The sequence below is a fragment of the Centruroides vittatus genome, unplaced genomic scaffold (assembly GCF_030686945.1).
Source record: "Centruroides vittatus isolate TY-2023 unplaced genomic scaffold, ASM3068694v2 contig_364, whole genome shotgun sequence".
Taxonomy (NCBI): Eukaryota; Metazoa; Arthropoda; class Arachnida; order Scorpiones; family Buthidae; genus Centruroides; species Centruroides vittatus.
In genome coordinates this window covers 5,003,901-5,075,989 of record NW_027122188.1, presented here as the reverse complement: position 1 = coordinate 5,075,989, position 72,089 = coordinate 5,003,901, and the positions used below count along the sequence as shown (strand labels likewise).

Sequence of the window (72,089 nt, the reverse complement as noted above, 5' to 3'; positions counted from 1 at the left end):
AACTGAAGTTTACAACAGTAAGATTTCCAACTTAAGAGAAAAAGAGAAAACGTTTTAGAATCTTTAAATTAACAGTAAAAAATAAAAAAAAATGTTTGAATTTTCATTTAGACGGGACAAAAAAGGATAATTTTAAAAATTATTAAACTCCATGTTCTATTTATATTTAAAAATTTCCAACATTTCTATATAAAAAAATTTTCTAAATTTTTTATAGACAAGATTAAGTTAGAAAATAAACTGAACACGTTTCTCATTATACATGATATATATTTTAAATTTTATTTTAAAAAACTGTCCAGTTAAAATTCAATAAAATTACAAACCATCTAATGTTGTTAATAATTCATCTATAGTCATTTTTTAAAATTGCTTAAAACATATTAAAAATAATAAAGTACAATAAAATTATACCCTTAAGATTAACGAAAACATTTTATAAAGTTGCACTTCACCTTTAAAATAATATGCGAGATGTAATACAAAACTCCAAAGAGATTCATCCGTAGTTTCTGAAAATTTAAGTTTTTATTATAATTTATAATTATATTAAATAAAGTAATTTCTTATATACTGAATTAATCCAATGATAAAAAGAGATGAATCACTAAAATTATTTTTATTTTCAAATGGAAATTTAAATCATCTCCAAGCAATATTGAATATAATTTTAATTTCTATAATAAAATATTTTCAGAATTAAATTCCTTTTTTTGAAAAGAAAATTTAAAAAACTATGTTTCCTAACAGACTTTTATTCATTGCTACGACTGTTATAATTGTGTGGATAATATAATACGGAATATTAAGGTATAAGCCATATATAATGCTTCATATAGGCCGATACAAGATTAACGAAACTCCCTGGCAATATTTTAGGGATAGATTCCAGGGCCAAGTAAAGACTTAAGGTAAAAAATAAGCTTAAATCCTCCATAAACGTTTTTCAAATTCCACTTCTTTTTGAGATCTAACCTGCCAAAAAATTATATCGGGGACTAATTTTAAATCTCTCGCCAACAGAATACTGATTTTTGTTTTCCACTTCTGTGCTGTTACCAACATATACAAATTGAAGCTTTATTTTAAATGTTGAAAACTTTTTAATACATAAAAATTCAATTTACTTTATACCAACATTGAAAATCGTGCAGTGAAATCAGTGCAGTGGAATCTGCTAGAGTTTTCTGTGGTCTAGGTGCAACAATTACGCGTTTACTCTTTAACCCTTACACCTATGGAGTAACCCTTACTCCATAGGCGCTTTCATGGCCACAGCACATCTACTTCCATTCAGACAAAGAAAATAAACGCAAAGATCACTCGGGTTTCTCTGTTGGCGGTAAACATTTTCTGGTTGTGGCTGATCTCATAACAATACAACTTTCTCAGTATTTTCCACATTGTGCCATAAAATACACTCAGCTGTCGAACACTGCATATGCACTGATAGAATCTGCAACATTATTCATTGACTGTTCAACAACACCTATGGTAACGACTCATGAAATGATACGTGAAATGTGCCCTCGACCAGATTAAACTCCCAGATGTCTTCTTTTCTGGAATCGAGTGATCATTCTTCTAAAAGTTTGTTCAGTCAGTGGTCCTTGCACAAATGACAACGAAACTCCCAAATTGCGACCACAGCACTGTCATTGTTTTTATGAAAGAACTCACAATAAATACTCATTCCAACATAATGATGGTCATTCAATAGATTATAAGAATAACATTCAATAGTTGCGGCCACTTTTAAACTTGACTGAATCACATGTGGTTTTGTAAAGAAAAGTGCTTTTTCGTAAAGTTCTATTATAGAAGTATCAATCCTTCATCTAATCAAACCTTCATCTAATATAGCTTGATTCATATCGAGCTACAATAAGGCTAATTAAATAATAATATATTAATTAAACAATTTGAGATTAAGATTAAAGATAGGCAGTTAAGTCGCCATCTCGTGTTCAATTTAATAATTAGAAAGAAAGTAATTTAACTTATAATATTTTGGGTGAAAAAATCGGCCTGGAGAAAGACCTTTAATTTGTTGGACGCCATTTTATGGTCATTGTAAAATGCAATCTTTCCTTTGAAATGTATTTTTATTTTAAAAATCATCTCAAATAAATCAATATCAACGTTAAAAATAAACTGCACTTTCATTATACAAATTAAATTATTTTTCAAAAAAAAACACGATATTAATCTTAAGTGTAACGGAACTAAAGAATTCATTTTTGGCAACAGAAGTGCAAATAAAATAAAATTTAATGTTTTTTAAAATCATAATGGAAATTTAAATTGTTGATATTTTAATAAATATTTTGTTTGGCATAATTTAGGGGACGAGCTATATACAAAAAAATCGTTTCTGATTTAAAAAAATCGTCTATTAGGACCGCTAACAGTGAGGAAGTGTTCCTGATACATCAGTAACTTATCAGACATGCCTCTGACAGAGGCATGTCTGATAAGTTCATGAATCATCCAAATGCCTCTTCAGAGGCATTTGGATGATTCATTGTGATGGAGGACCACTCATTTCTGCATTTTGGCCACGTACCGTACTGTACATTTGTATGTTGTTTTAATTTTGAACACGAATGTATTTTTAGATTGCATTATTTATTTCTTTCAAATTATATAATAAAACACGTTTAAACTTTACTTACTACTGTAAACCAACTACTTACTACAGTTATATGTAAACCAAATATGTAATGTTTGATTTACATATAATATAAATTTAAAATCTTACATTGCAAATTATTAATATATCACTAAACAAAAAGTACAATTAATCTTAAATTTTCTAGAGCCCATTTCCAGTATTGCACATTACAAAGTGAAAACTCGTCAAACGAACTACAGTATATTATACTATGCTCCTGTGGGTGCTTATGAGGCTGTAGCATTCCATTGATATAAAGTTTTGTTACTTTAAAATAAACATAAATTTACTAACGCATATCGCATGACTAGATAGGATTAGGTTAAGATTGGGTAACTAAAATAATCTTAAAGTAATTGAGTACCATTCTCCGAAAAACGACAGGAGGCACATGTCTTAGTCCACCCTAATTCTGCCTTGAATAGCATCCGTATTCTCAAAATCAATTGCTATGTTATTTTATTTTTGTTAACAAAATACACTTTCACAATCATCTCAGATAATAAAAATTTAAGACAGAATAATTAAATAAATAATGAACGAAAGAAGAAAAGCACAGAATAACGTTAAACTTGCATACAAGTAACAATAACCTACATCTAGTCTAACTAGAAAATGGCGTCTTGTTATCATGTGAGTCCCTCTCGACCTATCACGGTTAGAAATTATTCTCGAAAGCCATGGAAGAGAGTGTCGTTTACTTTTGTATTTAGGCTTTACTTTTTCGTGAATATCTAGATAAACAGAGTAGACAACTGCAATTATGAGTGCCATCTTGTGCCAAACTTAAAGTAAATTATACTAGATAGCCTAATATAACACAGGGAATGGAATTAAATCTGAACGTCTTCACATTTGATGATTGAAAAGTGACTATAGGTTGTGATTTTGACTTCAATATTTAATATTGATAACAATTACAGATTTTTTTATACTACATTATCAAGTATGATATTGAATTTGAGAAAAAGCCGACTATTAAATTTATGGCAAAAGATTTTTTTAATATTGTAATAATAATTTTGCAATTCTATATACATTACGTATTTAAATCATAGTGCAATGTAACTATATATATATATATGTAGTTAAATCATATAAGTCATATATATATATATATATATTCTTAGAGTACTTTGTACTATGATTTAAATACGTAATGTATATAGAATTACAAAATTATCAAAATCAAAATAACTTTTTCATTATAAAATTGCAATTTTTTGTAAAAATAATAAAAATTATTAGAGGCCAGTTTTACATGAATGTATTTTTTCAAACTAATTGTTTGTTATGTACAGGTATTCTTTATTTAAGATTCAAACATTTTATCAAACTTACATAACTATTGTTCCAAAGAGAAATTGTTTTTATTCTTTTGTTTATTGTCAAATTTACTTAATATTAGAAACTTAACATATTTTATATTAGCTTACACTCATTATTTTGTTTTTACGGAAATAAATGTCTTCCACGTCCTGAGATATCACCATACAGATTTGATTGCATTTGAACTACTAAATATCTCTCTAAACAAATTTCAGGTAGGAGTACTTTAATTAACATCACCCGGTATATTAAACGATAATCCATAAGAATTCAATTAAAAATAGATATTTAATAAGTAGAAGAAAATATTTATTTTAAGTTACATGAAAAAAATGACATTAATTTAGATTACATAGAAACATTTTATGATTTATTTGACTTTGATTTATTATTCATACATAAAAAAGTACATTATAAAAATTTTATAAAAGATTAAAATTTATATATTCAAATATAAATTGATTTTATGTATAAGAAATTATACGTATATAATTCAGCAAACTCTATTAGCATAATAAATTTTTGAAACTTTTTTTTAATAGAGTAAAATATATAAAATTTTAATCCTATATTATTTTAATATTTTAAAATGAATAGCCTTATTGATAAATGTCATTTTTAAATATATAATACTAAAATAAAATTTGTTTTTTTTTATTTAAAATAAAATAATACTTAATCGATGAATAAATTTTCATGATGATAATATTAAGACTGTGTACCATGCTTAATTTTATGCCATTTGGAATTTCACTATGTACAAGAGCTAGTAATATAGAGTAATAAAAACAGAAGAAATTACTGTGATATTGTGTTTGATTTTTTAATATTTTTTTGCAAAAATATACAATGATAGCACAGTATTTAAGAATATTTGTATTAAACATCTTTTCAAAAAATAGCATTTATTGGACCAGTTTTGAAAGGAAAGATTTTATAAAAATAAAAAATTCTAAAAGTGCACCCAGTTTTTAATTTTATTCTGTTCTTTAAGATTTACGCAAAAGCTATGAGGACAACTTTAACTTATCAAAAACTGTATTAATAATACACTTTTTTAAAGTTGTTAACATAAATACCAAATACTTATTATATAGTTTATTGATATAATCAATAAAAATAGTAACTTTTTAGTGTTTAATAGCATTATTAATAATACTACTACTATATATATTAAAATCACAGAAAACTAATTTCTTTACGCAAACAGTATCTCCCTTGTAAAAAGAATTATTCGTTCCTATGTTAACCTCGTTATATATATACCAAGCTTAAGTTTTGAATAAAATTACTGAAATCGAATTAAGTTAAAACTTTATATTGAAGTCACGAATGAAACAAATTAACTTTTTGAATACTGTAAAAAAAACTATAATTTTATAAATAGTATATAAAGAAATATAATTTTATAATGAATATTTCATCAACTACATTAACAATTCTACGAAAAATTAGGTCAATTCAATCGATAATCTAAAATATGTATAATATTTAAGTATCATATTAAACAGAATTTTATTAAATAAAAATGCTAGTTTTGCAGTCTAATTTAACTAGATGCTTTCTTAAGTAATTTTAGGTTATGAATTTTTTTAAAGACGCCTGTAATTCGAGAGCTAGTGATTTAAGAAATTACAGAATCTACATGAGAAAATTATAAACATTACGTTTAGTAAAGTAAGAAAAGCAAAAAAACAAAATTAATGTCTTTATAATGAATATATGCAGTGAATTCTTTTAAAGTAAATTAAGAACTGCAAATTTGAATAAAAAATTTACAATTCAATAAACTTTAAATCGTATATTATAATTGAGTGTAATACTTCAATACTATTTTAAGTGTAATACGCTAGTATTATTTAACAAATCGTTTTTTTATTGAAGTCAATGAGCCTGTGCATTTGGTTATTTTCTCTGGTAAAACTTGAAATATATTCGCCCTTTGCTAATTATACTTTTTTCATTTTATTATTAGCAGATTTGCTTCAAGTTAATGTTGTTGATATTGATATTTACTTAAAAAGTTAAACTCGTATATTTATAGAATTTAAAAAATTTTATAAGAGATAACAGTAACTTTCACTTCTCACATTCTTTTTACATTTCTAAAACTCTATGGCAATTTTGAAGGTGAAAAACAGTTATAAATTATTGAAATCTGAAGATATTAATTTAACTATGTACTACAGCGATATATTTTAAATATATATAGGGGGTATATATGTATATTGAAATATATAGTAAACTAATATATATATATATATTGATTCAATATATCCCAAAGCAATTTCGAGACTATCAATAAAAATACTGTCAAATATGATCTAAAGGTTAGAAATCTTTTCATCATTTTCACACTCTCGAGAATGATTTATTGAGAAAATAGTCCTTGTTTTTATTCCTAAACTTGCTTTTTTTGTTAGGAAACTAAAACATTTTCCGCATCATAATAATCAACGTTAGATTTGCAAAACCAATTGTTTATTTAATTTCCAACACTTTCAGCGGAAAGGTATACTGTATTAATAATACAGTGTAGCACAAATAAATAATTTCTAATTTTATATTTCATACATTGTATTCTTTTTATCTATGTGATTTATAATGATTTAAATAACTATTAATATCATTTTAAATTCTTAAGATTTTAAGAATTTAATGTATCTTGGGGTAACTCTGGACGAAAAATTGCACTGGACGAAAAAATCGACATTTGCAAAAAGGCAACAGTTGTCTCCAACAAACTGATTAGTATAGCAGCCAATAACTGGGGGATCAGATACAATGTTATCAAATATATCTATTTGGGTGCCATGAAGCCCATTATACTTTATGCCTCCCCTATCTGAAGAAAGGCCACCTACAAGCAAACAAATATCAAAAAATTTAACAAAGTCCAGAGAATTGCAGTATTGCGAATTGCCAGGGCCTACCGTACTGCGCCCACCTTGGCCCTTCTGGTCATAAGCGGACTCGACTCTGCCCTTTCTACCTTAACATAAATTTACTTATACTAATGTATTGACACTAAAGGAAAATTTATGTAAAATGCTACTTACTATCACTATTTTAAATTAGTTTATAGTTTTATATTTTTATATCAATTAGACTAGTCAGTAGCATTTTATATAAAATTTCCTATATTTTTTAAATTTACTTTTATCATAAAAGTTTAATAAATCAACATATTTTTATCACTATAAAAATCTTTCTTTTTATTTTTTACCATCGTATCTAATTTCAGTCGTATTAAATATAACTGAATTTATATTAATAAGTCGAAACTGATTTAAAAAAATGTAAAATATGTGTACTCTGTATACTATAATTCATATGTTTTAAGGCAACATTAAAGAATTTTTTAAGATGGAACTAGGATTCTCTTGATGAAAGGCTTTAGTTGTGTAAACCCACGTTGTGACTTGTTTCTATCATTTATCAAGTACTTGCAACGTGACTGTTGTAAAAATTAGCATTTACTTTTATTTTTAATTAGATATTTTAAGAAACGTCACCGATAAATTATTCATTTATTTCTTTAAATTAAGGATATTTATAATCAATTTACTATAATTTAATTTTTACTTTTTACGCGTAAATTAAATTATATTTAAAGAAAGTTTACTATTAATTTTACGTTTTACATCCAATATTAATTAAATAAAAATTTGGAACATTTATCAACACTTTTATTGTAATTTGGCCAGTGTGGAGGTCAGAAAACTTTATTTTCGTTTTTCATAAGAATATAAGACGGGACTTTTGCATAGAAAAGAAAACTTTGTTTTGATGATAAATAATTCACAAAAGGGAAATGATAAAACAATTCACTTAAATTATATACAGATGATTTTCCAGGATTATGTAGATTCTTGGTAACGTTATAAAGCAATAAAATTTTACTTGTGAAAGTGGAACATATCTAGCAATTTATTATTTATAACTTTATTTTGGATTTTAATATAAAATATTTAACATCAAATTATTTAACAAATATTTTACTATATTCGTAGAATAATTAATTATCGTTAAATTTGAGTTACCGATATGAAAAAATACTAGATTGCTGGTCAGGGCCTTCTACAGGCCCAAGCCCTGGAACTAAAATGTCGGCTTATCCCTTTCGTCTGCTTTGTTTATAACTGTAATATAGACTTTAAAATATGTTCAAAAATTTGTTACCTCGACTATAATACTAAATTCGTTTGATTTTTACAAACTGAGGAGTCCTTAAGCGCGGGGCCCAGCGTAAATGCTCTCTTGCCCGGTGCTAAGGGTGATACTGCGTAAGTTTTAATCTAAAACTGCAATAAAAATATGAAAGGAAACAAACGTTTGAAAAAGCAATTAATTTTTAATTTTATTGTTAGTTGTCTAAATTTATCTATAATTTTATGTATTGTATAGATAAATATTGTACTGCATAACGTTAATATTAGGTTGCCTTTGCATTAGGTTTAAAACGTTTATGTTTTTTTAATAAAACGTTTCTCAGCAACAAAAGATGGTTTGATAGTTCATTAAGTATGAAAAGCTGGGTTTGATTAGTGATTTTTGATTAATATGTATACTTAAATATAGTGTACTGTGCATATTACAAAATTCTTCTGTATGTACATTTTGGTCTTTGTAATCGGAATGTGGCTCGAAACTGATTTTGTAATCAATATATAACCTGCTTATTAAAAAATTTGTCCACGTCTGATATAACCTATTTCAATAATTCCAAAAATATTGTTTCGAATGGATATTTGTAATGTTGAAAAAATATATTCAATTTTTTCAGTTAAAGTCAAAGGCAGTATAACTTATCTATTCAATTAATAATTATGTATTTTACGCACAATTGGTTATAATTTAAACAATCAATTATAAGAGCAATTATGCACAATTCTACTAAATTGCTTACAAATTCAGGTTCATTAGATCTGAAAATATTTCGATGTTAATCAATTTATTAACTTACAGTATACTGTACTGTATAATATTTATAAGTACCATGATAAATAGGAATTTAATTCTGAAATATAATTGCAATTCTTATGGAGCAATTATTATAAAATTTAAATCAGCCATTTATAATTTTAATTTTTACTAACAGATTTAACTTTTTTTTAAATTAAAATTTGAGATATAATTTAAAAGTAAAAAGAATAGTTTTTCTGGTATATTCAAACAAAAGTAAGTTCAAAAATGTTCATTATATATAAGTTTTCATTATATCATCATATCATTATGATTTCAATAAATAAAAATAAATTATATATTTCATAATTCTTTTTAACTCTATGTCCTCATTGTTTTACTTTTTTGTTTTTATATTGTCGACTTGGACCTTATTTATATATAGGGCTTATTATACTGGTGTAGTTTCAGATTAGTAAAGAGAGGAAGTCTTAGTGAAAAGGTAAAACGAAATACCTTTACCTTCATCTTATAAAAACCAAAAAGAAAATATTTCATACGTTGTTATTAAACCTTAACAACAATGGTTTTGAGTTTTCAATAAAATTTATAAACCTGCTTTTACTTGTTCTATTACTAAAAAATGGAGAATAAAGAAAACGAACAAAATTACTAAAAGTTTCTTACGTTTGTTACTGAGCAACTTATTAGATATTACCATTTTATTACAATTAAGAAGAAATTGTTCAGTTTAATCTGAAAATAAATTTACAATCAAATGAACATTTAAGATAAAATTATTGTTTATAAATATTTTATTTTTAATTTTTTCTGAAGCTTAACATTTTGAAGATATCTTGCTTTCTGAACAAGTAACTTATCTCGATTTTTAACGATTCCATTTTTAAAAATACTAGCAACGAGAGTTGCGTAACTTTCTCGGCTGTTATGAGTTTTTATTTAAAAAATCTTTTATATTAGTAAGCAAGAAATAAAATTGTGTGTGGCGCCATCTGTTATCATATTTTGTTATAAAAATTTATATATTTTTAATTACTATAAAATGGCTAAAGACTGAATTTTGAGGGTAAGAGTGAGTTTCATTTTTTTAAAAAAGTGTAAATGTTAATAACAAAGAAAATCATTAAGTTCTATCCCTCTCTAGATACATGACCCCTCTATCTTCCCGCCCTCGTGACCTTTCACCACAAAAATTTAATAGCATCACTGCCCCTCATATACGATCCACTATGCCAAATTTCGTTTCTTAATCTTCACCCCATCCTGAGATATTAAGCAAAATAGACGTCAACACACAAACACATATCCACAGAAATTTTTTGCCATTTTTTGACTTTTTTGGGTTCGGGAGGCCTCAAAACGTGAATATTTTCAAAAAACTCGGAGGATCAAATTTGACACGATTCAAATACTTTCTCTTGTTATGTATACATAACAGCCGGGAAAGAAAAACTAACAAAAGAAAAGCGAGTTTATATTAATTAGTAGATTAATTATGAAAATTAAAAATTATAGATTTTATGTAGTCATTTAAATTATTTTTAAAGGAAAATATTATAATGATAATAACAAATATATAGATAAATGTTGCAATCGATAGATGATCATAGGTCTGAATCATAGCATCTAGTACAAGATGCCAATTTTTCGGGGTTTTTATTTTTTCCTTTTATTTTGATATTAATATATATGTATAAACTGAAAAATGTATAAATATGCGATAGTATTATTCGGTTAGGCCATCTGATGATATAGGCGAATATTATATTTTTACTTCATTTACGAAACTTCTGTCCTGCCAAATTACAATTTATTCCTCTTAATATTCATATTTGTTCAATATTTTATTTAAATAATTTACGTATTATTTTATAACAATGTATTAAAGATCTTAAACTACGTAATTATAGGCTATAAAAAATTTGAATACTATCTAATTAGTTAATTTTACATTATTTATATACAGATATATATTGAATAATATAAAAATATATAGAAATATGACATATTAATATAATACAACTTAATATTTTAATATTAAATTTATAAATTCCAAACTTCAGTTTCAATTTTATCGCTACATTAATCTTAATTAATGTATGTTGTATTTTACATTTGATTATTTTATTTTATTAAAATAAAATTAGAAATGAAATAAAAATTCCCAAAGGATTGAGTTTTATTTATTTATTTTTTTTCTACGAAAATCATTTTTAGCTTAGGATAGTATTACAAATAAAGGCTTGTCACTAATCTCAATATTCTAAACCAGTCGATATTGCATAAAACAAGCGAATGTCACATCTATACTCACCAGTAATGGAAAAATGTTGTTGGCCTGTAAATAAAAAAAAAAAAAAATTCATGTCATTTTTATCTACTAGAATCAAATCTAACGTATAGATTATTTATGTTTCATAACTGTAATAAATAGTAAAAATATTTTTGTTAACCATACTCAAAATTCTTAGTAAATTCAATAATAATTTATAATTAGAACAAGACTTCTCATTAAAAGTAAGTGGTTTTTAATTATCATTAAAATTTCGGATTTTATGTGTACAAAAAGTAATAATTATCCGTGCAATAAATTTATTACGAATAAAGAAAATAAACTGTGTAATTATTAAAATCAATTAAAAATCAGCCTAAAATTTAAACTTATTTCTATTGCAATTTCAAAGTTATAAGTTTTCTCTATCATATTCGGATTTCCAATTATGGAATAAGAATTTCCTAATTTAGGAACGAATCTTAATTCTTCTATGGTATATAATAAGTAATATTGGTAATATTAGTAGTAGTATCAGTATCATATATTTACTAAAATAAAGAGAAAAATTTTTAAATCTTAACATAGTAATATAAAAATATCTTCACCTCTAAAGTATACAGGTATCTCGTGTTTTATTTTATACAGGTATCATTTGGCTTCTCTTATTTTCAAAATGACCCTTTTTAATGGGAATCATCATCGCCTTTATCTTCTCTGAAATATCAAAAAGTTTATTTGTGATTATCCTAAAATAAAATATCACATTCTGTTCTTTCGCATCGATGCTTTTTACTTAATGTCGTCGGGAGATATTTTTCATTTGTCAAATAGCTTACCAAGTAGCCCTCACTTACCCATCAATCTTTCTTTAAAAATCTTTTTCTTTGACTTTTTTTTATATAAATACATTTATTTCTTTAGATCAAAATATTTTCAGTTTTGTACTTTTTTAACTGAAAATATTTTGATCTAAAGAAAGTACCGATCATTTACCGATATTCAATTTAAGGAAAAATTATCAAAAAATTTCTTATATATATATATATATATATGATAAAATTTTATTTTTAATTAATATAATTTTTACGCGAGAACATCAAAATAAAAAACTATATTTTATTAGAAAACATACAAGTAAATAAATATGAAAACTTATAAAATTAAAAATATTTAAAAATATTAAATTGTTTAATATTTCATTTCACTTTAATTTTTCTTTTCTCAATTATCTTTTGATAGATGCTAAAAATACCGGTCAAAATTTTTTAGGATAATTTCGTTTTGGCTTCTCTGACTGTTTAGTAGGTTCTATATAATAAGTTCAATTTCTTAAATAGAAAATTTGCATATGCTTTTATTGTCATTTTTAGCATTCTACATTTTACTAATGTTTTATTAAATGCTGATTACCATAATACTTGATTAAGCGTTTTTATATTTATCATATTTTTAAAAAGTTTAGTAATAAGTTAATAAAGCTTTTTGTATTCAGAGGATAATTTTATTTATATTAATATATGATCTACTTTGATTGTGATAAATCGACACCCGGTAAAACAACCGAATTTTTTTCATATAGAATGAAAAGAACTGTACGACAAATTGATCTCTCTATTGCCAATTAATTTACTGAAGTTTATTTAAATATAATTACAGTTGCATTAATGATGATAAATTAAACTGAATATTGCTTTAACACTAAAATAATGTTTTAATATTGATAGTATTTTCTCTTCATTATACAAAGATATTGATTATATACTGGAACCTAATAGAATGATTACTGTGATAGAGTCTAATCCACATTAAAAACATATTGTGTTTCAATGTGAATAATGATATAAATAAGAGAATTTTTCCATTGTAACGTTATTCTGCGAAACGAAGTAAATGCATGGATAAAAAGATTTTAAAACAAATCAAGTCATGTGATATGAGAACAAAATTTTACAGAATAAGATATTTTAAGTTCCGGTTGATTTTTAAAATTCTCATGAACTACTTATACATTTTAAAAATTTAAACCTTTCCGTTTTTGTTTTTATTCACTGAAAATACATAATACTTTGGTAAAGACTTAAGTAAAGTCTCCAATCAGAGAATTTGACAGTTTTTGATGCCTAATTACCACTTCATATTTTAAATTCAGATTGCTTCTCGTAATAAGTAGTAAAGTGCCACTGGACATTAAGTAAACTTTTATGCACTAAAACCGTTTGAACTGTGCAAAAATTAATTATTTCCATAATTGCTGTCATTAATCATTAATTTCGAAACAGAATATGGAAAAAATTTACTGCTTTTGTAAAAATATTTCGTTACTTTTATTTCAAAGTTTATGTCTACAACTAGAAATTCAAAAATGATTCCTATATTCAAGCCGGTACATATAATTAAAATGTTATACTAAGTGGGGATGCAATGGGTCAGTTTCAACAAAATCGCTTATTGTAAAATAACAATAATAAAAAAAATTAAATTAATTGCACTGTAAAAATTATGGTGAGTGGTTGGATTAGGTTAAGTTAGGTTAGAAGACATAATTCACAAACGCCTAATTTTATTGGGAGTGGTTATACTGACATTTCAAAATATATTGTCAACGATCCATTTCACCTCAACGTAACGAGGAAATGGATCATATTCAATTTCCATATGGGGTAAAATAGATCGCATATGGGGTAAAATAGATGTTTTTTTAATTGTGATAATCGAACTAATTAAACATAAACATATCAAAATAAACTCAATATATTGAAAGAGTTTAAAATAGAAAAATTCAAGAATATTTTTATACGAAGGAAAAAAGGCCCTCTTAGTGCTCATGAAGCAAAAAGAGAAAAAAAATGAAAATAAGAGCTTTGTTCCTTACTGTTATTGAGTAATTAAGAGGTCCTACGGTTCTTGCTCCTCTGGATTGGCTATTAAAAACTTCTCTTTGGTTTTATTTCGGAAATTTAACGTAAGAAGCCAAGACCCGTTCCCTGCCTAATTATCCCTACTGACTACTGACTTGGCCGGCTCCCATTGTGGATTAGGCCTTGCCCATAATTTGATACTAACCATATATAATCCAGTTGTACTAAAACCATAATATTAGATTAACTCTATTCTCGAATTTAAAAAAAATAAATAAAAAAAAGACTGTTTAATGCATTTACAATATAAAATGACAACTTAAAAATGAAAAGAATACAATAAAAGATGGTCATTTTGTCTGTTATCGTGTTCATACAGTTTATGATAACAAAAATGTCGTAAATTCAAATGATCCATTTCATCCTATCTAAATAGACCAAATCACCCCATAGGCAATACAGTACAAAAAAAAAAAAATTATAAATTGTTGACTACCGCCATAAGCCAATCATAATATCATCAATAAATTCCTCTACTTTTGCTTAATAACAGAGTTGTATTTTTATTTTATTTATTTGTAATCTTAAGCGTAATATTTCAGTTTTTGCTAGTGCTGATAATAACTTACGAAGTATTCAAGTGTTGACATTGCTCACGCATAGACACAAACGAAGCGATTTTCTCCAAGTACTTTCTTAACTTTTAGAAACTTTAACACGTGGGGACAAAACACAAAAATAAAAACTCATATAAACATATTGTTAAAAACTTAGCCTGATCTATTTCACTTCAACCTACTCTAATTGATTACTTATATAATGATTGTGTTTAAAATTATCATTTTGCGTTAATGTGTAAAGTATATACGTACACATTAACGCAAATACACTAAACAGATAGAATTTTTATATTCTTCTTTAATGAAACTTACAGACACGACTATAATAATTAATTGTTCGTGTGTAATCATAATGAATTTAAAAAGTATATTCAGTTTTTGCATTAAAAATTATTTTATCATAAAATGTCATAAACATATCAATGTTTGTGTGTTTAAAAAGTATATCAGAGTATACTGTGTATATATAGATCAAATTTACAATGACAGCATTTAATACAATAAAACATATGAAATAATTTTATCTTATCACTTATTGTCCTACACTTAATATCTTCCGAAAGACTTTTGCTGCAATAATAACAACAAAAATCTTTTCTGTAAAATACAAGTATATAATATATATTATCAAACATTAAATAAATCCAGCTGTTCGAGATATAATTAAAATTTCACCTCACAGTTTGAGATTCAATTGCTCCTGGGACAAACTCGGATATATCCCGTATTTATTTCCTTGATATCCGACACAGCTCCAATCAGGACAGAAATTACGAGTACTTTGCCTAAATATATAAATACATAAAGTATATATTTCATAATTCTCATTTTTTACATAAGTTTTTTAATATATTTTATCTTAATGCTCAAATTTTGTTTCGAATATTTAAATAAGTACTAAAGACATTAATTTCTTATTATGAGAATACGGAAATTTTTAGATTAATTCGTTAACGTTTTTCCTAAAACTTGCGCGACAGGAAAAACTTGAAATTTGTATTAAATAAGTTTGCAGCATATTAGTATTGTGTATTTTTCTCCTAATATAATTAATGTAATAAGATTTATCCGAATTGTTAAACAATTAATAAATCATTCATTCGAATAGAAAGTATTTTTCCGCAGCTTGATCCATGAAGTAGTTAACAGAGTTTTGCTACAATACAGCGCAGTAATAATTTTGCAAGTATTAATGTCACTTTGTTACTTTAATGTAATTCGAGCAAATAATGGAAATGACTTAGTACGAAAAAACAGAATAAAAATAAAAATAACGTAATTGTTTTTATTTGACAAAGAACAATTCGTAAAGCTTTCATCAAACGTGCAAATATATAATAATATACAGTATATTTTTTCTTCCACGAAAACCCATAACACCATTTCTCAGTCAACAATGAACATTTGAGAGATAGCTAGATACTTCTCACAAATCAAGTAGTCATTAAGAAATTTCATATTAAAACGTGGTTGAAACTTTGAAAAAATCTAAACCCGTTTATAGTCAGACGACAAATTATAGTCGATCTATCCCAGATATGTCGAGTTTCTTCCCTTCACCACTAAGTTGCACGCAAAAATCATCCTAGGTCCGGAAAACACCCTCTTAAAGCCTACAGGATGGAAAGAGCAAAAAACTACTTATTCTGTAAATTAGTAACTTCGTTTTTCTTTGCATTTAATTATTACTTATCTCATAATTAGGGAAACTAACTCTCTCGATATATTCAAAATTACGGAATACTGGTCCACAAAGAGATAGATTTTATAAACAATTTTCATAAATAAGATTTTTACTAATGAGAAAAGAAATATAACTTCGGAAATATATACCGATATTTTTGAACTAGACCCTATTGCAAACACTGAATAAATATCCGATTCTCGGTAATTGTTTGGCTTTAACGTAACATTTTTGGTTTTCAACTAAGCACGATTTAGTTTTATTAATTAAACTTTTTATAATAAAATAATAACACATAATTACCATTAAAGATTCATTAATATAATATAATATTAATCTTTAATGCATTAAAGAACTAATGATTCAGTGCAGTGAACTAGTGAACCAAATTCGGGATGTTACGTTCGAGTGAACGTAACATTCCGAACCACAAAACATTTACCTAAATCAAGATATTAAATCAGTTTCGAAACTTAATAAACAAGAGTTTTATATAATATTATCATCATAAAAAAGGCAATAGACTTATTTTGGGAGGTAGATGTAAGTTTAGAAAAAAAACTGTAAATGCTAATAGCGAGTAAAATTTTCATTAAATCTGGTCCCACTCCAGATATGACCTTCTGTAGCTTCCCTCTCCCCCTTGGCTTATAATCTTCAAAATGTAATAGCATCAATTTTCCGCATATATCTATGCCAAGTTTCAAAATTTTTCATTCATTCAGTCCAGAGATATAACGCAAAACAGACGTCGACACAGAATTTTGTAAAGGGGTGTTGTTTTAACTTTTTGGGTTCATAGAGTACCATGTGTCAAAACGTTGAGAAATATATACATATATATTTATATAAAAGAAATAAATTCCGGGGAGTAAAAATTTCACCAATGACCGTACTTTCTTTGTTACATCCTATAACGGCCGATCTGCGGAAAGGGTTGTCTCCCGAAAAGATTTTCTATTGTGAGGTTCCAAAAACGGGTTTGAATTAAACATTTATTATAAAAATTTTATTAAAAGGAAAATAGATAAACTTCCATTGTTAAAACCGATCGAAGATCGGATTAGTTGTACAAGTCATATGAGACAGAGACGAGGAAAAAAAATACTATTAATGTAGAACAAGACGCAATAAATGTAAACGAGCGTTCTCCAGTAGAGATGGACCTTTCACAAGGCGCTTGTATACGAATAATTAGAACATAGAAAATTTTTAAAAGGTGAAAAGTTAATGAGAAAAATGGACATCTCGTCAGAACGTCATAGACTAGACAACAACGGCGTAAAATGAGCACAAGTTCCAAAGATCAATCCACATCTTCCGTCCAGAGTTAGCGGATGGTGTCGGGTAGATTCTTCGAAGCGGGACCTTTCTCGTGACTCGAACAGGTCTTGTCTTTCCCTTGGGGACAGACGAGGGACCAATCGGAAAGTGGGAAAAAGGGACGTAAAGCCAATCAGAATGGACAAAAAGGGGAGAACGGAGATTGATGTAATCCCCGATCGTCAAGGTCACGAGACACTCAGTGGAGTCCGAAGCGAAAAGACGCTGTGTGTCAACGCACGAAAGACAGAGTCTTCCGCCCTTGTGCCCGTACAGAGAGCCGTGCCGCCGACGCCAACCGACGAATCTCCTCATCTGCGCTGCCCCGGGACCCATCTACGAGCGACGTTAGAAAACACATCCTCGACACTTAGAACTTTCGAACCTTCAATTGTTTAAAGAACTTTGTGCATAGTGTAAGTTATTTCCTATTAAAATAAACGGGTTTTTTTTTTTGTAAGATACTTGTCATCATTTGTTTCCTCCGCGACACCCACACGCGAATATCTAGATCATCCTGACGCTGGATTAAAGATCCTCCCTAAAAGTCGGTTAACTTACACTATGGAAAACTGACTCCTATTTAGGTGTTACAAACGTGAAGAAACTCGGAAAACTCCATGTGTTGACGTGTTGACGTGAACCCATGTCCAACTGGTGTTAGTGGTTTTATTCGTTCGGCCACTAATGGGCTATCGGTGTAATTATTGCAATTTTTATCTCAATTAGTTTTAAAGAATTAAATTTGTTTTTATTTTAAATTACAGTGGGTGATCGGTTAACGAACATAATCCGTTCCAAGACTGTTCTCTATCCGAATTGTTCGTTAACCGACTATCGATTTACCATGGGATTTTGTGGGAATTTGATTAATTAGTTCTGGAGACTCTAAAAAATAAAAAATATAAATAAACGTAGTAACAAAGTGTATATGTAATAATAAAAATATATATATACACAGTCTTGCATTTTTACTAGATGTTTTTTCCGTTTGTGGGGGTTAAAGAATCTGTTTAATGTCGATTGCTTTTCTCTCTTCTTCAGGATTTTTCGGAAGTAATTAATAGCATTGTAATTGTAGAGATTGTAGCCTATTAACCTCATTCTGGTTTGGATGCCATTTGAATGCCCGTTGTTCTGACATCTTCTCACTTCCTCAAAAGATCTTTAATTGCTTGAGACTTCTTGATATATCTTCATAGCTAAGATTGTGTTTACTGTACACCTGTTCAAGCCATACTACCTAGCAACATCAAACATATTCTGCCCACTCTCTATCTTGGCTATTATATCTTGCTTGGTTTCTACGGTGAGCACAGTTCTTGACACTCCACTCATTTTATGCTCCATAATATTATCAGTTTCTTTTTTAAATAATAAGTTCAGAAAAGCACTTACAAAAATTCAGAGAACAGAAATCAACTAGCGCACAAAAAATTATTTAAATGCGAGGCCCGGATGAAATTTGAAATTTGGTATAAAAACGTTAACGAAGATCCGACGGGACAGTTAAACCCTCGCCTTTCGTAAATAAAAACTTACGCAAAACTTAACAAGTACCCGCCCGACAGACTCGCGAAGACTATAAAAAATTATTTGTCAGAAAGGTAAACAAAAAGCTGGAATTACAAGGGAGAGTTTCAAAATTCGGAGGAATACTATCCGATCGGTATCGGGTTGAGCGTCGATGTCGACGTCTCCAGAGCTTCAAAAGTTTCGAATTGTCACCTGGAGACAAGGGAGTATACCAATCGGTATTCACTGTTTTATGTCGCTTCTTTTTCTGTATGTTCTGTGAAGCGTTCGTTACCCGAACAGTTCGTTAACCGATCACCCACTGTACGAGTATTATCATGTAAAGTTAGAAAAGGTGAATTTGTGTAGAAGTGAAATAGATGCACTACTGTTTATCAATGTATGTGAATTTAAAAAATATTATAGGCTATACTAAAAGCTGTATAATTAATTATAACCATTTATAACATAAAATGTAAGTTAAAATTCATAAATTTATATTGATATAAGTATTAAATCAAGGACAAAATAATACATGCATAAGAAAAAATAAAATAAATATAATAAGTAAATTACGAACTGTAGTTTACAATTTTAGGCTTTCTTGATATTTTTTGGTAGAGAAATAATTCTCAAAACTAATAACATTTGACTTGGTTCAATATTTGAAACAAATTCATTGCATTTTCTGAAATTCTCATGAATAATATCTCTTAATTGAACAGTCGCTTCATTTCGGTTGTAAAAAATAAAATTCGACAGTTCAACTGGAAATTTGACAATTAAATGCTGAAAAATTGATTTAACATATCACATATATAATATATAATCAAAACATTACTTTCTTACCATTATCATCTTACAATTCCGCTAAATCTATTTCAATAACAAATCGGTACACTATTTGTTCCTATAATAAATGATTATTATTATTAGTCAGGATTGAATTAAATATTTAAAGATAAAACGCGTGTCTAAATACTAATTTTAATTTTGTTCATTGAAAACTTGGTATTTTGCCATCACATATAAAACGAAGAACGACGCCCTGATCTATAAAATCCATTAGAGTTTAGATTGGATCGAGTTCAGATTCCTTACAGTGGCGTGTCATAATCGAACTTAATTTATTAAATTTCTTAAGTTAATTACATTTTTACAAATTATTTTAACGTATGCCGCTGTTTGACCAAAATAACCCCTCCACCAATAAAAATCAATCAACTAACTAACTTTGTCGTAAATATGTCTCAGATTTATTCCTAAAAACTAACAAAAAGTTTGAAATATTTCCAAATAAATAATATAATTGGTAATGCCAAACTAATTGCCAGAATATAAATCGGACTATAACAAGGCTAATTTAATGATTAGATATAAAAAAATTTAGCTTTTTTACCTAATCATTAAATTAGCCTTGTTATATTTTTTAAATAGAAAATTGTTCTGTCATCAAATAATTTTTGAAGGATATGACTCTAAAACGAACTTGAATAATACTTTAGTTCAATCTGCGCTATCATTTTCGATGATTAAAAGTGGGTAGTTCGCTTTAAACATGGCAGAGATAACTTAGAAAACGATTCTCGAAGAAGATTACGGTTAGCAGCAACAAAATCCATGTTGCGATGTTGCAAGATTCACCGAATTAAAAGTGAGCGAGATTAGACAAAAATATTGCATAAAATGAGCCCACAGTGGCTGAGTGGATAAAACCACTGAACACTGGTAGTTGGTTGTCGCCAAGATGCTGGCCACGTGGAGTTTTCCGGGTTTTCTTCACGTTAGTAACACCTAAATATGGACCAATTTCCCATAAAAAGTCCTCCTAGGAGAGGAAATTTTATGGGAAATCTCCGGTTGCCATATACAAATAAATTAAACCAAACTATTGTATAAAATAATAATGATAAACATTCGCTAGAAAAAACCAAGTATGGACAAGAAAAAGATGCTGTTTCAAGACAATCTCCCAACTCACACAGCGGCAATTATGAAGTTCGTAAAATTCGGCCATCACAAGAGAGTCAAATTCTATGAACTTCGCTTCAAACTGCTGTCATATGCCCCTAATTCGCTTGATATGGCTCCAATGGAATTCTTTCCTTCCTGAAACTCAAACATTTCTTTGCAGCAGAAAAAATTTTTTGCAGTTCTCAACGAATTAGTTTATAAGGAAGATATAATAGCACTGTATCATCATTAGAGCAAATTCCTACTCTTAGAAGAAATATTAGAAAATGGAATTGGTATTAAAACAATTTGTTTGTTTTAATGTTAAACCACAACCTTTTCAAATTCTCCACATAAGAATTTGTCAAGATATTCATTATCATTCTTAAAATTCAAATAATACAATTTCTCTACGTTGGACAAATCAAATCTAATCAGTACAGTAGAAAAAAAAATAAAAATTATTCAATAAAAATATCAAAATGAAACTAATTGATATGAATTAGTTATATAAAAGATATAACTGTCTTTTCAAAAAATTGTAGTAAAAAAGTTTTAAAGTTTTAATTGTCGATACATGTCAGTTTATTTTTTAAAAAATAATAATAAATATAAGCATGCTTAAAAATATTTCTTAAACTTCGTAAAATTTTTATACTTCTTATTAAAAATACTGCTTTCTCTTACTCGTTTTTGATATTTAAAACTCTTTTATCATTAATTTTTGATATAAATTTAGCATTAAATTATTTTTAAACGTTTATACAATAATCTATAAAATTGTTATTTATGTTAAATATTAATATAAAACTGAATAATTGAGATTAAAAGTCAATTTATATCATGCTGTAATATTTATAAACAATTGACAATGTATACAATATATATATATATTGTATATATGGAATATATATATATATTCCATATTTAAAATTTTATATTTTTATATATTTTTAAAGATATTTAATATCTATAACATCTTAAAAACGAAGATAATTTTATTATTGTCATTATTTTAAAAAGAATTATATTATAAACTATCAACATAAATTTATCATTTATTTACCTTTCTGAAAGCGTTATATTCTTCACAGATTTTCTCAAAATAATTTTTATTTTCTAGAAACTTTTTCATATCATTTCTCGAATCCATTTCTTTTATTTTTCATAAAAGAAAAATGCATATATAGTAAATAGATTTGTATCTGTCAACAAAATTATTGGCAAGTTTTCATAAAATAATGGATGACGAAAAATCCTTACACCTTAAAGTGAATAAAAGTGGGAGCAAATCAATACTTGATGGTGATTGAAGAGAATCATTTCAAAGCAATATATAAAAAATATTAAGTTTAAAGAAAAAGTTTGAAAAAAAGTTTTTGAAATTCAAACTTTCTAAATATTTATGAAAGTCGTGAAAAGTTTAATTGCTACAAGAAAAATAAAATTTAAAAATATTGAATATTGAACTTTATATAAGTGACTTTTAATTTATGTATACATAACCTATATATTGCTAAGTTCGATATAATTAGATCATAATTATAAATTACAGTTTTAGCATAATTACTCGATAGAAAATTTCGGCAAAAAACTTTTTTTATCGGCCATCTGGCTGTCCGTCAAATTCTTGAGATTGCTGATTTGATACCAGGAATTTTTTATGGTGGACCATCCCTCACTTTCCAGCCGCCCCATTATGGGCTTGGCCGAACCCACGATGAGTATGATTTAAAAGGCTCTTCTAGTGTCCTTAGAGCAAAAAGAAGACAAAAATGGAATAAAACATATATATATATATATATATATACATTTTCACTAAAATAAAAAGATTAAATATTTATTTATTTTACTGTAACTACTTGTCTAATTTGGATATCAATGATATCAAATTGCAGTTTAAATTAAATTAAACGATCGTATTTTATCTAATTTAAATTTCATAATATAAAATATATACATAAAATCATACTGTTGAATTACTTAGACGTAAAGGTGTACAGTACTTTTGATAATATTTTTAAAATAATTTATTATGTAAGTGTAAGTGTACGAATGAATACGTATAAACAAGTACGACACTAAAATTCTAAGCATCTCGATTTTCAATCCATAAGAGATCGATTTTTACAGCAAATGTTCTCTTCAGTCTCTTAGAAAGGAGATCGTACAAATAAAATGGTACCTCTGTGAATATAGACAATGTGAGTGCAAACAGTAAGATCTTAGAACAATTTTTGCATAAAGTGAGAAATGAGTTTAACTTTTGTCGGATCAATGTAAGACAGCGATTTTCCGGTAAAAACATAGTTTTAATTCAGATGGAGATGATTAAGCAACAAAATGGAATCACTAGAGTTGCCAAAAAACTAAATGTAGATTTAGTGAGATCCACAAACACCTTTTGATAACGTAGAATATAGATCATATATCCCCAAACTCTATAATGTATGTCAATTTTCGATGAAACGGGTTTCTTCCCTTAACAAGAAATTGCTTAATTTCTTCTAGAAACATTTAAGAAGCAAATATAGACAAAAAAACAAAAAAAACCAAACAGCAAACAATATGACACGAGTAAATAGTATATAGATAATTTTAAAATGATATCTTTTAAGAATATTTGGATTCAATTTTTCTGTAGAAAGTAAACAACATCAACCGATCTTACTAAAAATGGAACTCAAATTATAAATCTTGCAAATGTTTCATCCTTTTTAATTTTTCCGAGCAAATGTATGTAGAATAAGGTGACCAGACGTCCCGCTTTTGCCGGGACAGTCCCGATTTTTAACAATCCCCGCGTCCCGCGTCGTTTTAAAAAAGTTCCGAGTTTTGGAAAGATTAAGTTTTTGTCAATTATGTGTCATAAGCTTATGTCTTATGTTTAAGATTCGTAAAGATCATTTTGTATCACACGTATCAATACCAAGGTGTGCGTTAGCAGAAAAGCGAGAAGAGGTACGAACAATACTTTTTATAAATTAAACGAAAACCTTAATCAAAACATTATTGGTGTTTGTTGTGCAGCGCACATAATACATAACGCTATTCAAATAGCTGCCGACTTGTTGCCCTTAGATGTGAAAAGTATTATTAATGAAATATATTCATATTTCTATATATACACTGTGCGCGTTGTTTGTCTTAAAGAATTTTGTGAAACTGCAAAAGTCGAACATCAAAAATGTCTTAGAATTTTAAGAGGTTTTTGAAAGAGAATCTTCAAAAATTTGGCTAGAATTTGTACACAATCAAGCAGCTCTTTTTCAAAATGCTGTAAAATCTATTGAAGATGACAAAATTTCAGTAATCGAAGTAGCAACCGAAATTAAAAATTTTAAATTTCAGTGTCAAGAGCGGTTAGAAAATAATTTTCTTCCATTAACCATCCGTAATATTATAAGTCAGTTAGAAGAACAAAGTGCAATAAATCGCGTAAATTTAATGAATCACGTCAAAAACTTCCATATTAACTGCTTAGATCAGCAATTCTCAACCTTCTTAACTCCGCGATCCCAAATAGTAAAAATAAATAAAATTAATACTTCGCGACCCCCACCCAAAGAAATAATAACAGTAAGCCTTACTATTACTAATTGAATTTTGACTGTAATTATAAATGTAATTTTTTAAAAATATTATATAATCACATTGCACTAATTTTATACATTAAGAAAATACCGACAGCATAAAAAATGTAATACAACTACAGTCAAACCTGTTTTTATGCGGGGGGATAGGGACCGTATAAAAGAAAATGCATAAAAAAAATCGCGCGAAACTTCACGAGTGGCTATAAAAAATAGTTTTCGCAACATAATTAAAAAAATATTTTTTATGCGGTGAATAGGGACCGCATAAAAAAAGTCTCGCGTAGAAAATAACTCAAAACCGTACGAAATAACTAGGAATTGCTTTTTTAACTCCTTGGGCCTTTTTCTGCAACACCTAATGGGGAAAAAATCCTCTAAGAATTTTAATTTTTATATTAATTAATTATTTCCACTTAAATACGAATCTAACATTAAAAAGTTAAAAATAATCGTTAAATAATGATTTTATTTGATAAATATAGCTGCAGGAAGTGTTATTTCATTTAACAAGGCGTAAAATTTCACACCTGCAGTCTAAAGCTGGAGGGGAGCTAACTTACCGCATCTGTTCAAATATAACATAATATTTATGGTTTTTATGCTATTAAAATAAGAGGGGACCGAAATAAACGTATGAGAAAAAAATTTTACTGAATAAAAAATGAAAAAACCTGCTGATGTCATAGAAAACAACCAATAGAGTTTTTAAAAATTTTACAGGAGTCAATTATGTTCCAATTTGATTGAAATTTTCATATACCGCACAAAAAAATCACACAAAACAAATCGCACAAATAAAAATCGCACAGAAAAAGACCGCACAAAAACAGGTTTGACTGTATTCCTATTATTTTATGTCGCTGCGTTTATAGCGACGGGTATGAAACATGCATGTATCACGTATTACATACATGAGCAATTTACACGTTCCAACTTGATGTGTACGTGTTCTTTGTAATTTGATCTCCTTCTATAATACAGTAGAGAGTCGTTAATCGGAATACTGGTAATCGGCACGATTTTCAGTCGGACTGTGTCGTGCTGAATCGAACGTTTTTGATACTAAATTTACTTCTAAAGTATAATTTTCATGTTTTTATATTCTTCAATATATTTATTTTGTTTGTACAAAATGAAGAAATAATTTTTAACGATACGATAGCCTCGATTATTATTATAAAAATTTTCGTTAGGCTTAAAATCGACGAAAATTCAACACGAAGCGACACGCAACGGAAAAAAATTTGAACATCGGACAGGTTAATATATTTTTTCGTACATAATGAGTAATCGGAACAAATGACTAATCGGAACAACCCCAGTCCCCAATTGATTCCGATTTTTTTTTTTTTTTTAACTCTTTCCGCCCTGTGGGCACTAAGAGGGCCTCTTATAGTAGGCCCATTATGGGTTCGGCCAGATCCACAATGGGGCGACCGGGTGGTGAGGGACGGGGCTCGACATATCCTAACGGACCACCCCCCCCCCGAAAAATTCCTGGGGATTTTTCGACCCGTTCGGATTCGATCCCGGGTCCCCCAGAGCGGTAGGCTGCCACCTTGACCGCTCAGCCATCCGGCCGCTTAATTCCGATTTTCGACTCTCTACTGTACTTGCAGTGAGAGCATGTTTGAACATGCATATGGATGCGTTTTAACAAGTCCTTCTGTCACTAGTATAAAAGAAGCGCTGGCGATTGCACCACTTCGGTTAAGTTTCGAATGCGAAGCGTGCGTCTGGTGCTTTTATTTTAGTGTGCGGTCAACCGTGAAACTGAATTGTTTTTTTCAAATTTCTAATGCGAAATGGATAAACCTGTAAAAAACGAAGTGAGTCATCTACATCCAGTGAATCGGTTGGTAAAAAGACAAGATTGTACAATGACAGTTATTTAAATTATGGTTTCACTTCATTGGATGGAAAGCCACAGTGCGTGGTTTGCTCTCAAGTTCTCTCCGATGAAAGCATGAAGCCATCAAAATTAGTTCGACACTTGGAAACTAAACATCCGGCTCATAAAAACAAACCCTTGGAATTTTTCGGAAGAAAATTACATACCTTGAGAAATCAACAAACTCCTATTTCTAAGTTAAGCCATACTGATAAAGGTGTCTTATCTCGTAGCGTTAAGAGTAGCTAAGATGTCCAAACCCCATACAATCACCGAAAGCCTCATATTGCCTACTTCAATTGATATGGTCAGTGTTTTAATAGGTGTGGAAGAAGCAAAAAAATTGAAAAACATTCCGCTTTTTAACGACACAATATCGAGGCGAATCGATGACATGGCTGCCGATGTTCGCGATCAGATAATTCAACAGTGAGTTCGAGTGAATTTTTTAGTATTTAATTTGATGAATCAACAGATGTAGTAAATGTGTCTCAGTTCATATGTTTTGTGAGATATGAATGCGATAGGGACACATCAATCAAAGAAAATATGTTGTTTTGCAAAACAGTACTGGGTCATGCAACAGGACAATGTCTTTTTGATGTTTTTATGAAGCTACGAGAAACTATACTAACATAGATTGGACAAAATGTATTGCGGTATGTAGTGATGGTGCAAAGGCGATAACAGGAAATAACAGTGGATTAATGAAAATATTAAGAGATCGTCTTATACCAAGGGCGGAATGGACGCACTGCTTCCTTCACAGACATGCTCTTGTCACAAAAAATATGCCGGAAAATCTCAATCAAATTCTTTGTAAAATTGGTTAATTTTATTAAAAGCCGATCGTTACAGAACAGGCATGTTTGCTAAACTATGCGATGAAATGGGCGAAAATAAACAATCTCTTCTTTTCCGTACAGAAGTTAGATGGTTATCGCGAGGGAAAGTGTTAACCCGGGTATGGAATTGCGAGATGAATTAATATTTTTCCAGGATAAACAAACGCCATTCTCATTGTTTTTACAGAATAATGAGTGTATGTTGTTATTGGTTTACTTAGCTGATGTATTCTCGCATTTAAATGACTTGAATGTGAATTTACAAGGACGTGATAAAAACATTTTATTAATGACAGACAAAGTTCATGTGTTCATTAAGAAGCTTGATATCTGGATTATTCGCCTTCAAAGCAAAAATTTGGATATGTTCCCACTCACTTCGGATTATATTGAGAAAAATTTGAATGAACAAGACACTATTATTCACTGCAGTTTGGATTTCATGAAGATGCATTCGCGTGAGCTAAAAACTCAGTTGACGGAGTATTTCCAAGTGGATAAAAACAATTTCTCGAAGAGATGGCTACTGAATCCGTTTAGTGAAAATGTTGTTGCCGCTGCTAAGTTACCAGTTGAGATTCACGACCAGCTCATCGAAATGTCTGCCGACAAAACGCTACAACTGCAATTTACATCTGAAGATTTAAATACGTTTTGGCTTGCTGGTCGACATGAATATGGAACGTTAGTCACAGAAGTATTGAAAATATTAATCCCTTTCCCCACGTCATACCTCTGTGAAAAGGGTTTTTCGTCTATGGTTGCGCTAAAAACTAAATATAGGTATTGTCTTTTATCACTCGAAAACAATTTGCTTTTGTGTGTTTTTAACGTAGATCCACGTAAGGAGAAAATTTTAAATAAAAAACAAATGCGACCATCACATTAATTTCTTTTCTTTACATGTGTACTTACTGTAAGTAAAATGTTTATAAGTTTATAATAAACGATTTTTTCTCATAAAATGATTTCATTATTGTTTCGCGACCCCCACGTTGAGAAACGCTGGCCTAATCTAACTATATGAAAATGTCTAGCTTATTCCTCACCACCCGAATGCATGGACGGCCGGATGGCCGAGCAGTCAAGGTGGCAGCCTACCGCTCTGGAGGACCCAGGTTTGAATCCAGACTGGTCGATAAATCCCTAGAAATTTTTCGGGGGATGGTTCGTCCGAATATGTCGGGTCTCGTCCCTCACTACCCGGCCGCCCCATTGTGGACCTAGTCGAACCCATAATGGGCTTGCTAATAGAGGTCCTCTTAGTGCCCACAGGAAGGAACGTTTTAAAATAATAATAATAATAATAAAATAAATAAATAACCCGAACTCATGATACGTATGATTAAAAAGTTTTCGTAGTGTCTACAAAGCAAAAACAGTATAAAAAAAAAAATAATATGGAAAAAAGAAATACAGAACACGGCCTTTTATGCAAATATTATCGTATTGGAGCGCGAGTATCTTAAAATTTAAAATCCGTTTGTTTTTAGAAAATTTATGGAAAAGATTTACTCTTACATATATTACAATAACCCAATTTTGTCGGGCCTTTTTATACTCTTTTTGAGTGGTAAAGGGCCTTAAACCACAAATAAAAAAAAAAAAAAAAAACCCAATTTTGTCGGTAAACCATTCCTGTGACGAAAATTATTGAAGAAAACGATTGATCCAATACTTTTCTACCGACATTTCCTCATTTCGGATTCCCGGTATGTGACACATGAATATGCCAAGTATCAATACTTTCAACATCATATCCCATTAACGATGCTTTTGTGGCATACAGTATATATTATTATCCTGCACAATATTTAAAGTTTGAAGTAATGTTTTAACTATGACATCCTTTGAAATAATTATTATTTGTTTAAATTTCTTTTTTTAATATGCCTTGAATTTAATTTGATTACACGACTATCGGTGTTAATTAACGACATATGAAATAATTGATGCCAAAATATTTACTTTGATGTGTCCTTAAAAATTTCGACACCTTAAAAATACTTTTCTTTTTTTATCGCTTGGGGTATTTCATAGGATTACGTTCATTGTACGGTGCTTGTTTTTGTTGTATGAGGAGAAAGAATATATATTGATGATAGTTGTCGAAATTAAATGATAGAAAAAGTGGCGACTGCACTATTATCTTTATTATTGCTGGAAGAATTAGATGAGGAATCTGAAGCGAGCGAAGAGGAAATGGAATCTGAAGAAGAAACGAACGAAGTCGAAAATCCCCCTCCAATAGTTAATAACGCGTCAAATAACGATTCAAGTAATTCTAGGGTTAATCCAGGTAAATATAAATTTGTTTTAAAGTATGAATTTATAATGTAAGACTTAAACTAAAGATATAAGAGAGATGAGAAGACCAACTAATAAGTTAATATAACTTGTACTATTTTATTATAAAAGGATTCAATTCAAGCACTGAATGATAGCGTTTGGGACCTTAACAGATCTGTGGAACATACTCATGGGAACAAAAAAAGTCAAAGGGAACTGTACCTCTATCAGCGACCCTTTGCAAGAGATGTGCTTCCAGGGTCAGTTTTTATCACGTACTGGTACTCTTGCCTATTCTGCATACCCCAGAGCTTCGCGTGGGATGAGCCCCACAACCCCCTAAAACTATATAACATCAAGTACTTCATGAACAGCCAAATCAGTCACTCAAAGTAGGCATAGTCCCGTGGGCTAAATAGTTAAATGCAATAGTCTTAGCAGAGATCTGATTTTGGAGGACTGAATCTCACAAAGGGTTGCATGGTATGGTTCTCGTGACTGTTTTGTTCCTGTATGTATGGTCTACAGCTCTGGTAAAGTCCCAATTGTCTCATTCAGAGTTATAATTATCTTCTGTTCTGGCTAAGGATGATTTTTATGCAATGTTGAGAGTACTTATGTACCTATTTTTTGTTTAAATTAAACTAAAGTAATATTGAAAGACTGTTTTTTTATTACTACTATAAACTTGGTGTTGAATGTGATTATCATTGTTAGAGAAGAGTACACTCAAACCTGTTTTTGTGCGATTTTTTTATTTGTTGCAATTTGTTTTGTGTGATTTTTTGTGTGCAGTATATGAATTTCAATCAAATTGGTATATTGCACAAAACACATTGCACATATAAAAAATTGCACAAAAAATGACCACACAAAAACAGGTTTGAGTATACTGTTATAACAGTGTGTGTGTGTTCATATGGTATTTCCACAGACAGACATGTCAAGTGAGGCTAAAAATTGTAGCAAAAGTCTTGATTAACATTGAAACTGTCTCATGATTTCCATTAATTGTGGTAGCAAAATGCTTGCAGGCTGTATGTGGTGTATAGGATTTTATCATATAATTAAGAACAAGACATGCATCAGGATATTTACCATAATCATACAACATACAAGTAGTCCTAATTGCATGATGCTCACTGCAAGTGTGAAAATGTTCTCTAGTGCTCATGTGATGGTAACTAGTACCTACAGCAAAGCTGATTTTTGCTGAGGCAGCAAAAAGCATTGTTGCTTCCAGAATGGTTGCTAATAGAGAGCACTTCTACTGCTGGCATTTTTTTTATAAATACAGGAAATCCTTGTTAATTCAAACTCGGATAGTTCAAAGTCCCATTAGTTCATAACTGTACGGGGTGTACTATAGATTACCACCTATGGAATTTCAGGACTTTGAGTGTATATATTTGAACTCAGAGGACCGAGACGAGTTCAACGGTACCCTACTTTTGGGCTGGAGGCAAAAAATAAGAAAGTTATCATACTTTTTCGGCGATCGCGCGATGATTGGGAGTTGCGTCGCTCTTTCCGCTAAGCCTATTGCGTGTTTAACAGGCAGTTCGGCAAGATGGCCATATATATCTTCAACAAAGGCAGATGTTGATCCACGAGCCCACTGATAGTCTACAGTTTGAGTTAAGTCCTTTTTTGCACACCCTTGCGCTCGTCAACCTCGGGGGGCTACGGCTCCTCACTCTCGCTATTGCTCGCGGTCAGCTAGTACTACGAGCCGACCGCACTATTACGATTGGGAGTCACGATGCTTGAACAAAAAGAAAAAAAGGAACTGGCGTTCAACTGTTTGTGCTTCCGACGGACTCCCCCCAGGAGGGGAGCCGCCAGCAGGCCGCTGATTGTTTAACGTCACTAGTTATTGATTCACAGTAGTTCTTGAACAAGAGGAAAAAAAAGGGAAGTTGCGTTCGGCTGTTCATGCAATTTCTTGCCTTTCAGAGTCCTTATTTTTAATTTGTTTGCAGACTTTACCGTTAGATGGCAGCACTAGCAACTACAGTGCCGTCTGCATCAAAGCATTAAAAAAGTATGATAACTTTCTTATTTTTCGTCTTCGGTGCAAAAGTAGGGTATCGTTGAACTTGTCTTGGTCCCCGCAGTTCAGATATATACTCAAACTCCTGAAATTCCATAGGTGGTAATCTATAGTATCCCCACTATGTTTGTCCAAGCCAGGGATATAGAGATTTACAATGCAGCTACTTTGATATTTGAAGTGAAAATTCTGTCTGAAGTGTGATATGCTTACGTTTACTCGTTTGTTAGATCAAAGTGCCTCCATACTATAAGACAAGGATAGGCAATCTTTTTCTGTGTAAGGACTGCATTTCAAAACTTTTGAACTGATGTGGGTCACATACAAGAAAAAAGAGGGGAAAAAATGCCAGTAAATCACAATTATTTACTTATATATAATTAAAAATTAGCATAGGTATACTTAATTTGGCTTATGAAATTGATGTAAATGTAATATATCAGAAATATTTGGATAAATATTAGTCACTACTAGTTTTAAATTAGTTTTGATGTGTCTGTTAGCCAGTTTCTTGTTTTAATTTTTACTAAATTCATTGCGGAAAAAGTTTTCACTTAAAAATAATGATTGAATTTTTGCTGCATTTTCTTAAGCTAGGAAATTGATATATTTATTCATATTTTATGCGACAGGCCAAAAAAAGAATTAATGCTGTCTGTGGGTGCTATAAAAGAACAGTAGATCAAGAACAACTCCAATCTGGTCGATATGGCTTTGTTTTTACATTAATGTTTTTGGGTGTCACCTTACCCACAAACTACTATTTTTTTCACTTATCTCATAAAATATGCTTGGTTTTTGGGATTGCAAGTTTGGATTATGTGTAGAGAATTGAGATATTTGTAGTGCTGTAGGTTCCTACATTTGGGCAACTTACTACTGTTTGGGCCACTTTTAAAATAATTTGTGCTACATTTTGAGGAATTCATATTTATATTATTACTAGTTGTTACCTGTGACTTCGCCCGCACAGATTTTGCATGAATATGCCATTTATATTCAGTATTTCAACAACCATAGTAATTGTTATATAGCATCTACTGCTGAGAATGTTGAGAATTGCTGAGAATCAAACAAACTGTTTTCAATTTGATCAATTTTCTGGAACGTTTACAATCATTCTCTAATCAAACCAATATACAATAACAAATTTGAATTTAAAATGGTTCGAACATTTGGTTAAAAAATCAAAATACATAAAAATATTGATAACAATGTCTGAAATGTTATCAATTTAATACACCTAAGTACTCAATGAAGACTAAACGTAGTTGAAAATAAAAAATTGCATCTAAAATAGCACAATAGAAGCCGTTCTTCAGGTTAAGCCTTAATCCTCTCTCTCCCACGGGGGAATTTTGAAAAATAGTGTGCGTTTTCATGACATACTCTGTATACCAGATTTCACCTCTTTAGGTTCAGCAGTTTGCTCTGGGTGATGATGAATCAATTAGTCAATTACTCAGTCAGTACAGGTAATTTTATATATTTAGATTATTAATTAATGAAAATAATAATCTGTTTGCTTAATAAATTATATCATTTACATGGTATTTGGCATAGTGTACAGATGTATGTAAATCTCAGATGGTTTGAAGTTGTGATTTTTTTGTCCCTTGAATTTCAAACTAAGAATTCCCTATAATTCATACAATTTTAAAGTACATTTATGGGAGTTCATCAGTATTCAGATTATTATTTTTGTCCTTTGAACATTTTGACAACTTGTTTTGCAGTAATGATTTTGAAATTTTTTAATTTTATTTTTTGAGAAATTTAAATTTACAGATTTTTCTCTACTTTATAGTGCTCTCTAGCAATGACTAATATTATTACAATATACAAAACTGCATGCAATTTGAGCCAGTTGTCTCGTCATCTCACTCATTGAGCTGATCTTGTTCACCATCATCAAGGGTGAATGCAGTGAGAGGCAAATTATTAATATGATAAATTTTACAACTGTCACATCATGAAAACCAAAATTTGTGAATTCAGATTCCATGAATATGAAGGCCTGATTGTACATGTTTATAGGAAGTTTATCTATAAATCAGGAAGTTTTTGTTTTACCTTTTAAAGCTATGGAGCAAGTCCATGCATGCAAGCTATGAGTTCAAGTCCATGTTCAAGTAACAAACTTGCAAGGTCTAAAATGTTTAAAAAAATGAACTCTTGTACCAGAGTTTGTAAAATATCAAAACCTTTATTGAATTATAAATACCAATACTGGATTTTCTGACTAAAAAACAAAAATAGATTACAACAATAATAATAATTAGTATGAAATTTAAATGTTACAAATTACAAATTCAATATTTACAATAATAAAATTGATTAGCAGCAGAAATTATAAAATTACAATTATTCGAAATCCATTATTATATTGATATACTGTAAATCCTCTTATAGATGCCTAGGAATCTATTGGACAGAATATACTTAGCCCCTGGCATCTATTCTATTCTTGCAGAATTTCATATTGAAACTAGTAATAATAAAAGGTGGAAATGTGATCCCATTTTTCCATCACCACCTCCATTGTTCCTTCCCATACTCTTTCCCAAATAATAAAAACTGCAGGTAATTCATAAGAACTTTTTTCCCCTATTAAATAAAAAGGAACACTCCTACACAGCAGCATTACTACCATAACCATATTCTTATTACAGTTTTACTGTATTTGTCTAATGAATTTTTCTAGCCACCCTCTGCTAGCTCTGAACACTGTTTTGTTTATCACTTTTATCTAACTGGGTAAAGATTTCTCTTGCTTTGATCATCATCCATCTGGGGAGACTGTTATTTTTCTCTCACTGCTCACAAATCCACTGTAGAACTTTCTTCAAATTCTTCGTTGATCGATCTTGTTCCCTTCTCCTGACAACTTCTTTGCTTCACTTTTTTTTCTTGATAACCTTAAGAGTGTTGTGCTTGCTCTCAACTTGCAACTTGCAAATTTACTTTGGATACACTATGAATTTTTATGCTGCTGCGTCTCCAGAATGTTCTTTTGCATACACAACTGCATTCTGTTTGAAGGCAATGCTATAAAATCTCTTGATTGTTATTTTGATCAATGTGATGTGTAAAATGAAGAGTTTGATGCAGAAAATACAAGATGTGCCCATTCATGTATTATTTACTGTATACTTCGGTTGCATTCCATATTGTTATAAGATTAAAACCTGAATAACAACTCTCTACTAGGGACCCAAAAGATATAATTTTATAAGTAGGAAATCACAACATAATCATATGTCCCAAAACTTAGAAAATACACAACTGCAGAAGTAGTAGTCGTTTGGGTAGCACGAATCACAAAATTCCCATAGGATAACATGTATGGGTAGCACGAATCACAAAAATTTTAAATCCCGTAGGATAACATGTATGGGTAGCACGAATCACAAAACTTTCTCGTACGATAACATGTATGGGTAGCACGAATCACAAAATTTTCTCGTACGATAACATGTATGAGTGGCACGAATCACAAAATTAGTTGATAATAATTTTTAGATCGCGAAATTTTTGACTTACCTTCTCGAGTAAATAACACACACGATTTAAGTGTGTTAGAAATTATTTTACTTTGCCGAGTAAATAATTTTTAGATTCGACGCGAAATTTTTGACTTACCTTCTCGAGTAAATAACACACAGATTTAATGTGTTAGAAATTATTTTACTTTGTCGAGTAAATAATTTTTAGATCGCGAAATTTTTGACTTACCTTGTTGAGTAAATAAATTTAAGTGTTAGAAATTATTTTACTTTGTCGAGTAAATAATTTTTAGATCGCGAAATTTTTCAGATTGACTTACCTTGTTGAGTAAATAAATTTAAGTGTTAGAAATTATTTTACTTTGTTGAGTAAATAATTTTTCAGATTGACTTACCTTGTTGAGTAAATAAATTTAAGTGTTAGAAATTATTTTACTTTGTCGAGTAAATAATTTTTCAGATTGACTTACCTTGTTGAGTAAATAAATTTAAGTGTTAGAAATTATTTTACTTTGTCGAGTAAATAATTTTTAGATCGCGAAATTTTTCAGATTGACTTACCTTGTTGAGTAAATAAATTTAAGTGTTAGAAATTATTTTACTTTGTCGAGTAAATAATTTTTAGATTGACGCGAAATTTTTCAGATTGACTTACCTTGTTGAGTAAATAAATTTAAGTGTTAGAAATTATTTTACTTTGTCGAGTAAATAATTTTTAGATCGCGAAATTTTTGACTTATGTATAATACACACCGTTTTAAGTCGATATTAATTTAAGTGTTAGAAATTATTTTACTTTGTCGAGTAAATAATTTTTAGATCGCGAAATTTTTGACTTAGTAAATAACACACGCGTTTATAAGTTCGATATTAATTTAAGTGTTAGAAATTATTTTACTTTGTCGAGTAAATAATTTTTAGATCGCGAAATTTTCAGAGTAAGTTGGTTGACCTACTTTTGATATAATGTACGGATCACAAAATTGTTAAGTAAATAAATTTTCACCTTTTATAAATAATTTTTTATTTATCAAGTAAGTTGGTAGAATTTATTTTATCTAGTCAACTTGCTAAGTGGAGCGCTAAACAAATTGACTAGGTAAAATAAATTTGTATTACAAAGAAATTTAAATCGCCTCGTCCCAGCGAAGACGTCTTCGTTCCACTCGATTGAGGATGGTTTCTTATCTACAAATAAATATTATTTGAGTACATATAGTAATTGCATACAAAACAATATTCGGATTCGTTTTGTGGCTCATCTGTAAGTTTTCTAAATAAATATATTATTTTAAAATAAGCACCCATCTGTAAGTTTTATCTAGAAAACATCTTTGTAAATTATTTTACTCACCATTAGCAGGCATGATTTTTTCTCGGAGAATACATTTAAAGAGCTAAACAGGAGAATAAAAATATTTTAAACAATGGTTGTCACCGGTTTTAACTAAATAAATAAAAGTTAATTTACACAATGCTTCAAAATTATTGGTTTGAAGCCTGCCTGCGTCCCAGAGAACCTCCGGTTTCATAATGTATTACAAATACCTTTTGACATACTTACTATAAAATGTGATTGGTTGATTGTCGACATATATAAATTTTTAACATACGTTAGAATTTATTTTAATGCCAGGATCGAACATGGAAGCATACGGCTTTATTTTTACCTACGACAGCGACAGAAATTATTCTGTTTCTCCTCGGTTGTACAAGTCTCTGGACGCCTGTATAGCTGCGGTAAATAATTTTTCACTCGATATTCCCGATAATTTTCCCGTTGTTTTGCGTTATTTTAAAGTTAACGGAGATATATGGAAGGAAGATGGAAAGTTCGGTTTTGTAATTGTTGATGAAGACGGAAGAATTAACGACGTTAGTAATAAATTATATTATTCGTTCGAAGATTGTTCGGATGTTATGAGAGAAGTTTACGTTGAAAAGAATAAAAAGAATATATTAATATTTAGAGAGATAAATTGCGGATTGAAACATTATAAATTTGCTAAAGTCAGTAAAATCGATTGACATGTATTTTAAGCACCCGAGTAACTGCATAATCGCCGGACCGTCGCAATGTGGAAAGACTACGTTAGTAAGAAAAATTATTCGTTGTAAAATTTATGAAAAACAGTTAAAGAAAGTTTTATGGTGTTATTCTGTATACTTACCGTTTTTTCGAGATGAAAAAGGTATTACATTTATGTACGGCCTACCTGAATCTGTGCAAGGATGGGATTTAGTAGTAATCGATGATTTGATGCACGAACTCAGTTCAAAAACTGCGTTTCTGTTCACAACAGAGTCTCACCATTATAATGTAAGCGTGATCCTGATAATGCAAAATCTGTTTCCGAAAAATAGAATTATGAGAGATATTACTTTAAATACGCATTATTTGATTTTGTTTAAAAATAATCGAGACGAAAGTCAAGTAAGCTGTTTGGGACGTCAAGCTTTCGCAGGAAAATGTAATTTTTTTATGGACGCATATAAAAAAGCGACAGAAAAGGATTTTGGTTATTTGCTGCTGGATTTTCATCCTAAAACAGACAAGAAACTTTCGGTGCGGGATTCGTGTTTTCCGGACGAACAAGGTATTTATTGGGTATACTTACCGATAAAATGAAGAACGTAAAGAAAAATTATCACATGTTGGCGCATTTAGCCAAAACTACTCCCTCTCAACGAAGAGCGATATTGAAAGAGGCTACTTCCGACCAAGTTAAAGTTTTGTGCGAAATATGCGATAATTTTCTGAGAGGAAATATACCTGCTGACGTTCATAAATTACGAAAATATAAAAAAGTAATCAGGAAATTAAGTGAAAAACGTGTTCCTTTAAATATCAAGAAAAAAATTTTGATTAATCAATCGGGTGGATTCCTTCCTCTTCTACTGGCGCCGTTATTGTCTATGGCAGGAGGATTAATCGGTAAAGTAATAGGAAAAAGAATCTAATGGCGAAGCAAATGGCTCTGGTCCCTCCCGAGTTGCTGGCAGGATATCAAATTAAACCCGAAATAAGAATTGGAAGTAATATCGAAGAATTACTCGAGAGTACCGATTTATCCGACGATAGTAAAGTTAAATTATTAAGTCAGTTGATTTCGAGATATCAGAGAACCGTCCATAAGCCGAAGGAGCCTGTCAGAGTATCCGTTGTGCCCGATGAAAAACCGCCGGAGCTACCCGAAGAAAAACCACCTACCTCCGATAACGGTGAGGATGCGTTTATTAAACAAATAACTATATCTGTACCCCAGCTATATCAAAAATACATTCCTCATTTAATCGATAAACTGAGACAAAACGACTACGGATGGAATACAAAAGGTGAATTAACAGTTAGCGGCACTCCAGTACCACGAAGCCACATAATTGATCTGTTATCTCATTTGTTTCGCAATCGAAAAACATCTATTGCGCCTATCGGTTTTAACGTGTTTTGGGAAGCTGTAAGAAAACTAAATTTTCCTAGAGAGTGGATAGGAAATAAAAGTTTGTCGACTCTACCCGAAATCGGCGAAAAGCCGCGATATCAACCGATACAAGTCGAAAGTCCCGAAGAAATTTTTTCTACAATTTCTCCGAGAGTATTTTACCAGTGGAAAAAGTCGTCGAAAAAGAGGAAGAAGAGTCCGGAATGGAGAAACTACTGAGACGGTTATATTATAACCCCAAATCTTCGGCATCGTTTGGAGGAGTGAGTAAACTAGTTAAAGCTTCTAAATTTCCGAGATCTACTGTCGAAAAATGGCTGTCTTCTCAACCTGTTTATTCGTTGCATAAACCTGTAAGGGTTAAATATTCGCGAAGAAAAACTAAAGCTTTTTATCCTAACGACCTATGGCAAGCCGATTTAATTGTGTTAAAGCAATTTTCTAGATATAATAACGGTATAAAATATTTATTAACAGTAATTGATGTATTTAGTAAATATTGTTACGTTGTGCCAATAAAGGATAAAAAACCTAAGTCTGTTGCCGAAGCGTTTCAAATTATTTTTAAACGCAATGTTCCTAAAAATATGCAAACCGATAAGGGAACCGAATTTTATAATAGATTAGTAAAAAATTTGTTTAAAAAATATAAAATTAATCACTATTCGACCCATTCGGATACTAAGGCTTCGGTGGTCGAGAGATTAAATAAAACTTTACGAAATAAAATATATAGATTAATTACTTATCGTAATTCTTATCAATATATCGATAAATTAAACGATATTGTAAAAGGATATAATAATAGTTTTCATAGAAGTATCGGGATGGCTCCATCTGAAGTTAGTCTTTTGCATTACGGTTCGATTTTTGATAGGCTGTACGGTATAAAAAGGAAAAGTAAATTTAAATTTAATATTGGTGATTTAGTTCGAATTTCGAAAATACGTAAAACATTTAGTCGCGGATATCTGCCGGGCTGGACGAAGGAAATATTTGTTATTCACGACCGATTTCTATCACATCCTCCGACTTACGTATTAAAAGATGCGAATAACGAGATTCTAGAAGGAAGGTTTTATACCGAAGAATTACAAAAGGTAACAAAATGATGCAATCAGATTTTTTCGTGACGCTGATAAGTAATGCAAGTATGGACCTGTTTCCGGGGAATACGCAGTCGCATTTCACGGTGAAAATGAGTCCTCCTATTAATTTACACGGAAATTGGACCGTCGGTCTTGCCGAAGCTATTATTCCGAGAAACTGGTTTAATATATCTAATCATAATAATCAGTATATTGTGACGATCGAAGAAAGCGTGAAAGAAGAAGACGAGCCTTTGCCGGATAAATCATATTTGATTCCATTAATTTCTATTAAAGGCGATAAAACTGAATTGTTTGATATAATAAATTCGAACATAGTTAGTCTAACAAATTCTAATTTGGCAGAATTTATTTTCGATAAAAATAATCAAACTGTGGATATAAATATAAAAGACGAGCACGAGTTATTTATCACCGTAAAGGATTCGTCGAAATTACTTTATATGCTAAACTTACCTAACGAAGATACTGTATTAAGGGGTAATTCGACTCATAATTTTCGACTGTCGACTCAGGACTACTCTAACGAATATTTTAATTTAGTGGAGAAAAATAGAAAGAGAGAAGTAATTAAGAAAGTTTATAAAGACGAAAAAATCTTTATTCCTATCGGATTATACTCGTCTCCCGAAAAATTTCTTAGCATTTTTAAGTATATAAAACTGGCATTGCTGCCTAATAATAAAATTATTTTAAAAGTTCCGTGGAATATTTCTGTAGAATTTGGAGATGAATTGAAAGATTTTCTCGGATTTACGGCTACAAAATTTCCACCCGGCGAATATATAAGTCGCTATCCCATCGAAATGTCGGCAGGAATTTCGGAAATTTTTATTTACTCGAATATTATTTCTTCTCATCACGTAGGAGATATAACAGCGCCGTTATTAAGAGTTATACCCGTTATGGGCACGAAAGAAGATCAGATAGTCAAAGTTTATTCCAAACCTTTGTATTTTCCTATTAGGAAAAATTTTATCGAAACAATCGAAATCGAACTGAGATCTGCGAGCGGAAAAGAGATAGTCTTTTTCGGAGGAAAAACAATATTAATTTTATCTTTTAAACAGTTATAAATACCTGTTAGTTTAATATCTAGCATTAGTTTGTCTTTAAGAAGTGCAAAATGAAGCTCGATCCAAAAGCTTGTATAAATTACTACTGTAATCAAGCAGGAGGTACGTTATGGACTCCCGATTTATATTTGAGGCAACATTTGACGGGACGAGGTTATTTTGCGGGGCCTCAAATTCAGCGAGGGTATGGATTCTTCGCCGATCTTTTTAGAAAATCAGTACCGATTCTGGGCCGAATCGGATCGTATCTGGGGCGCAAAGCATTAAATTTTGCGTCGGGTGTTGGATCGGACGTAATTGCGGGGAAATCATTTAAAGAATCGGCAAAATCGCATCTAAAGGATATTGGCTCTGAAATTAAAGATGATGTAGTTAAAAAAGTGCAAGGCGGATCGGGTATAAAACGAAAGCGACCGAAGAGACTGAAGCAGACGCAGAATAAAAGACGGAAAGTACACGATATATTTTCGGAATAAGAAAAATGGACCCGAATTCCTGCCCCTGCACCAAAAGCGAGCTCGACTTATTTAGCACCGTTTCGACGCAACTGGCCATCGACAATACTACAGAAGTTATTGTTCATCCCGTAGCAACAATATCGGATAGCCGTGCCCCGATAGAATTTTACATATCCGGTTCTGGCGAAAATTATATCGACTTGCATTCGATTTATCTCCACGTTCAAGCAAAAATTATTAAAAACGACGGAACGGACGTTTCTGCCGAAGAAAAGGTCGCACCTGTTAATTATTTTTTAAATAGTTTATTTTCTCAATGCAGCGTGTTTTTAAATGATAAACAAATAATTTCGCAGACTAATTACTGCTACCGATCTATTTTAGAAGCATTATTATTTTATTCAAAAGATGCGCAGGAAACTTTTTTAACGAGCGCATTATTTTATAAAGATACTGCGCAATATATGGACTCGTTAGACGATAATAATGAAGGATTGGCTAAAAGATTTAATATTGCTAAACAAAGTAAATTAATAGATTTAATCGGAAGGCTTCATATCGATTTGTCTAATCAACCTAAATTGTTAATTAATAACGTTGATTTAAGAATTAAATTAGAAAGATCTAAAGACGATTTTGCTCTAATGTCTACCAGCAATAATTATAAAATAATTATAAAAAACGCGTCTCTAAAAATTAATAAAGTAGACGTTAGTTCGTCTGTTCAAATTGGAATAGAAAAAGCGCTGCAAACAGGCATCATAAAAATGCCGTTTCGAAGAACGGATGTAAAAGTTTTTACCCTAAGTAGCGGAATACAATCTACTAATATCTCAAACGCCGTAATCGGCCAGCTGCCTTACAGAATGACTATCGGACTAGTTTCTAATACCGCATTTAATGGAAATGTAAAATATAATCCTTTCAATTTTAAAAATTACAATTTAAATTATATATGTTTATTAAAAGACAACCAAATGTTTCCGCCTCAACCATATTCTCCGAATTATGGAGGCAACGCCTATGGAAGGAATTTTATATCATTATTTGAAGATATAGGATGTATTAATCACCATAAATATACTAACATATCTTACAAAGAGTATAAAGACGGATATACTCTCTACAGTTTCGACTTAACACAGGATCGAGCCGCCTCCGAATCACATAAGAGTATAAATCAAATAGGAAACATCTCAATCGAATTTAAGTTCGCAACGGCATTACTAGAAACTGTAAACGTTATTTGTTTACTCGAATACAATAATACTCTAGAAATCGATGCTTCGAGGACTGTTTTTGTCGATTACTAATGAACACCGTCACGCTGTGGAGGCTCGCATCCAGCGATCCGAAAATAAGAGAAACTTTTGGAGGAGTTTTTGCATCGGATGATTTACCTGTTTGCATCGCTAAGTATAAATCGTATATAATTAACTTAGACGAAAGAAATAAACCCGGAACTCACTGGATATCGGTATTCTTTGACGGAAAAATCTGTTTTTACTACGATAGTTATGGGATTAAGCCATCGAAACAGAATATAATAAATTTTATAACACGCAATTCTAAAACTTGTTGCTGGAATAATAACGTTCATCAGAGTTTATATTCGACGAATTGCGGCTATTTTTGTTTGTATTTTCTATATAAAATGAATAGAAACCAATGTTTAAACGAATTAAGTGAAACGGATAAAGTCTATAACGACGAATTTGTACAAAACTTTGTTAAACACCGTTTGTATTTAGCGCGCCCACTTACTGTAACGTATAACCAATGCTGTAATTCAATGAAAAATAATAAAAGCATTTAAAGTGTAAAAATTGTTTTGGCTCTCTTTTTACCGACACTCTGTTTTCTAAATTACATACTATTTAATAATAAATTCTTACCGACAACATGTTTTCTTGGTTGCTGTATTGCAGTAGACGGCTTGAGTATATATAGCAAGCCGGGAGACGGAACCAGTTTATACCGGCTAGAACTAGGAAGTCCGCAGCTCTCAACCTAGACGGAGCCCCTCGCCTGGAAAACCCTAAACTGTGTCGGCAAATTAATTTCGTAAAACTTTTGTCCTGAAAAACTAATTTCGTAAACTCTTTAACAATTTTCGATCCCGACGGAGCCTCATCGAGGAAAAATCTAACAGAGTTGTGTCACCAAACTTTAACCCTCTTAGTTAAGAGATGAATTTATAATGTAAATTTGAAAGAAATTTTTTCTTACAAATATATATAAATTACTTACGTAATATCATTCTCTTCTACACACAAAAATGATCGTTAGCTAAAACATTTTCTGTAATAAACGCTCTATATGTTTTCGTCTAAATATTCTTATATAATTTAAACTCCTTACCATTATTATTGTATTATGCATGCTTAGATCTAAGTCAAATTTTCGACTCCCGATCTTCAGAAATTTTAGGTTTTGGCAGTCTGTTTCGCATTAAATTCATTTTCTATTTAATAAATTCTTAGCTGTGTTGTATTGCAGTAGACGGTTAGAACTAGGAAGTCCGCAGTTCTCAACCCGAGCTGAGCCCCTCTCGCCCGGAAAACCCTTTAACAATTTTCGATCCCGGCGGAGCCTCATCGGGAAAAAATCTAACTGGGTTGTGTCAACAAACTTTAAGCCTCTTAGTTAAAATAGAATTAAGAGATAAATTTAATTTGGAAGAAATGTTTGTCTAGTGATCATCATAAATTACTCGCGTAATATCATTCTCTTCCACGCACAATATTTTCAACTATCCTTTGAAAGCTCGCTTTCTAATAATACATATCGCCTTTTTTTAAAAACATTAGACATTTTCCCTGCAAATACTCGTTCATGGCATCAAAGCCTTTCTTATTTGGAGGGTAATTTCCTTTCATTTTTGTAGCAGTTGCGAAGACCTTATTAACAAAAATAAATATCTGACATACCAGAATTTAGCCCGTGAGAAACATAGATCTTGTTTACGGAAATAACTTTAGCGTGTTCGAGAATGATAAATTGTACAAGGAAGAATATTTAATATACAACGCAATAAAAAATTAACCTAAAGGAAAATAAAATGAGTATAAATAATTGCGCAAACCAAGGAGTTTCACAGCTCCGAATTTCATCTTGACAATGGTAAGCTCAACAGTCATCTTGATAATGGTAAGCGTTTTATTATTTTTATTAAAAATAATTTTAAATAAAATGTTTAGAATAGAGACACAGTTGATCGAAACTGCGTGGAGCAGGCTATAAAAAGAGTTGAAAAATCTCAATATTCCGAAATAATAGTCCTTCCGCGGGGGAAAAAAAATAGCGGGTGACTTGTGGAGAGAAGTATATAATTCGAATTTTATAACTACGACAATTACAGCAGGAAAGACGGTTAGATAATTTATTTCTATACACACAACGCGATAAAATATTTATATTAATTTAAACAATAAGATCATTTATATACAGAATGAAGACAAGAGGGTGAAGAGAGACATGCTGAAATTAGTAAAAAAAACTATAAAAAGTGCCGATGCCGAGCGAACAGGCGGCTATGCGGAATGGTGGGCCGAGGAGGAGATAGTGCCTCCTCGGTGGCCAGGAGATACCGGGGATACGCCAGATCCCTGGGATCACCCGGACGCGGCCCGGTTGTGGCCGAGAACTTTTCGAGCATCGGCTTCAAACCAATAATTTTGAAGCATTGTGTAAATTAACTTTTATTTATTTAGTTAAAACCGCTGACAACCATTGTTTAAAATATTTTTATTCTCCTGTTTAGCTCTTTAAATGTATTCTCCGAGAAAAAATCGTGCCCGCTAATGGTGAGTAAAATAATTTACAAAGATGTTTTCTAGATAAAACTTACAGATGGGTGCTTATTTTAAAATAATATATTTATTTAGAAAACTTACAGATGAGCCACAAAACGAATCCGAATATTGTTTTGTATGCAATTACTATATGTACTCAAATAATATTTATTTGTAGATAAGAAACCATCCTCAATCGAGTGGAACGAAGACGTCTTCGCTGGGACGAGGCGATTTAAATTTCTTTGTAATACAAATTTATTTTACCTAGTCAATTTGTTTAGCGCTCCACTTAGCAAGTTGACTAGATAAAATAAATTCTACCATACTTGATAAATAAAAATTATTTATAAAAGGTGAAAATTTATTTACTTAACAATTTTGTGATCTGTACATTATATCAAAAGTAAGTCAACCAACTTACTCTGAAAATTTCGCGATCTAAAAATTATTTACTCGACAAAGTAAAATAATTTCTAACACTTAAATTAATATCGAACTTATAAACGCGTGTGTTATTTACTCGAGAAGGTAAGTCAAAAATTTCGCGATCTAAAAATTATTTACTCGACAAAGTAAAATAATTTCTAACACTTAAATTAATATCGAACTTATAAACGCGTGTGTTATTTACTCGAGAAGGTAAGTCAAAAATTTCGCGATCTAAAAATTATTTACTCGACAAAGTAAAATAATTTCTAACACTTAAATTAATATCGAACTTATAAACGCGTGTGTTATTTACTCGAGAAGGTAAGTCAAAAATTTCGCGATCTAAAAATTATTATCAACTAATTTTGTGATTCGTGCCACTCATACATGTTATCGTACGAGAAAATTTTGTGATTCGTGCTACCCATACATGTTATCGTACGAGAAAGTTTTGTGATTCGTGCTACCCATACATGTTATCCTACGGGATTTAAAATTTTTGTGATTCGTGCTACCCATACATGTTATCCTATGGGAATTTTGTGATTCGTGCTACCCAAACGACTACTACTTGCAGATAACACCTCTACATTATTTTCAATATTTTAAAAATCTTAGAAGATATATCATTCCACAAGTGGATATTTCAATATAGAACATTAACATTTAGAATCTTTTGACAGACTTGAAGCATGCTTATTAAAGAAGTCAAAAACATTGTCAGAAAAAAATGAGACTATAAATTGTACTCAAAGATGTTATTTATTTATTTATTTTTTAAAGTGTTTAAACATTTTTTCCACTTAGATTCTATTAAAGGAATTTTGCATTTTTGGATGTCAAAAAGTCCATTAATTAATTATTATCCATGGTAAAAATAGTCACTTGTGGAATTGACCATGACTTTACTTTTATTCTCTTGATTAACCTAAAATATAACATTTTAAAAACAAAATGAAATAACTTGACTCTATGAGCTTTGTTTCCTTTAATGAGGCACTTCTATATTATATATTGTTATTTTGTTATTAATTCATCAGCACATTACATGAAGTTTATAATTGTATTTGTTATTCTATCATAACATCACCTGCCTAAAGAGTTCTTTTTAAAAGTTTTTATGTTAATTTATGTTCAGTGTTCGGTGGTGAATTATACATTAGGTTTATTCTGTTATTCATATGATTTAATTCAAATTTTCCAAACTATATAATAGTAATTATAAATTCATTCTAAATTATTGTTTTATTTTGTGTGCTAGTATGCAATAATTTTGGGGGAAATGTTTGGTTCTGAGTATCTTCAGGATCAAAAATTTTTGCACTTGTGCTATTTATTTGATAATCTAATTACATTTTTAAGGTTTCATAGATAATAGATGATAAATAATTTTATGAATTGATGATAAAAGTGCAACATATATGTAAATTTATTTTCATGTAATTTTAATTCTTAAAAGTGAATACTGAAGAGAATGCATCTGTTATTGACAAGACTATGTCTTGTTTATAAAATCGAACTGCCTGCTGTGTTACCAGCTTAGAGGCATGAAAGCGTACATGTCAGGAGTTGAAATTTGGCACAGAGTATTAGATGCCCAAATCATGCGCGCATAAAATAAACCAGACTTGTAGGTAGTCAAGGGACTGAAAACCGAGTCAAAAATAAAATATGAAATAGCGACACTCTCTACAAACAGGCAGTAGTGCGAAATTTGCGCATGTGTTGCTCGTTGGGAAGTTGGAAATATAAATATTGTGAAATCGAATTTTGACAAACACGTGCATTGGGAAGTTTGAAAAGCAAATGTTGCTAAATGGAATTTTGACAAATGAATCTTTGAAAAAAACCCATTTACCTGTCCCGTGTTATTCCCCACATATCTCTGGTCACCACGTATTAACCTTGACCAAAGATATCTTGTTTCATCGTCAGAACGTTTTTGAAACTAGATGGCGCATTGTTATAATTTTATATTAAAACTAACTTCCAAAATATAACTTTTTTTTCTTTTTACATTTATTAATATATATATATATATTGTTTGTGCAAACTAATAAAATAATTTTGGACGGTACGATAGCCATGATTATTTTTTTTTAAACGGGAAATTTTCATTAAGCATCGGCAAAAATTCAACCCGGAGTGACATGCAACGGAGAGAAATTTCAAAATTGGATAGGTTAATTTCACCGAAAAAGCAACGTGGATGATCTCATGGCTGAGGCCAGCAAAGTTTCAAAGATCACGCTCAAAACCAGTGATACCAAAGGAGATTGGAGAATGAGAACGAGACCCGCTGTGAGTATCGAAGTGATCCCGCTTAGCAGTAGAGAGGTTGCGGCTGACATTTTCAGCTCAAAATGTGAATGTCGGACATCGCACGCCATTATCTGGCAATTTTAGAAGGTTGATAATGGTGTTTGCTGCGTTTTACTCGCCATGCTAGCATGGCAAGTAAAAGTTTGGCCTAAACTTCTTCATTTTTTTGTGTTTGGGGTTAAAATTATGACATATTTTATTAAAATAATGATTATTTAAGCATTTATGAATAATAATGTAAAGAAACAAACGATTTTAATCCAGAAATTATTTAATTATTAAATTTTTTTGCAAGTGATGTGAAGGTCCTATAGAATTCACATATATTTGTGTTCATAATAGCTTATCATAATTCTGTAGGAGTAGGATTGTTCTTTCACAGCATCTTTTACCATCAACAGCATAATAGGTTTGTAAATTTTCTAAAAATAATTTTCAGAGCTGCTTTCGGATTTACATAAGCCACTACTTCCCTCAACAAAAGTATGAGGTAGTCCTATCGTCCAATCGTACGGTAGGAGAGACAAACTAATTAAAAATAATTATTTAGATGTTTTTAAACATCCTGTAAATACTTTAAAATAGTTTCATTTGTTTATTTACCTTTACTAGTAACATTTGTCATTGTTAAACGTGTGGCACAACATGTTTTACTTGCAGTTCAGACATTAAACGTGTACTTCTGCTTGCCATACAACTTTAACGTTTGAACTTCAGCTAAAACCTCTCTACTGAGTCTCCAAGACATAGTCTTGTCCAAAATTTGGCTTTGCTGTTTTACTTGTTTTTTTCCTCACAAGTATTAATATTTCAAAACAATGAAAACACACACATGCAATATTCTTAGAGTAGAAAAAATGGCAGTCTTGTTTGTTTAAAAAACAAAATATCATATTTATTCTAATATACGACGTGCTGTTTATAACTTTTTCATCTTGTAGCTGTGCTGTTTATTAGAATAAATACAATATATTCATTTGAGAAAGAAAAGTGAAAATTTCAAAAAAATTTAGGAATATTTTCAACATTGTAGATAAATATTAAAGTAATGTTTATACAAATTTCTGAGAGAATAGCTCAGTTCTTACAACTGTTGTTTGTTAAATTGTAACAAGCATAATAAACTTAACACAAGAATACTAATTCATTAAAGAAATCAAATTCAATCTTTTAAAGTAAATAACTTACTAGCAAATTATATCAAATGGTCCAGAAAAAATTCTTTATTCATTTTAAATGTTTTTTAGAACCATTACATTTCACATTCAGACAAGTGATATAATTTGCTACTGGGTTATTTGCTTTACAATATTAAATGGACCTGTGTTCTAATTCAATCAGTGAATTAATATTTTCATGGTTTTGTTATTTAATTTTAATTGAACACTTTAATGAAGTTTAGATAAAACTACTTTTTTAATACATAAATTTCTGTGCAATATGCAATAATCTTGTGATCTATCATCTTGCTGTATGCTTGCTATACCATATAAAAGTTATATTCAAAAAAGTGTATTTAGAATTAAAATTTAAAAATTATGCTATTTATTTAGGATTGAATTCTCTGATTAATTATTTAACATTTTCAATATCAGAAAGCCTTGAAAATATTAAATTGAATTAGAACTTCTTCACTGAATTATATTTTTGTGTCAAGTTCTTTTATAACCAAGAAGTCACAAATATGGATTTATTTCAACTTAGGTATAATAATTAATTAATATTATTTATATAGGTTTTAAAAATATAAATATTTATTATATATGTATAATCATCATTATTAATTAAGATAGGTAAATTAATTTTTATGATAATTTTCATAATGTATTCATTTTTTCATGATTTTCAGATAAAATTTATGTTAGAATCTTGCCAAAGCCTTCTGGTGAAACAGGAGATAAAACTGATAATATAAAATTAATTTCTTCTCCCGAAATCATTCCTCCTATTCCTATAAGTCAGATAAAACGAGAAGTAGAAGAAGTAATTCTTCCAAGTAATGTAAGAACATTTTTAAAATTTATTATACTGTTAAAATTATCAATATAATGTATAATGTGAATATATATTAAATTTTATGTATATTTTTATTATACTTGTGTCTTTGAGCAGTATACTTCAGATTGGATAGTTAATAAGTATTAAAATGATGATAAAACTTTTTCAAAATTCTCAACAATCATATGTAAATCATATCATGTAATAATAAATCATATCAATCATGTAAATCAAATATGTAAATCATAAATATTTTAAAATTTTATTGTTACTTTTGCAAACTAAAAATTCATATTACTATAATAACACATTGAAATTAAAATTGACTAACTAAATTATTTTTCATTATTTATCATATATTTAAAATTATTTTTATTATTATTATTTTTTTGAATAATTAAAACATATTTTTGTGAATAATTTATTATATAAAATCTAATGAATGTTTTTTCTAAACATAGTAATTATTTATTTCAAGGATGAACATCTTATTTCAAATCAAGTTCCCCAAGATTCTTCGGCAGCTACTTCAGTTCAGACTACTACAGTTCCAAAAGTTTCTATAGTTACATCTATACAAAATTCCCAAATTCCCATAATTACATCAGTTAATAATAGACATGTACCCCATGTTTCTATGATATCATTTCAAAAAGTACCTGATATATCTCCTCAAGTTCCAATAATTACTTCAGTACAGTGTGAGCAATCTTCTCAACTTCCTATGATTACCTCAGTACAGAGTGGTGATATTGATGATTTGATCAACAATGACTATAAGATTAAAAAGGTAGATAGTAATTAATGATTCAAGTGTAATTTAATAGTTTTGATATTTTACTTCTGATATTGGTTAAAATGAAATTATAAGAATGGATTAATAAATAACCACCCAGTAAGAACCACATGAAGCAGAAAATTTGCATGTAAATATGCAGTGCACAAAAAGTACATCCATATATAAGGTAAATATCCATAACTTGAATCATTTGTTCATGTAACTGTGTTAGAAAATGGAAACATTTAAAGCTAAGCAATATGGCATAATCAGTTTCCTAGTTGCTGAAGCTTATGGGATCACTGCAGTTCATCAGCACTGTAAGGCTTATCCAGGTTAAGGTGTAGACCACAGGTTCCCAACCCCTTTTTTTTTTTTTTTTTTTTTTTTGATTAAGTTACTGCCCCTTTTCAAAAAAAAATAAAAATTACTCATTATTTCAGAAAATAACACACCAACTCCTGTTCTTGAAATCAATAATGTAACCCATAGTTTTTCAACTTTTTTGGGTCATAGGCCACTTTTTCAAACTGATTTGATGACACTCCTCTTAGGTGAAGTATACAATATTATACATTGAAAAGCAAGGAGAGATTTTAAAAATTACTTTATTAAGATATTAATCAATATTGGTGTATTGCTGAAAGTTTGATTAACAAATATATATTATTAAAAGAATTAATATATTATTATTAGTGAGAGGGCTGAGCTTGGTGTAATGATACTAATTTTTCGATATTTGGTACCATATTTGTCATCAGCAATCTAAATTGCCATGTTTCACTATTGATAATCTGTTTCTTTTCTTTGTTAGTAAATTGTTGATTATGCTAAATCTTCTTTTGGCTAAATATGATGGGAAGGCAAATAAAAAACTGGTGCAGCCCATAATACTGGAATTTGTCCTTGAAGCCAAAATTCTTGATATCCATTTTTTAATTTCAATTTTAACTCTTCATTTGTTTAAAATTCTATCAACTCCTCCTGTACTGATAATTCTGTTGTTTGTAGGTTTGAGAAAGGTACCCAATCTAGTACCCAATCTGGAATGATCATGTTAAGGACATCCTGAAATCTATTTGTATAATCTTTTGTGCTTCCAAATTCTGGAAATATATCAGAATGTCATTGTCATTTGTTTCCACAGAGGAAAGATTTGAAAACTGATAGAAATGTCTTTGACCCAGATTTTGTTTGTACACGGGAAGTTTTGACATGAACACAGAAATAGTTGCCTTTGCTTTGATCAAATTCAAATCATCTCCTTGCAGCTGGAGATTCGTTTCGATAAATTTATTATATAATAAATTTATATAAGCTATATCATCCTTAAATTTCAATAAATTCTCTCTTAACAAATAATCTTTGTTTTCGAAAAACATTCTAACCAAGTCAAAGAGGTCATAAAATCTTTTTAGACAGGTACCTTTGATAGCCAACAAACTTCTGTGTGCAATAGTAAATGATTGAAATCTTTTTCGTTTAATTACAAAGTTTTCGAAACAAATGTGAAATCAACTCACGGTATCATCCAACCATTGCCGGAGCAGCACTATTGGTAGCAATGGACATGATATTATCCAGAGGAATACCTTTTTCTTTAAAATAGTGTTCCAATATGTCAAATATAGATTTTCCTTTAATATCTATTTTTAATTTTTTTGCAAATAATAGTTCTTGACAAATTTTTTTACATTATATGAAGCAAATGTATGCAAGAAGTTTGGTATGCAAATGTATGCAAGAAGACTCATTGTTTGGTAAAGTAGATTCATCAAGCTGTAAAAAAACTGTAGAGTCTTTAAAAAATCAGTTAGAGAACTCTCCATATTCCCAGACATTTTGTCAGTTTGTCTCTGTACTATATTATTGCATTAATGGGATTTTCTTATAATATCAGATGGTGGCTTGTGCATTACAGTATGCAGAACCTCACTCACAGCTGGCACTATCGATTCATCTCCAATAGTGTGCGGTTTTTCTGATTTAACAATAAGCAAGGAAATGTTGTAAGAGGCGCCCAACCCCATCATCATCTTGTTTCAATGCCACCGAAAACATACCAACTAAAGTTAGACATCTTGAATGTTGTTGTTTGAGCATTTTAAAGTAAGATAAATTGCCATCTTTTCTGTCAGGATGTATTTTGGTCAAATGTTCTTCTAATCATGAAGGTTTCATGGCTTTATTTGAGAAAACTCTGGCAAATCAGGCACATTGGTAATGTCTTGTTTAAGGCCGCCTGAATAAAATCATATTTCAAATACTCGAAATTATATTGTCTACATTTTTTCTTTGAATCCAACATGGATCTATTAAGAAAGTTTTAAATTATGTTACTAATATCGGCCAGTAAAAGGAATAATAAACAAATAATAATACTGAACATGTATGTACTTACCTCTGTGGCACACAGTTATTACAACAAAAATATATTTTTAATAAGTGGTCCATGTAAGTTATCCTTTGAATATGATCTGTACATACCACACAGAAATTTTAGGTTCACACTTGCTCTGAAGGAACTTTGAAACAATCTCATATGGATAAAAAGCCTCACATATTTATAGTAATATTTAATAAACCTGTCAAAACGTGCATAGATTTGATATTCTGCACATGTGTTAATCTTGTCATGACCTGTGCAAACTTGTAAATGTAAGCTTTGTTGATTGAGCCAGAACATACATGCACACTGTAGTGCTCATGTGGTACACTGTGCATGCTGCAACTCATTCCTGTATTAGTCAAAAAAGTATTAGGAACAAAGCTATATCTACTTTTAATGTGGACTGATCTTGCTTAAAAGACATTTAGAACTATTTGTTGAAACATGCATTCAATGACTTTTAGTATTAATCAAACTTTTCAGCACATTCTTGCTAGTATTGTCCAGGGCAGTCCTCAACACCCTCCTAAATTTGCCTTAGACCAAAACAGTCCTCTTAGATCTCTTCAATGCCCATCAGTGGGCAGTACCAACCCCATTGGGAACCACTGGCGTAGACAAAGAATTTTGAGGACTAATAAACCTGAAGGATAAACAACAATCAGGATATCATGCATCCACATTATTCAATCTCTTTTTGACCATCAGGGCTGCTGCTTGTTGAGTTTATGCAACATGAAAATTCTATCATGCCATTAATGCAGCATCCTACTGTAATATATTGCATGCATTACAAATGCAAATTCAACACAGGAATCCCAGAAAATTTTCAAATTGGATCATCATGCTTTATAACAAAACATGCCCTCATACAGCCAGAAAGACAAAGGACCTGCTACAGCAGTTTGAATGGGAGGTGCTTGAGCATCCTCTCTATAGTGCTGTCCCGTTGACCTGTGACTTTCATGTTTTTGAAGAAATAAAAAAGCACCTAAAGGTAGGTGAAGTTTTCCTTGGATACCAAAGTTCAAGCTGTGATTGGTTCCACCAGTGTCCACTACATTCTTTGAATGAGACATAAATAAGCTTGTCATAGTGAGATAAATGTCTGAACAACCAGGACAATTACTGGTAAAATATTTATATTTTGTGTTGCTTTTGGCTGGTTATTTATTGATCCACCATTAATACTTTACAATATAAACTAATATTAAACCAACAATACCTTTATTCTTCATAATACTTCTCAAGGAGTTGAATATTTTTGATGTTAAATTTAAAATAGTCAAACCTCAGTTTTTGAACTTAATTTATTTCTAAAAGTTGTTTGAAGACCAATTTGCTCTCAAACCAAAACAAATTTTCCCATAAGAAACAATACAATATGGATTAATCTGTTCTTGACACCCAAAACAGTTTTTTTTTTAAATCTTTTTAGCTGTAAAAATGCCTACAAATGCATTATAATACATTATCTATGTCTATATTCATTTTATATGTACATTAAAAGCAAAATGTTTCATCACCACCAAATGAAATCAAAACCATTGCTTTACAAAAAAGTGCTGTAAAAAATAGATACATCTCTGCCTGGATGAAATATAACTAAATCAATCAGAACAAACAAGTACTTTATCCACACTTTCTAAAATATTATGTTTTAATTATGTTTTGATTTAAATTTTATTAATTAACAAAATTAATTAATTTTAACTTTAGTTTTAATTTCAGTTTCAGTCATTGTGTACAACCAGAGTTTTAATTATTTTATTTTTAGTTTTAATTAACTGGTTACCTATTATTAATAAATATTAAATTAAATGCTAATATTATAATATATAATATTATATTAATAAATTTTTGTTATTTAATTTGAGTTAAGCACCTTTAAACACAGATTCGTGGGTGTCATTTGTATTAAGTGAATGTCAGTTAATGTGGTTTTTATTAATTATTTTGATTTAAATTTAATTGTGACATGTATTGATAAATGGAAGTAGTATCTTATCCGCATATGCATTGAAATCAAATTTGAATAACATCATCATTAATGGTTTGTGTTAACATTATCACCAATAATGTGAGGCAATCTCGGCACCACTATCTTCCAAATTGGTAGTCCTGTTGTTAATTAGTCAGGTTGTCAACTTTCTTTAACACAGGTAATATAGGGAGTTGACTGTCTGTCTCTCATTAATCTGTGGCTGGCTCTTGCCGAGTAGATTGTTCAGTGATTGAGTTATTGTATGGCAACCAAGAGCAAATATGGCATTCAAAATTTTGTTTGTAAACTGAATTGTTTGAAGACAGAGGCATACAAAACCTGAGGTTTGACTGCACTCACTTCTATAAAATATAAGTTAAAGCTTTATTTCTGAATTAAGTATTTAGAATTTTTCTACTTCATCTGCAGATCCAAGCATACAATTTTGTATTGTAATTTTGTGTCTGCATATGAAGTTGGAGTAGAACACCAAAAAGATATTTTAATTTACAAATGAAGATTATTATAAAATAAAAATGGATTTCTTTAATTTTTTTCCTCCCTTACATAATGTTTTTATGGTTTCTTTTTAACATAATCAAGAAATTGCAGCTCCTGTATAACATGTATTTTGATGATTTTTATATATATTTATTATATATAACAACAATGTGTTTGTTATATATATATATATATAAATGTGTTTATTAAGACAATTTTTATTCACTATTTCATTACTTAAAAAAAAAAAAAAAAAAAAAAAAAAAATTATAACTTAAATCAGCTAGCTATTTATAGCTGTAGAAATGAATATAATATAATAATGAATATTTAGTATAAAATTAATTCTAGTCTGTAAAATTTTAAATTTATTATCTATATTTTATTTGTCTTGATTTTTGTTAACAAAAGTGTTTAAATTTTTCAAACAAGATTTTTTGTTAACATGTAGATAACTGGTGAATTGAATAAATGATAACAAATCAAGGCTCTTCCAGCAAAAATATTTATGAAATGTTTTCAGCTGCCTAGAATGTGCCAGTTACAAAGTTTTGATTAGTTTTTGGTAGGAAATTTCAGAAACAAACTTTATGACAACTCAGAAATTGAGGCTAAGTGACAGCTATTCAATTCATGAGTTCTTTTCACTTTTTTTCTTTTTTTAATGCAATTTATGCAACTTTCAACACAAATTGAGCTAATGACAAACATTTGCACCCTGTAATGGCTGCTAATCTGAGCAATTCAATGTTTTTGAATCCTTTTACTCATTAAAACTGTTCACATAATGAACATAGGTTTATAATTTTTCTAGTTTAAATAAAACTTTCAATTTCAAATCAGTAAAATTACATAATTTTTTATTTGATTATCTTATTGGAAATATATTTTGAATCCAGATTTTCAAATTAAGACAATAAAGTTTTTACTATTGCTCTTCAGGATTTTCCTCTATCAGCTGGTTTTTCTCTACACTTGGAAAAAACTTCTTTCTTATTCTCTGTCCTTTGTATCTTTCTTTGTCAATCTTCTGTCTGTTAGGTTTTTACTCACACCTTTATTCCATGATTTCCTTAGTCTATCTCTCAACTTTGGCCAGTAATTCCTAATCCCTCATCATCCTTCTTGCCTCAAATGTTTACTCTATAATTACTGATGTTTTGTCCATTCTATCTACATTACCCATACACTCATTATATCTTGATGTTGTTTGTCTGAGGAATTTGAATTATTTTTTTCAACTGATTTATCCTTTATAATATTCTAACCAATGTTAAAGAGACTAAATTCCATAAGCAGTTGACAAAAGAGTGACAATACTATTGTCATTCTTAAAGAATGCTGCTGTTGTCTTTCTGAAAATTATGGGTGCTTCTTTATTCTTTATCTGTTGGCTTTAGTGGACACTTTTCTCCTTTGGTCTAATTGTGCTGATAGGCTCTACAGCACCAAAGCATTGAAGCAAGGAACATGAGATAGAAAAAATTGCTGAAAAACAGTTTGTGAAATAATCCAACAGGAAGTTTCCTAAGGAAGTCTATTACTATTACAACAATCTTCCAGGACTTTGTCAGGGTCAAACTCACAGATGCATCTTGATAGGTTCTAGGACAATAATCCCTTGGATAAAAACCCCAGACAAGAAACATCAGTTTTAAATGTTGGTAGATTAAATCAAATATATGCTAACATCTCCTAAACCAAATTTTTGGAATAAAAATCTTAAATTCGATTTTTATTCCAAAGATTTGATGACAAAAATGTATTTTTATTAACACAAAATGAAATTTCTGACAAAATTCAAGTCCATAACCATCAAAAAATTAAAAATTAAAACAACTGAGAACTGTTGACTTATTGCATCACAATCAACCTCTTTTCCACATCTGGAAGGTGTCAATTGGTGATTACCACATTACTATTTTTCAATGAATGTCTTATGATGGTCAAGGTAACCATGATTTAGGAGCTTCTTGGCCCTGCATCTGAAAGCCTTCTTAAAGAACAGAAGATAACCAACAAACTGCACAGGCCAGAGGAAGTAAATTGTAAATTTACTATTCTATTGGTCACGGCCTGGAATCTGGCCACTGAGACAACTGTCAGATCAGATTCCTGGTTCAGCTGGGAAGGAAATCAGAAAGATTTTGGATTAGTCCCATATCAAAGAGCCTGACCTAATCCACCCTTTTAACTTTGTACACTTTTAATTAATGAGCAAGTCAAATTTACACTCTTTAAGTTGATGATAACTCATTTTTCTATGCAAACACATTAATAGGCAAATAATATTATATAATATCCTTACTTAAATTTTGGGAATTTGGAAATAGCCAGCTAGTATAATTATTAATTTTAATAAGAGATTATGCCTAACTCTAGTGCCAAATTTATTTCTAATCTATAATCATTTATCCAAAATTTAGCCCGATCGTTTACGGCAGTTGTTGGTGTATTTGCTTAGTATTAATATAATACTTAATGCACTGTCAATGAATGTTTTAGGACTCCTAAATTTTTAAGTAAAGCACCTAAAACATTTAGAGCATCATCTTGCTCACCCCATTTATCAGACTCACAGTAAGTTCAAAACAAGAAACAAACAAAAATTTTTAAACAGAAAATGTGTTAAAATACACCTTAAAATTCCTTTAAAAACATGAAGACAATACAAAACATTGCAGTGAATATATTATTAATCAAGTTTATAAAAAAATCAGTCATGGAGTTTATAATCTAAACAAGTTGAAGTTTTTGTTGCGTCTTGTGGATATAGTGTCTAAATGTAGTTTGTATTGGTGTTCATACTTTGTGAAATGAACTGTAGGTGTATTTTTGTACATTTTTTATTTTAAACATAATAGTCTTGGATATTTTTATTGATAAAAATTTTACACAACAAAATGTTAACAATAATGAAGAAAGTTGCCAGAAAAATTACTCAATGATAATTTAATACTCTTTCACATCAGTATAAGACACTATAGATTATAGTTATATCATTTTTGACTAAAGTATATTCAGTATATTTTTTGATGTTTTTTGTAGAGTGTATTTTATATTCTTTCTTCTTTTTTAATTGTAAAGTTAAATATGTGTTTAAACTTAAAACACAACATATGAAGGGAATGCTGAAGGCTTTGGCTTAGATTGTTGATATGTATATTAGAATGTAAATGAAGACAAAAGCCTTAACTTTTAAAATGTTTTTGGATTCCAGCAGGCAAGTTTACTGGACTTGTGCAAAGGGAAAGAGTGTAGAAGTGTGCTCTGTCCCAGACCCAGTGGGAAAAATTATTGAATAGAGAAGAATTGAACTAAGCTTAGGTCTTTTGAGAGCCATTTGAAGTCTACTTTTATCATATCTGTTATAATATATATACAGTCAAACCTGTTTTTATGCGGGGGATAGGGACCGCATTAAAAAAAATCGCACGAAACTTCACGAATGGCTGTAAAAAATAGTTTTCGCAACACAATTAAAAAATATTTTTTTTATGCGGTCAACAGGGACCGCATAAAAAAAGTCTCACATAGAAAATAACTCAAAACCGTACGAAATAGAATTTATTGACAACAGATGTCAGCACTTGACTGCATCGTCTGGTCTATCGTCTGTTTTACATATTTTTGTCCAGGTGGTGTTTTGTTGACTTAAAAAGTAAATTATTTCATTTTTCGCATATTCATGCAATAATATTACTATAATAAGTGCATTTATGCTATAATAAGTTTATTTAGCTATAATAAGTCAACGTGAGACATGACGAATCGCACGAAACTAGTCGCCAACTATACCACACAAATAAAAATTCGCACAAAAAAAAAACGCATAAATTAAAAATTTGCATTAAAAAAATCGCACAAATAAAAATCTCACATAAAAAGAGCGCATAAAAACAGGTTTGACTGTATATCCAAGATTGATACCTAGTTTTACCTGATGATCAACGTTTCCTTGTATTTGATTCCAGTTCAGAAAATAACAACAGAATGTTAACCTTTGGAATATGTGACATTCTTAGACTCTTGGAAATAACATCTCACTGGTTTCTGGATAGGACTTTTAAAATAGCTCCTGCACTTTTTGTTTAACTGTATACCAATCATGCCCTAATAAATGGGTAAACTATTCCATGTGAACTATTCCAAGCATTACTGCAGAACAAAACTCTGGACGCATGTATTGAACTGTTTGAGAAATTAACAATAATGAATGTCAGTTTTGGCAAACAAGTGTCATGATTGATTTTGAATGCAGTTATAAACAGTTTTCACAGACTGTGAAATTAAAAGATGTTTCTTTCATTTTAGTCAGAAGATTTAAGAGAACAGTCTGCAACAACATTAAGGAGATTCTGATTTTTCACTGAAATTAAGAATGATTCCAGCACTTGCATTTGTACTGATAGGTGAAGTTATAAGTACTTTTGAGAAATTCTCTGAATTTCTACCTACAGAAATCATACCAATTGTGGATTATTTCAAAGATTCCTACATTGGAAGACCACAGTGTCATGGACAACAACAACAACCAGCTTATGCCATTGAGATGTAGAATATATATCAACAATCCATAGATAAATTACTAAAAACAAACAATTCAGTAGAAGGATGGCACAGAAGTTTTCAGTTAAACATTGGAAGCTCCATCCCACTGTTTGAAAATTTATTGGATTTCTTCAAATAGAACAAATATTATGACAGATTACTTCAATTAAATTCTGGCTGGCATCTATTACAAGCTGCAAGAAAGAAGTATGCTAATTCAAATGCATGGGTTCTTACCGTCATTTGCAGAATTATGAACTATCTACATGAGATAGCATACAATCTCTCTCTGTAACCAATAATATCCAAATCAGGGGTTCCCAACTTGTGTTCTGGGGAACCTAGGGTTCTGCCAATAAAATTTGGGGTTCTACAATAAAATCCATTGAGTCTAGTGATGTATGAACGTGCCAATGCAGTTTTGGGATGTGAGGTTTAATTGCTCTGGTCTCAGATCAAATCTTTTTATGACTTTCTATACACATGCTAGAGTTATTTGTAGCTTTATAAACAGTGGGACCAATTTATCAGTAACAGAACAAACTGAAAACATGATATAATGGTTTACAAGGTAATGAAAACCATAAAAATGGTAAAACAAGCTAGAAAAACATTTTTAAAAATATCTTTAAAAAGTATCCAATGTATAAATAATAATACAACATTAAATATTCTTTAATTTGTTGATAACTGCAACATAAGCCTATTGAATGTAATGATGGGAGTGGCCAGTCAGATTCTGGTGGTACAGTACATACAGGTAATCCCCGTATAACACGGCACTTCTATAGCACGGATTCACTCTAACATGGTTTGAGAATTGGGAACATCCTCGTATAACACTGCTTTTATAGCACGGTTCACTCTAACACGGTTCGGGAATTAGGTAAAACCCTTGTATAACATGAAATGTATTAAAAACTGTTACCAGTTGATGATTCTCATGCTGAAATCATCATATAGGATAAATAATCTCTGGTAAAATATTTACTTAAATAAGTATTTTACCCATAAAAAAATCTACTATATAAAGCTGAAAAACTGGATACTATTACTGTATGCCAAAAATGGCCACTAGGGGTGCCCCTAGCAATTATTTAGATTAATTTAAATTAACAATATAAATTATTTTATATATATTTTATATTTTTACAGTATAATATTCAGTATATTATTATTTTTATTTGTAATTTTGTATGCCCCGATGCCTGCATCAGCCTTTTGTGAATCATAAATCCGATTTTAAAGGATTTAACAGCATGTTTTTTTAATTTTTGGAACCTAACCTCCCTTTTTGCACTAATTCTTTGTTTCGTATAACACGGATTCGCATAACACGGCAGTTTTTTGGAACGTAACTCCCATGTCTCTACTTTTGAAGTACCTGTACTTCAAAAGTAGAGACAGGCAAGGGGGAATCAATATAGGGACTAATAGGGCCCACAAAAATTGAATTATTATCATAAATTTTATACTTTTTCATTAACAATGAGCACTTATTGATATAAAATTTTTCATTCAACACCATTTCATAAATAAATATATTTCAGCTCTGATTTTGATGTTATTAAAAACAAATCTTAAACCCCAATTTAAAGATTCTTAATCTAACAAAAATTGGGGCCCCATGGACTTCAATAAGCCCTAGGCCTGAAAAACCTAGATCCACCCCTGGAGACAGGACACCCACATCAGAAGAGCATCACATAGTCCCGAGAGATTAATTAATGCCCCATCATCTGTAGTATGTTGGAACACAAAAACAGGCATGTAAGTCAAAGATGATTAGAGTTTTGCACCTCAATAGTTTTATGGTATTTTAAGTATTTTTTGTATAAAAATATAGTGAGAATCATATAAATTTATACTGCTTTTAGTATTGTGTATACCCAAATTAAAATGTGGAGTGTTGGCTGAGAGAAGGAGTTTTGTAGAAAAATATAGCAAGTATAAGGTTTCTAGTGACAAGGAGACTGAAAAGGCAGATAAATCCAGGCATAGCACTATTTAAAATATTGAAAGAAAATAATTTAATTACCACTTTGAATTAAAACCTTTGCTTAATTCAAAGCAGTAATTAATATTTGCTTTCATTATGAATCTTCTTTTTTTCGGTAAATTGTTTTTTGGTATTTCTATTTTCTGTTTTATCTATAATTGTTTAAAAAAAAATGTCTGGGTTCCAACATGTTTTTGCTAAGGTGAAATGGGTTCTGTGATAAAGATGAATTGAGAACTGTTGATCTAAATAATACTTTTAAATTGTAATTTTTTAATCAGGAATTTTCATACTTCAACTATTAATTATTGTAATCAATAATTTGTTTTCTCTAAAACAGAAATATTAACTTTAGTATTATTTAAAAATTTGTACTACCCTTTTGTTGTGTTAAATACATTTCAAAGAAACTTTTAGTTTCAAGAGGAGCTTTTATTTTTATATTTGAGATTATTGTTTAGGGAGATTTTTACATGGGGATTTTATACAGGAGTATTTATCCATGGATTATTGTCCTGTTATTTCTTGATAAGGTTTAAAGTGGTTCAGATAGCCTAAAGTTCTGTTTATCCATTAGATTTGTATAAGAAAGTTTATTATGGATGCACTGTTTGAGCTGTCTTTTGTAGTACAGCTTCATTTGTGCTTAGGTCTTGCTCTATTGGCCAGTACTTTAAAAAGTGCTCATTTTGCATGCATACATGTGCTGTAACTTAAGCTGTTTTATCCTTTTAGTCAAGCTCTGTGTTGTCAGCTAAATATAAAAATCTTAGTAGTTCTTCAAAGCAATTTACTGGTATTGTGCTTGCAATGGCCTGGTTAAACGTATTTTTGTTGTTTATATATTTCTCTCTTTGGAAGAGGAATGTAACTAGAGACCAGTAAATTGCTAATAACAAGCTTTATTTCTTCAAAATTTGTACAAAAAATAGGTTTTCCTTCTGGCAGTGTACAGTGGTGCCTTGTACTTCAAACAATTCTGACTTTGAATGTTTCACAGTTTGAATGATGCTTCTATATATGAACTTACTTGTGCAGTGAAAGAATGAACTTGCTACATAAATGCCATCTGTTGTACACTCAAGTCATCTCTTGCTGTGAAAGTATCTCTTGCATTATGCTCATGTATTTTCAGTACTTTTTGCTTTATTTTCGGTGTGTTTGGTTTGTTTTTTTTATATACATATATATTACCAAACACAGAAAATATATATATATATTTCATGTTATGTATGAGTGTATGTATAATCTATAATCTCTATCTATTAACCATGGCATCCAAGAAGTGTGTGGGAGCAATGAGACCTAGGAGGAAGGTTGTAACAACAATTGAAATGAAAAAGGAACTTATCATGAAGCATGAAAATGGTGCACGTGTGGCAGATCTGGCAGCCATGTATAAGATGCCAAAGTCAACAGTGTGCACCATTCTTAAGAATAAGGAAGCAATAAAAGCAGCAAATGTGGCTAAAGGTGTGACAACATTAACCTCCAGGAGATCACATATTATTGAGGAAATGGAAAAACTCCTCCTAGTGTGGATAAATGAGAAGCAATTGGCTGGTGATATCGTCTCTGAGAGGATTATTTGTGAAAAAGCAAAGCAGCTACATAGTGACATTAAGAAATGCACACCTGTAACCAGTGCTGAAAGTGAGGAGTTTAAGGGAAGTAGGGGATGGTTTGATAAATTTAGGAAAAGAACTGGGATCCATAGTGTTGTGATGCATGGAGAGGCTGCTAGTAATAATGTGGGGGAAGTTGAAAAGTTTGTGAAAAGCTTTAAGCACTGTGTGGATAGTGAGGGATTTGTGCCTCAGCAAGTGTTCAGTTGTGATGAGACAGGCCTCTTCTGGAAGAAAATGCCTAAGAGAACCATTATTACAAAAGAAGAGAAAGCTATACTGGGACATAAGCCTATGAAAGATAGGCTTACTTTGCTGCTTTGTGGTAATGCTAGTGGAGATTGTAAGATAAAGCCTTTGCTTGTGTACCATACTGAAAATCCACGTGTGTTTAAAAAGAACAATGTAATAAAGAGCAAGCTCAATGTTATGTGGAGGGCAAACATAAAATCACAGCTTACCAAGCAGTTCTTTACTGAATGGGTTCATGAGGAGTTTGCTCCTTCTGTGAAGGCTTATCTTACTGAAAAGAACTTACCACTGAAAGCTCTTCTAGTAATGGACAATGCTCCTGCTCATCCTCCAGATTTACAGGAAAATTTGGTGGGTGAATCCAGCTTCATCAAGGTAATATTCTTGCCTGCTAATACCACATCTCTCATTCAACCCATAGATCAGCAAGTCATCTCAAATTTCAAAAAACTGTATACCAAGGCAATGTTTCAGAGGTGCTTTGAGATGACCAATGAAACAGAACTGACCCTCAGAGACTTTTGGAAGGATCATTATGACATCCTTCATTGCTTAAGGCTCATTGATAAAGCATGGAGGGAAGTTTCTCTCAGGTCAATGAACTCTACTTGGAAGAAACTCTGGCCAGATTGTATTTCAGCCAGAGACTTTGAAGACTTTGAACCAGCATCTGTGGTGAATGAAATTGTCTCTCTGGGCAAGTGCATGGGGTTGGAGGTGAGCGATGAGGATGTGGAGGAATTAGTGGATGATCACAAGATCGAACTAACCATAGAAGAACTTCAACACCTTCACAATCAGCAACAAAAAGAAGTTGCAGAGGAAATTTTTTCAGAAGAGGAGGCCAAGAGAATTTCTAGTGCTGAAATTAAAGAACTGTGCACTGTTTGGGATAAAACACAGGCTATTGTTGAAAATTGGCACCCTAACAAGATAGTGGTGAATAGGAGCATTAACTTGTTTAATGACAATGTGATGGCCTACTTCAGGAACATTCAGCAAAGTCGCCAACACCAGACTACATTGGAAAGGTTCTCTGTAGAAAAAGGGGAAAGTGAATCAAAACCCTCAATCAGTAGTGCTAAGAGGCAGAAGAGAGAAAGAATACCAAAAGTACAGCTATTTGGTGTGTTTATTGAAAGTGACTCTCCGTCCAAACAGTAACCTTTCTCTTCCTCTCCACAAGCCACATGGGACATCACACTTCTCACTAAGGTATAGTAAATGCAAATTTTCATTTTATTATACAGTATTTATGTATTTTGTTTTCATGTTTTAATTTATTAGTTAGGCCATTTAATGGTGTTAGTTTTACCTTAAATTATGTTTGCTGTTTAAGTTTATCGAAATGGCTGTTGTTTAGGGTCTGGGAACGGATTTATTCACTTTCCGTTATTTCTAATAAGGAAAATTGATTTGGACATTAAACAATTCAGAGTTCAAATGATCTCCTGAAATGAATTCAATTTGAAGTATAAGGCACTACTGCATATAAATTTGTTTCTGATGTAAAATAATCTACAATTTTGTCATTAGTATTAAAATTAAAATATGCAAATTTGAGACCTAACACAGCTAAGAAATAGTTATTTTGTGGTTGCTCAAATTATTTGATTTATATCTGTTTTCCCATTTCCAAATGTGGGTGTGAAGTTTTATTCTTTTTGTTAGTAGGGTAGATGTACCAGTTTTGGCCAGAAAACAAATTTAACTTAAAAATATAATCACAAATGAAACAAACTTTTATTGTTAACTATGTGAACAGTTAACAATAAAAGTTTGTTTCATTGGACAGATTTGAATATGTGGTTATTATATTTTTAAGTTAAATTTGTTTTCTGGCCAGAACTGGTACGCTGGCCAAAACTGGTACATCTATCCTACTTCCTCTCCACCAGTATTTTTCTGCTCTTTTCTAATAATGACACCCTCAGCTTGATAATTTTTTTGTCACCCCTATATCTTTATCAATATAGAGTTACTACTCTTTTAATAATACACATAAGAAATGTTATGGCACTATCCAGCACTACATTTTAAGACATTGATGGGCTCCAATGTCATGAAATATAGGGCAAATGAACACTGGTAGTTGGTCACAGATTTGCATTTCACTAACAGGCTGGTAACATGGAGTTTTCTTCACATTTCTAACAACTAAATAGGGGCGTTTCCCATAGAAAGTCCTCCCAGGAGGCACTCCTCCCCTTGGGAGATTGCCCATATGTTGTGCCATCTATTTTGTGGCACCCCTGAAGCATCATTGCAGCACCAAGTGTGCCATAGCACCCTGGTTGTAAACTACTGCTCTACGTTATCTTTTCTGGCACTGGAAGCATTGTCTTCACCATTATCATGTGGCAATCCTAATTACTTCGTATTACCAGCTAATCTCAAAGTTGTTTCTGCAAATCCACAAAGCTGATTACCAGTCAGAGTATCAGGAATTTTTCTTTCTTCTTCAGATATGCTGTCTTTGTCACTAAGCTAGTAGGAGGCTGAATATACGGGGGGGTGTAAAAGTAGGTATACAGTTGTTATTAAGGGAAAACATACAGAGAGAAAATAGGAAAAAAAAACATTTATTTTTATGTACAAATTAAATCACAAATAAGGAATGCAAACTAATAAAAGATAATAAAAGTAATAATAATGAACACCAAACATTTGTATTTCTGAACTGTATACCTACTTTTGCACCCCCTGTATATTGTCATTTACTATATCATTGGTAGAATTCAGTTCTTCAGATATTTAAGAATTTCTTAAACAATGCAACATCTATAATTCAAAAATGTTTTTAAACATATCCTTCAGTATAAAGCAATAATCATATTGCTATCTACAGGGTTTCTACACATCTGGAAAGTCTGGAAATTTGCCTCCTTGGCTACCTTGTTGATTTTTTTTTGCTCACAATAACATAAATTAAATATAGTCATCTGCAGGCAGCAAGAAGTAATGTCGTACAATGCAATTTATGAAAAGGTATGCAGAATATTTTCAGGAACCAAAATTTGCACACAAAATAAAACCATAATTTATGAACCAATTAATAATTATTATTACACAGTTTGGAAAATTCAAATTAAATCATACATATAAGTAAGTACGTCTACCATACAATTTGCCATGCAATACTAAACTGATAAGTTAACATAAATACAGTGAAAACTGCTTAGGCGACCACCTGCATTCGACAGATACCTGTCAAAATGGGCAAAGATGTCTGGCACGGAATAGTTTATACATAGAATCTTCATATAAGTTACCTGTATTAAACGACCACCTGTGTAACGTGACCGCAGGAATCGATTTTTGGTCTGAAACAACAATAAGCGACCACTTCCACGAATATATCTGGTCTAAACTAAGGCACTAGATAACCCAGATGTGCTCATCTGCCATGTTAGTCCTTAGAAAGCAGACAACTCTCATGAAAGTTCAATAGAAGGGGCAAGAAAATAATCATAAATTCAACTATATCTTAAGATTTTGCAAGGTCGAAATGATAAACTTTGCCAAAAATTAATGCAACTACAGTTATAAAATACAGCTAAATTTAAAAAACGTGTAATTTAGATTGAAAAAAAATTACACATGGGGAAAATAAGTTAACACAATGATCTTGATTGGAAAAACCAAGAGCAATAGTAACTTAGCAAATTTGTCATATGTAAAATGTTTTTATCACAAATTAATTTTAATTAATTTGTGATAAATAACTTTAATAATAATAATATTATTAATTATGTTATATTTATATTTATTAATTTTAATTAATTAATTTGAATCAGGGATCTATTCTAATTAGAGTCTCAAGAGTCAAGGGAAACACCAGGTCTTTGCTTTTGGTTTCTTTTATTTATTAAATACAGCTATATTGTCATATTGTGATTGTGATTATTTCTTTTTTGTATTGTTATATTTTTAACCCTATGTGTTTGTGACCAGTTAGAATAAAAGAAAACAAAAACAAAATCCGATGCAAAGAAAACATTTATTTTGATGCACTTTTTGTGTATTAAATTTTATTTTTGGATTTTGTAATAGTGTTCTTTGCTGTTTCATATGATCTCACAGTAACAAAATGCTGTATTATTTTTTTCATCACCTCACAACATGAAGGTAATGTCTTGCAGTATTTCAGGACAATATTTACAAATTCATCATCTGGATGATATTTTCCTTGGAGTAATTCAATTTGAATTTCTGCATAGGCAGCATCTGCTGCCTTCACAATATCATATACTTTCATGCTGGGTTATATTAACCCCCCCATATGATGTATATTCCAAAAGAAGACTATCTTGTCCTGCTTTAGTTAGATCATCTACATCTCCTGTCATTTCTGTTTGGCAGTCACTACAAACAGATTTCATCAAAGAGTGGACACAGCTACCTGCAATATAAAAAAGTGAATTCTTGTAAACAACATTGCTGTTACCATTCATTTCAATGGCACTTTTTAGCCTCTTTGTCACATTGTCATCAAAATGTGTGTGTTGAGGTTCAGCTTGTCTTTCTTTTGGATCCAAAATGTTCAATAAACTGTGATCATTATCTTGTGCATATCCTGACTTCAAGTTTGATTCTTTTTCAAGAAACTGTGCAACAGACACCAATTTAATGGCAGTTACACAATCTAATATAGTGGGTATTGCCTTAGTTTTACTTCTTATTGTTGAGACGTTCTCAAGAGCATCTTGGGTCAGTCTTGGATCAGTCAGATCAGATGTGTCCTTGCTGTTTCAGTGTGATTTACAGAATCTCTTAAATTATTATATAATGCACCATCATTTTTATAAAATGAGAGATCTTAGATCCAAAATGCATCAGTTGCTTTTTTGTGTAAAGTGCATGTTAACTCTTATGTATACCCATATTTTAAGACATTCTGTAAATTATTTATTTATTAGTTTTAGCAATTTTTTAATTATAAACAATTTAAATACAATCTCACTAAATGGAGAATTTATTTCTTTAACATCTTTTAACTGAAAACAAGAATCACATATTACATTATCTTAAAAACAACTAAAATCTCACCTATTCCCAGTTTGTTTCTCTGGGTCACATTGGAAGGAGTCATGGAGTTTAGGGCCACAAGTATATTGTGGCCCAATCCTTAAAAATACAAGTATATTTAAGGATTAACATGTCTAGATTATAATAATAAGTATTAAAACTTTATCACAAAAAAGTATATTTAAAAAAATTACATCTACAGACACTTTCAATTTTTATATAGAAATAGATAAATTCATTTATTATAAAGGAGACAAACAAAAATTTATTTGAAAAAAAATATTTGTCTTATTTTGGTCTCTAATTAATAAAAAACAACAAAACACCATTTTAAGGTGCATTGTTATTTAACTAATATATTTATAAATAATATGTAGCCCAAAAAAGTAGCTAATGTGCCAAATGATATTTTTTTATGCCAAACTAAAAAAAAGTGTAGCCAAATTTGGTGCAAAGTAGCCAAATCTTGCAATGCTGGAAGGAACACCAAATAAAGCTGGAGTTGTGACTCAAAGGATTATAGACCCAAATATGGAGAAAGGACAAAAGATAAAGAAGTGAGGAAAGTTGGAAAATTAAGGATTAATATTTGCATAACAGAAGATCTATTTAACCTTTCTCACTACTATTTATCTTTTGGACTTTCTCTCCTTTCTTTGAATTTGGGTCTATAATCTTTTGAGTCACAACTCCAGCTTTATTTAGTATTCCTTCCTCATTCACACATTTCCAAGTATTTGAAAATATTTTCTTTCCACTCAAAAATAAAATATGTATAAAGGTTTACAGCTTTGTGAAACTTCTTTTTTGAGTTTATGCCATTGAAATAAATAAATAAATAAGTAATAAAAATTTGTCAGTTTTGTTTACACATTTATTGGGCCGCATTGGAACTTGCCTTGGGCCACATGCGGCCCGCAGGATGCAGGTTGGACACCCCTGTATTAAACCATTCTTGACTAATAGTTTGTGTTCAGAAAATTCAATTAATATGAAATGCATTTCAGATGTTACAATTATCTTGATATTTCTCTTCAGTTCTACCAGTTACATTCATATCAGTCTCTCGCATACTATTTCTTCTCCATTGTAAGTTGAGTTAACATGAAATAACACAAATGTCTGTTATAAAATACTCTTGCCAGATGGTGTTGAGATCTAAACAATAATTTAAATTTATCATAGTTACTATCTGTATGTGTTCTTTTATTTTTTTTTAATCATGTTTTTTTCCCATAATCCAATATTTTATTCTTTCCATATTAATATTACATTTATTTTCATCAATGTTCTTATAAAGCTGAATTACTATATCCCAAATCACTGGCTCATTGATTTTCTTCTACTTGTAAATTTCTTTTCATTTCTCCTGTGAATTCTGGCTTGTGCATGAGATTAAGTAAATAATAATAGTTTTTTTTTAAATATATCTTATAATTTTAACTTCTTTTCATTAATATTTATTATTATTTGTTTTAAACAATGTTTAATCTCTGGTACTAATTGTATTTTAAATTCCAGTATATTTTTATAACATGATGATAAAAAAAAAGTAAAAGAACATATACAGATAGTAACTACAAAACATATGATAAATAATGATTGTTTAGATCTCAACACTATCTGGCAAGAGTATTTTCTAATGGATGCTGAAATTGAGTTAACATGAAATAACAAGGTGGAGAAGAAATAGTATGTGAGAGACTGATATGAAAGTAACTGGTAGGACTGAAGTGGAATTTCAAGATAATTGAGACATTTGAAATGCATTTCAAATTTATCAATTTTTCTGAATATGAATTATTAGTCAAGAATGGATTAATAGACAAGATTTCTAAGTTTCTTGTTTTTATTATAACTAAAAACAAGAATCACATGTTATGTTAAGATTTTAAAGAAATAAGTTCTCTATATAGTGAGATTATATTTAAACTATCTGTAAATTATTTTTAATAAAATTTGTTGTTTAGACAATTTATCATTTTGTTTTTATTAATTGTTTGGTTTTCTTAATTTCTTTTATATTTGTCTTGTAGAAAGAAGAATTAAAGTCTACAGTACAATCTGTCACTGAAGTCAAAAGGAAAAGGACTTTATCTGACTCATCTGACATTTCATTTTTTGAAGAATATTATAAAGCTAAATTAGAAGCTTTGGAAAGAGAACATAATTCAAAATTGAATGCTATTAAAGCTGAACATGAATTAAAAGTTAAATTCTTAAAAGAAGAACATGAATTCAAACTTGGGTATCTGAAATTGAAACAAGAATGTGAAGTTTTAAAAAAACTGAAACTTAATCATAATTAAGCTTAAAAAATACTTCAGATATACTTTTATTACTTTATATAGAAAAGATTTAGATAATAAAATTTTAATCAAATGGAATTATTATATTTCTCAAATAATAATAGTTGATTTTAAATTTACATAATACATTTAAAGTATTAAAATATAGAGAATCTATATAGCTTCAAGCCATTTGAGGTGATCTTGTCAAAACGTGGAGTGAATGATTGCGGCACGGGTGAAAAGAGGCTCTATTTCTGGGTCAGATGAATAGACTGCTAGGGCGGTGTTTTGTCTATGGTGTAATATGTCCGCTTTGTGCTCATTAATCCTCGTTTGTATGTTGCATTTGGTGGATCCGATGTAGATGGCTTCGCTGTTATCTCTGTGGTCGGCGATGGGTATAGAGATATCCCGGAAGTCTGTTTCTATCCAGAGCGTCTTTTCCGTTCCTAAGCCACTCGAAAAATCGTTGGGCATCTCCTGAAAGCTAAGCAGATATCCTTTTTCTTCGCTATTTGGTAGTATATGGCCTTCAGTGCCGGATTGTAGGTGATCGGTATATATTTAGGTGGGGAACCATTGGAAGGAGGGGTGTGGGTGGGAAGAAGCCGTAGGGCCTCAAAGTTGTTTTTGCGTGCAATGTTGTGATATCCGTGTTGTTTAGCTATATTCTTGATGTGCGCATTTCCGAGTTGAAGGCAGCTTGCGAGGAGGAATGGGTG

General features: G+C 30.4%; 1 protein-coding gene and 2 long non-coding RNA genes across 4 annotated transcripts; 2 read left to right on the top strand and 1 right to left on the bottom strand.

Annotated features, from left to right (window-relative positions):
* The first annotated feature begins 29,523 nt into the window (after positions 1 to 29,523).
* On the top strand, positions 29,524 to 71,463 carry LOC136975143 (repetitive organellar protein-like). 2 transcript variants are annotated; one of them, XM_067270168.1, is made up of 4 exons: positions 29,524 to 29,788; positions 49,821 to 49,972; positions 50,448 to 50,759; positions 71,113 to 71,463. In XM_067270168.1, the coding sequence occupies exons 1-4, from the start codon at positions 29,608 to 29,610 to the stop codon at positions 71,383 to 71,385; spliced, it is 918 nt and encodes a 305-aa protein (XP_067126269.1). In that variant the 5' UTR covers positions 29,524 to 29,607; the 3' UTR covers positions 71,386 to 71,463. The 2 variants fall into 2 exon arrangements, 1 of the variants encoding a protein (XP_067126269.1); XR_010880751.1 differs by lacking the exons at positions 29,524 to 29,788; positions 49,821 to 49,972; positions 50,448 to 50,759 and adding an exon at positions 63,437 to 65,263 and having other exon boundaries at positions 71,113 to 71,239.
* LOC136975140 (uncharacterized) lies at positions 36,365 to 45,193 on the bottom strand. The gene is made up of 3 exons (XR_010880750.1): positions 45,108 to 45,193; positions 36,692 to 36,837; positions 36,365 to 36,525 (listed from the first exon to the last, which is right to left on the bottom strand). It is a non-coding gene; the product is annotated as an uncharacterized lncRNA (long non-coding RNA).
* Positions 44,760 to 45,308, top strand: LOC136975139 (uncharacterized). The gene is made up of 2 exons (XR_010880749.1): positions 44,760 to 45,112; positions 45,187 to 45,308. It is a non-coding gene; the product is annotated as an uncharacterized lncRNA (long non-coding RNA).
* Positions 71,464 to 72,089: the final 626 nt, after the last annotated feature.

Bases quoted from the DNA above. Each gene is read 5' to 3' on its own strand.
- LOC136975143 (XM_067270168.1), top strand. From the start codon at position 29,608: ATGATAGAAAAAGTGGCGACTGCACTATTATCTTTATTATTGCTGGAA. The intron at 49,973-50,447 runs GTAAGAACATTT...ATTTATTTCAAG, and splicing joins AAGTAATTCTTCCAAGTAAT to GATGAACATCTTATTTCAAA. The intron at 50,760-71,112 runs GTAGATAGTAAT...TTTGTCTTGTAG, and splicing joins ATGACTATAAGATTAAAAAG to AAAGAAGAATTAAAGTCTAC.